Source organism: Python bivittatus, unplaced genomic scaffold, assembly GCF_059951505.1.
Source record: "Python bivittatus isolate LINGU-HERP-01145 unplaced genomic scaffold, Pbiv_v1 ctg000040_np1212, whole genome shotgun sequence".
Classification (NCBI taxonomy): domain Eukaryota; kingdom Metazoa; phylum Chordata; class Lepidosauria; order Squamata; family Pythonidae; genus Python; species Python bivittatus.
In genome coordinates this window covers 3818329-3878705 of record NW_028277032.1, presented here as the reverse complement: position 1 = coordinate 3878705, position 60377 = coordinate 3818329, and the positions used below count along the sequence as shown (strand labels likewise).

Below are 60377 nucleotides of genomic sequence, written 5' to 3'. Positions count from 1 at the left end.
TGCGTGAGGTAGACGGCTGCCCTGCAGATCCCTTTGGCCCGGTGGATGGGGAGGGCCGTTTGAGCCACGGCAGCCACAGTGCGGAAGGCAGCTGGCCTATCTGTCTCCAGCAGCAGGACGCTCAGAGCAAAGGAGGGCCTGGATTGGGGCCCTGTAAATGGGCAGATCTCATCGGAGAGTTGGTGGATCAGATAGATAAAGGCAAGCTGTCCAAAGGCAGAGGAGCTGGTGCTGCTTTCGGCGGGCAGCGCGGTTCCTGGTTGCCAGTGGGCTCCCGAAGGGTTTGGGGCCTGCGTATCTCACGGAATGCCTCTGCCATCCCATGCTGTCACCAGAGACTCTTCGGCACGCAGAGGGAGGCTGCGAGGGAGAGCGCCTTCTCACAGAAGGCCTGCTTGTGCTTGCTGCTCCCGGGGAACCCCGCCTGGCTTCCCCGCTGATGTCCTTTCAGCGTTGGGCTTCCTTGCCCCAGGAAGAAAGTACAGGCACGTCGTTCTGTGCTTTATGGAGCGGGCAGCCATAATAAATTTAATAAAATAAAGATGTAAATGCCTTCAACTATACTGGGATAGTAGCTTTTCTGCTGTTTCTTATGTGGTTTATTTATTGGGTTCTATTGTTTACCTCTTCTGTTTCTTACTGTTTTAGTAACTTCTTATTACTTCAAAGAATTTTAGTAATTGGGTTATTATCAGAAATATAACATACAGTAAATTATTGGCTGGGAAAAAAGAAAGGTAGTTTTGCCTTGTCCAAGCAAAGAGGGGACGCGCTTGGCTGTGGGAGAAAGTGTGTCCTTTGGAAGCAGCTTGTCTTCCCACCTCCCAGTGAAAGCCCGGACGATGAATCCCTGTGCCAGCCTGCCTGCCTTGCTATAGAAGGACCTGTGGGATTATGGATATCTGCAAATGCAAGTGGCCAAAAATAAGCTGCAAAAATCCAGACAACCATTAGCTGGCAGCAATCGGCCCTCCACGGTCATCTGGGTTTCTGTTGCCCAGATGTGATAGCCCCCGTTCTGTAATCATTCCTTTGACCAGACCAGATCTACAAAGCCTGCAATTCATGAATCCTGTAGATGCGTGCTTCCTTAGCCTGAAATCAACAGTCTGAAGTCTTCGCGGGCTCTCTTGTGGATTCCAGTTCATGGTGTGTGGCTGGTGCAACAAGACCAGGCCGGGTGGGTCAACACTCCCACTCCTGAGCCGTTTCTCCACAGCAAGGCGATTGCAGCCAACCTGAACTAAACGTTCTCTGAGGTGCTCAGTGTAGCCAAAACAAAAACGTCTGTTGAACATCTTAAGATAAAATTATTTCACATTCTTTAAAGCAATCCTTCACATTCCTGCTCGTTTCAGAGGTTGTCTAAATAGTTCCTATCTATCTCATTAACCCTTTGTCTTCTCAAAGAAGTAGACTTCTGGCTTAGGTAGAGAAGTGAAAGATGCCCTTGTTCCCGCTCCTTCCTGCAGGTTTTTTTTTTGGCAAGAAGATAAAGCCGGCTTTTTCTGCCTCCTGCTAGCATGTTTTTCAGCTTCCCCATCTCCCGCCCAAATATTCACCAGCTCCAGCTCTCTCTTGCTTCCAAACCAAGCCAAGGATGGCCAGGTGCTTAGGAGCTGCACCGACGCCTCCCAAATCCTGAGAGCTGGAATTTCAAAAGCAGCACTGGGATCAAATAGGCCAAATAGCAGGTGCTGAAACTTCAGGTGCTGCCAAGAGGCTCCGGCATGGCCATCTCCTCCAGACAGGTAACCCAGTCAGCAACGGGCAGTTTCACTGTACCCGTATCTTTCTTTGGCATTTCATTTCAGTGCAAAAGCCACCAGTTTCTCAGAGAGCTGGTGAAATGGTGAGCATCTGGGAGACATCAGCTAGCCTCCTTTGAACTTGGGGACCATTTTTCTGTGTCAGTTTGGCTACTTCAGGCAAAGTGCCTCCCCCCACACTTTTTTTTTCTTAGTAAAGAAAGGAAAGGCTATGTTGCCGCTGAATTGTGCCGTGTGATCTGGGGGCATGCAAAATGGAGCTGGAGGGACTGCGTGTCACCCATGTCCGTGTCCTCAGCACTCAGGGATGGAGGCAGAGCCCTGGCCTGGACAGTTCTTCTCGAAGGACACAAAAGCCGTCAGCAGAAGTCCCGTCCCCGGCACTCGCTTGTGTGTTCTCGGTGTGGGGCTGTTTGGCCTGCGTGGAGGGGAGGGCTGAGTGTGCCAGTTAGTGCCAGCCATCCTTCTCGAGAGCAGGCCCACCACCGCCCAGCCCTTCGGCTCTGTCCCTTGCTGAGGGTGCCAAAGAGCACCCAAGAGCCTGGGAGTAAAAGGAGTGGAAGTGAGCTGCTCATTTGGGGCTGAAGCTTCCTCAGAAGCTGCTTGGGAAGGCGCTGGTCCCAAGAAGAGCTGGGCGGCCCCCAAGGCCCATTTCCCTTGGGGAGGAGGGGCCATTCTGAGCCGTTCAGGCGGGGTTGCCGCCTTGCAGATGGGGCTGCAGGCCTAGAAACAAGCTGCAGCTGCACAATTAAACCTGCCCCTTTTTTACAGGCATTGCAAAAATTAAATTTGGGGGCGGGGATTTCAACTGTGTGGTCATGGTCACCACCCTGACCTTTTTAACTCCCCCCATGGACACCCCTGCTTCTGACTTACGGGAACAACAAATAAAACATTCTGGAGGAAAACACCACAGGATCATGTAAAATAATTTTCAGTAAAAATCGGAAAAGAGTCATCTGTTGGAGGTAAAATCAGTAAATTAGTGTTGTTGCACCTTCAGGAGAAAGGGATTTATTTATGGCCAAAGGATTTGGGGATTAGAAAGCACATCAGCGACGGAATGAACCTGAAACTCCTAAACTGGTAGGAATGCTGAGACAGGATGAAATAAAGACCAAAACGCAATAGCAGCTGAGACTGCTTAGACAGGATCATCTACATCAAGCCCAAAAGTCTGTCTGAATTTCTGAGAAAGGGGAGGGAAGCGCGGGGTCCAGGAGGCATCCTGCCTCTGGGCAGCCCCACGGAGAAAGCTCTGGTGTCCAGAGGCCACAAAGGAGCAGCTCTGTGCCTGGACAGGAAAGGTGGGCAGATCCAGAAGGACGACCCACGAGGTTTTGGCCCCAAGGACCTGCGCCCTTAAGGACCCAAGAGGAAGCTCTTCCATCCTGTGTATGATGCGCTCGCGGTGGGTGGGTGGGTGGACCCTGCCCTGCCCTGCCCTGCCCTGCCCTCAGAATCATCACACACTGGTTTCATTTCAAACATTACGAGCAGGGAGGGAGATCTGTCAAAAGTGAAGAAGAGGGAGATGTTGCAATATATTTGCAGATAGGAAGTTGCTGGGGAGGGGCGTGCCAGAGGGAAAGAGCCAGCCGACTCTCGGTGCGGATGGAAAGCAGAACCCCAAACCCGGAGGGGGCGGAGGAGGGGCGGATGGGGACCTCCAGGGGAGAAGCCTCAAGTTGGCCCAGTCTGGAACTGGAACTTGGCTGGTGCACGGGTTGTTCAGGTACCCCTCAAATCTGGTGGATTCCTGAAGGCAAGACACCAAGCTTTCAGATACATCTGGGAGATCCTGGAGCAGCCCCCTCCAAGGGTCGATTGCAAAACCGTGCAGCTGCCATGATTGCTGACACCAGTGTTGTGCAAAGCTGGAACCAGGAGTGAACCCTCAACTTTCTCTTCCTCATCCCTCCCCGTGGCACAACCCAGAGTAAACAAGAGGCCGGGTGGGAGGAAGGGACGAGCGTTCAGGTGAAGCCGGCAAGGGCAGCACAGTCAAGGAGGTGGGGGGCATTAGCCAGAGGGCAGCCCAGGCCGTGGGCTGAGGGGCCCGTTATTTCAGGGGGAGGAAAACTGACGCGAGGACGAAGAGCTGGGATTTGGGAAGCTCTCAGAAGAGGACCGTGTGGCATCGCGTTGCATTTCCTGGGATTTTATGCCACTAGCCAGAGTGGTTTACCTTCCCCTTGTTAACTAAGAAAATTAGTAAGAAAAAGAAAAGAAATCAATAGAAGAAAATAACCATTCACAGTTGCAGCTAGAACTATAAAAAGCCCCAGCATCCAAGGAACGCTCAGAGATCGAAAGGGGCCGGCTGCTCATGCCGCCTCCGCTCTCAGGGCTGTCTTTCAAAGCCAGGTTTTAACAACTTTCTTGAAGTTGTTCTCAACAGGTGGGAGGTGGTCTGATCTTAGGAGGTCAGCTGCTCCAAAGAATAGGGGCTGCAGCGGAGAAGGCTCAGCTCTGCAGCCTCCGAGGCTGGCCGTTCCCAAGAGGACAGCCTTGGCGGGAGCCTGCCCTTCCCAGTCGTCCTGAGCACCCAAATCTCACCGGGAGCAGGTGGCCCCGTGGGTCGTGTTTCCCAGCCTCAGCAGTGTTGAGATGTGTGGACCTCAACTCCCAGAATTCCCCAGTCCACGCATCTTAAAGTTGCTGAGGCTGAGAAACACTGCTATAGATATTGAGGTCCTGAGCCATGTGGGGCTTTAAAGGCCACAGCAATTACCTTGAATTGAACCTGGAAGCACTTTTAACCTAGGTTCAGCTTCTCCAATTGCTTATATGCCATTTTTGGTATTTTGATTTTGGTTTTCCACCAATATGGACAGGAAATTGCACCATTTTCGTTCAACAGTTTGCCACTGAATTTCAAAAGCATGTTTTGTACGGGGTGGGGTGGGGTAGCAGTAAAAAAGGGGATTGAGTGTCTCCTGGTCTACAGCGATTCCTGATATCTGCCACCACAGAAAATGGCAAAGGCTGCCACTTTTCTTGCCCCCATGCACCACATTATACCCTGGTCCACATGGAGATACTAAGGTGAGGGGGGAAAAGTTTGCACTACAGACGTGAGAAATCTTGGGAAGGAAGAGGCAGAAAGGCGGCTGCTTGGACTTCAGCTGTCCCCAGGGCTGTCCAGGGACACGAGTGCCCTGCAGCAACTCTCTCCCTGAACTTTTGTAGGAGGCCTCAGACCCTCCTGGCTGTCCTGGGTGGGACAACTCGTCGCTTGGGAACGGTACCCTGAAATGTGGCAGATGTGAAGCCCAAGCAGGAAGCTCAGCACCAAGCTGCAGCTGCTTCTCCTCCAGCCAGAGGTTGGTGCGCTGCAGGCCGTATGGCGAGATGACGCCTCTGAGTAGTGGCTTTGCATTCCTGCCTGGGCAGCACATGCTTAGCCACTTGCTCAAAGGAGTGGCAGAGGCACTTGTCACTCACTCTCTTTTTCTGGACCAGACCCAGACAGCTGCGCTAGAGTGGCTGGGAATCCACCGGCTCTCCACCCTGCCCTCCCCTCTCAGGAGGGAGGTGTGAAATCAGAAGGACGAGAAATCAGTTCACCTGCTTTCAGACCAGGGTTAGCCCCTGCCTGGTATAAAAGGTCCTCAGAAAAATGCTGGGGGGTCAGCAGCCTGGGTCCATAGCTGGCAGTGCCAATCCCAGTGGAGCCCACTGCAGAGGGGCCAGGCGGGGGGGGGGTGTTCACAGGGCATGGTCCAAAAAGTTAAGATGGTGGTTGTGACAGGTGACCCACCTGTTTTTATGCATGTCCCAAATCAAGATAACCCGAGGGACGCAAATGCAGTTGCTAGGCCTTTACGCAACTTGGCTACGGCTGTTGTGTGAGCAAAGCCACTGGGTAAGTCAGGAAGGATGCTGAGGCTTTGAAGTGGTCTTCTCTCAGGCCCACACTAGGTGGCCATTTCTCTCTCTCTCTCTGCTTCTGGCCAGATAATATTGATTATTTTAGCGGGCTGTCTTAAAGCCTCTGTCAGAGAGGCCTGGGCAGGGCTTGACTCCTCAAGGGTGCTGGCAGATCCGTTTGGCCAAGGACGAGCACAAAGTCTCCTTCTCCACTTCGGTGAGGCCGGCTGCTTGCAGGATTGCGCTGGAGGTGGGACTTTGCACACAGCAGCTGAAATCTGGTAGCAGAGTAGATTGTGTGTGCGTGTGTCTGTGTCTGCGTCTGTGTCTGTAGGCGTGCACCCCTCCTGTGCTTGGCTTAACCATTGGAGGAACTGCCTGCAGCAACGGATACCTCCCCTGCTCCCCCACCCATGCACTTTGCAGCTTCTTTGATTTCTCTGTACTTCTTTCAGCATCTGATGGCAACTTTGCCACGCAGCCTTCACACGCCTTTTCAGCTGGAAGCAGCACCAAGAAGCTGCAGGGCTGTGTCCAAATTTATGTGAGGACAACTCCCTTTCTGGGGATAGCAAGGGGCAAAAGGGGTGCCTTAGGCTTCTGCGAGGCCCAGGGCATCCATTTTACCCTTTAATCCTGAAACCTCAAAAAATGCAAAATAAAGACCTGAGCCTGGATCCCCAAACAGGAGGCTGGCGGGCCAAATGCTATCCTTGAGTGGCACATTTTGCACCCTTTCTTTACAGTAGGAGTAAGCACCCCCTATTCTCAAATCCTCAAAACCTCTCCAACAACACCATTAACATTTGACAGCAAGCTACCTAAAATCAAAGTTGTGAGTCTCTTGCATTTTTAGGTGGGAAAGTGGACAGAGATGTTAAGCTTGAAATATTAAAATCAAATGTTAGATTGCTTATGTGTCATTAAGTTGGTGTTGACTCTTAGCGACCACATAAATAGATTTTCTCCAGGGGGATCTGTCCCCAACGTGGCCCTTCAGGTCTTCCAAAGATGCATCCATAGTCACTGTACCTGAGTCCCTCCACCTGGCTGCTGGTCCTCCTCTTCTTCTCTTTCCTTCCAATTTCCCAGCATCAGAGCCTCCTCCAGAGAGCTGGGTCTTCTCATCATGCGTCCGAAGTAGGGTCAATGGAGCCTGGTCATTGGTGCCTCGAGTGAAAACTCTGGGCTGATCCATTGGCTTGTTTTCTGGGCTGTCCACTCAGGAGTCTTCCCCAACACAAAAATTCAAGAACGTCAATACTGTTCCTATCCTGCTTCTTCACAAACCAACTTTCACTTTCATAGGGTGTCACAGGAAATACCGTGGCTTGCATGAATCTGATCTTTGTAGACACATCCAAGCTTCTGAATGCCTTTGCCAAGCCTTCGCTGCTAGTTTGTGATGTGTTTCTTGACTGTCCTTTTACAGCTGATGGTTGATCCTAAAAGGGAGAAGCCATTCACCCCTTTGATATCTTCCTTGTCAATTCTAAGGCTCGTTGTTCTACCTGTTGTCATTAGCTTGGTCTTCTTTATATCTAATTTTAGTCGCATTTTTTTCACTGTACTCCTTGATTGTTATTATTAGGGCTTGCAGATCCTTTCCATTTTCTGCTATTACAGTAGTGTTATCAGAATAGCACATCTTATACAGGTAGTCCTTGTTCAGTGACTAGTCGTTCAGCAACTGTTCAAAGTTACGATTGTGCTGAATGAGGGGACTTGCAACCATTCCTCGTAGTTGCAGCTGTTACAGGGTCTTCACAGTCACATGATCGCCATTTGTGACCTTCACTGCTGGCTTCCAATAGGCAAAGTCAATGGGGAAGCTGGCAGGAGGTCACAAATAGTGATCATGTGACCACAGGATTTGCCTAGTGACGGCAACTGGGACTGCCACAACTGCCATTGTAAGTTGGTGTGGTCATGTGATGTGCTTTATGACCGCATCGCTTAGCGACGGAGTTCCCAGTCCCAATTACAGTAGGCGAGGACTACCTGTAGATGTTTCTTCCTCCAATTTTAAGACCATACTCATCTTTTTCTAATCCAACCTCCCTCGATATATGAATAAATAAGGAGAGAATATCAAAGGTGTAACACCCCCAAATACCTCTGCCCTCAGGAAAAGAAACTCCTAGCACTGGCTATTTCATTTCATCCTGTATGGGTACCAAAAGAAGCAAGCAAACAGTAGGGCTGTCCACAAGGTAGGGCAGCCAAAGTCAGAATGATACCCACAGTGTTGTGTGCAACACATATGAAAAGCAGGTGGAGCTTTGATCACAACATCACAGCTGCCATCTTGACTTTTTTACCACACCCTGCAGACATCCCTGAACCTCAGAGGGCTGTGGCTCTGGAAGGAGGACCACCTCCTCTTGTTCCTCTCTCTGACCCTCCTCCCCCAGGCTTAATTCTTGTCTGCTGGGAAGCAGCCTCTTGGCTGTCACTTAATGTGGGTGCAGTTTATAAGTGGTTCTGAGGGAAGGGGGGATGCCAGTGGGGGCTCTTTGGTGGAGTTCAGAGATGGGAAGAATGAACTTCTCGGGCAGCCCTCAGCTAGTCTTGATGGCCAGCACCAGCGCTATGTGCTGATGAGGCATAACTCCGTTTCAGCTTTGGGAAAGTTTTAAAAATTGCCAAGCATGTTTGTTCTCGCTTCACTTATTTTAGGTCCAGACTTACCGCTGAAGAAACTGGCTGATCTCTCATTCAGGTCTGGTGCCGCACGAAGGCGTTCCCTGATCATTTTACATTTTTTCGAACGCATTTTCCGCAAACAATACCGCTCCAAGTTAGGTCAGACGGTGCAGTTCAGAGCAGGTAAATCTTGGGCGGGAAAGTCTTGCCGCTTTGGCGGCAAAGGTATTTGTTTGCGCGCACTGGGAAGGGGAGCTCTCGGAATGCAGACTTTTGCCCTGAAAAGTGACAGTTTGGGTAACAGCTACCAGGGCTAAACTGGGAGGAGGTTGTGCTGAGTAATAGTGGCCCGCAGTGGGAATAAAAGGCCTCATCAGGATCTCCGAAAATGAGGGTCCGGGACAGAATGGCAGCCCTCCCCCCTCCCTCGGAACAACTAAGGAGACACCTCCGTGCTGCTATGAGCTTAGATCTGTGGTTTCCAAGGCCACAATTAGGAATCCCAGGGGCTCTTCCTGCAGAACCGGAGTCTCGCCAGATGCTCTTCTGGTGCCCCCTGTGCTCGGTTTCAGAGGCTCACTGGTCAGGGCCTGCAGAGGAGCATCCTGTTATTTCAGACAAGAAACAGGAAAGGCCACGGTGACCACCTTCTCAGAGGGTTGGGTCCCGGAATCCTTGCTCTGGGCAGAGGCCCCTTTGGACATCCCTCCCTGGAGGGCCTAACCTTAAGCACTAACCTATCCCAAGACTCCTCCCAGGCATATCTTCTCAGAAAGCCATTTGTGCTTAAATTTTGTTTAATGTAAATACACAGCAGCAGCTGTATTTCAACTGCATTAATAACTTGTAGTTCTGTGTGGCATAAACAGAGGTTCAAAGCAGCTTATAGTCTTAAGACTGCGCCTTAGGAGCTTTTCACACATATGCAGTGAAACCCAGGCTTACCAGTTAAACTCAGGCTGATAGCCTACTGGGGGTACAGGCGCTACACTTTTTCAGAAGTGTTATTTTTGGCACCCAAAGGCAACAGTCAGTGTGGCATTACGATGTCATCCAAGGAAGCGGCTTGGGTTGTTTTGTGATCATTTTGATCACTAACCTGAGGTTAAGGGTTGTCTGCAGAATAAGGCCACCAAGAATTGTCCACTAGGCTATAATGAACATCTGCAAAATAAAACCCTTAGAAGAATACGTGAAAACGGAAAGGTGAATGAGTCCAGAGAGACTCCTAGAGTTTTAGAAACCACCAAGCTAAGCGCTAGTGATGCAGTGGAGTCGATGTGGTCTTGCTTGAAATTGTCCTCAGTGCTCCTTTCCTTTGCTAGAGATGCCCGAGTTTCTTCTGTTGTCCCCTGGAAGCTCCACTGCGAGGCTGTTAGGAGAGCGTTTGTGGGCCTTCAGAGCCATCTAGCAGCCAAGAGTGGCAACTCAGGCAGCGTGCAGGGTTCGCAGTCCGGACTCCGAGTTTTGCTCAGCTGTGCCTCCCAGAAGCTGTGAAGAGCGTGCTTAGGCAAACTGTGGTGAGCTCGATCAAGAGGGCTTTCGGCTGAACCCTACGTGGGCTGGCAACCCAAAGTAAGCCCTTCAGAGAAGGACCAGCCCACTGAGGAGTGGCAGAGTCACTACACTGGAGCCTATTAAGCCACTCAGTAACAAAATCAAGAACACTGATTCCCAGAGTTCATGGCTGTTCTCTATAGAGGATTCATATCCAGAGGAATCCAGGGGAATAAGTTGGTGCTGCTGCTGGGTGCCCCTGAGTTCTTAAAAATGGGAAGAAGGAATACAAGCAACATCGTTGCTGATTTTGATACCAACCAAGCAACCAGGTTGTGGATGATGTCTTCCAAATGCAAATTGCAGATCTTTCGAAGAGGAATGAAGTCAAAAGAATGGAGGACTTTAATCACCCCAACATTTGTTGGAAGTCTGACTCTGCCAATCATGGTCCTACCAGGAAACTCTTGACATGTCACCCTAACAATTTTCTCCTTCAGAGGATGGAGAAAGGGACAAGAGGATTGGCTAATTAGGGCTCTTCCAACAGCTCAGTTAAAGTGCCCTCCACTTGTCTCAAACCAGCAACAGTTTGCTGTCCCCCTTGCCAATTCCCATTGCCTCTGTTCTGGTTTGTAGCTGGAGAATGGTGTCCATATCTTCCATGCCGCCCCTCCCTCCCTCCCTCCCTCCCTCCCTCTCAATGTCAACAGCAGGTAGGAGAACCATCCACATTCAGAGTATTGTTTTGATTGATGATAGCTTTGGCAGAAGCCTAGATCTGCAGGTTCAACCATCTGCCAGAACTCTTCTTCCCCTCACCCACCCCTTCACCTGTCAGCTCTCCCAGCCTGAGGTTCAGCTTCTCTGGCTGGGAGAGATGGCCGGTGAAAGCAGAGATCAGGCTTTTCATACAATTCCTCTGATCCAGATCAGTCCAGATACCTGATAGCCTGAACAACAGCTGACAGGTATGGAGGGAATTGCATGAGCTGGCTTTCTCGTTGCCATTTTACATTGCTCCCCGCCACAGCCATCAGCTGTTGTTTGGGCTGCTTCTGAACCCGGTGGTGTTCTGGAAGTTCAAAAGCAGTCCAGACAACAGCTGACAGGCATGGAGGAAGTTGTCCCCCCACTTCACATGCCACCACTGGTCAGCTGCTGTTCAGGCTGATCCGGGTCTCCAAGCTGTGGATCAGTTCGAGAGATCTGGTGAGTACAGGGGAAAAGTCGGTTTGAAGGAACCACATCCTCTGCTGCCCAAAGATAATGCCCAGGAACTAGGGGGAAAGAAATATGCCAACACCTGCCTAAAGGCCAACAGGTGCCAGCTGATTCCACCCCTAAGGGTCACCTGACTGCAACACTGAATAAATGGTCAGTGAAGCACATCAGATTGTACTCATGACAGAAACGGCATGGCTTGTAGCTGGCTTAAGTGGGAAATACATAACTTTAACCCTGGAAGAGCTAAGGATGACTTTAAGGTATCTCAGATATAGGTCGGGAATTAAATGAAGGCAATTTCTGGGGAACATGCGGGGAGAGGAGGAGGAGGAGGAGGAGGAGGAGGAGGTGCTGGTTGTTGTTTCTGGGATTGTTTGTGCCATGGTGAGGGACAAGTTATGAAAGTCAAAACATAGCAGTAACATTTGGGAATGTGAGAGTGTAATGCTGAGATTGTTTATTTTAAAAGGAACTAAGCCTGAGTGTAGTTGTAAGTTTAATTTCAGAAAAGTAGATTTTAATGAACTCAGGGGAAGGATGAGTAAGCTTCTGTGGTAGGAGATGCTAATCGGAATTGGAGCTCAGGGTGGGTGGGAGATCCTAAAGAAGGAGATATTAAAAGCACAGTTGGATACAATTCCAGGTAGGGGGAAAAATGGAAGGCCATGTGGCTGCACGAAGAGCTTGTGAAGGACACACAGAGGAGATGGGAAGAGGGATAAGGGGCCTGAACTGGTAGAGTTGGGACCCTGAAAGTAAAGGCTCAGCACAAGCTGAAGTTGGCAAAGGATGCTAAGAATAACTAAAACCCAAAACCAGGAGGCCCCCAACGGAAACGGTGCACCTTGCTGTGCCAAGGAAAATGCTGCAAAGCTTCATGGCGGTTCTTCTGGAGCAGGAGCTCTGCAGAAGGAATTCAGATTAAGGGGTGAAAACCGCCAGAACCCCTCAGCATCGTCAGGACATGCAAACGTGGTGCCAGTCTTGGATCAATGCTACCCTTCTGTATGGAAGGGGCCAAAGGCCTTTGAAGAAGGATTGAAGGAATGAGCCCAGCTATGTTCAGCCTGAGAAAAGACCTCTCTATGTGTGCTGTATGACAGCACTTTCAAAGTGCTTGAAACTATGTTCCAAAGAAGGCAAAATATGGTTCTCTGTTCTAGAAATGGGAATTCTGACGGGATTATGTTAGAAAAGGGCAGATTCTGGCTGAATGTTATAGAAAAAGGAACAAGGAGGCATTTTGGCCAGGACCTTACGTCCCACCATTCTGAGAATCCTGAGAAGTTTCACTTGTCAGATTGTCCAGCCCGATGGAAGGACTCTGGTCTTCAGATGGTGGGATGTAAGGTCCTAGCTGAAATGCCTCCTTGTGTATCTCTTTGACCTGGAGCACTCTTCCTCAGCCTTACAAGGATAAAGGCTGGTGGCAATGTGATTTAAAAATTGTCCGTAACTGGGGAAGGGTCTGGTATACAAAAGAGAACAGCTTAACTGTGCAGGCTGTATTCAGGGCAAAAGATCCAACCAGTGTTGACAAACAGCCATCCTTGATCAAAGCAAAGCAGAAAGCCATGCTGATCTCCCACACATTAAGTTTTCTTGTTTTATTTTGACACAAAAATGTACAAAATAACAGGTGGGTGGTTGCAGTTGTTCATATTAAAAATCTAAAAGGTATGACAGCCACTAAGAATGGAATCAGAATTGAAGGCTTAATGATGGTGCTCACACCCATTCATTCATCTCCAATCAACCTTTTCCAGATGTGTTATTTCCATCTCAGGCAAGAGAGCACCCCTCCTTCCTTCTCACTTTCCTGGCATCTGGGCTTGATTGTGGATCCATCTTATGACCCCTGAAGGCTTGGAAGAAACCTTCCTCCGGGCTCCAAAGAGATTATACGCCACTCTGAGAGGGACCTGGAACCAAATCTTGTCCTTCAAACTCTGGTAGCTTCTTAGAACTGAGGTCACTCCAGCACGGATGGGACTGGAATCCGCACAGCACAGTCACTTGAGGCAAGAGACTAGACCCTGCGCTTCCGCCAGCACTGAATGGGGAGCATCTTGGAATTGGATCATCTATTGTAGTTCTTGCTCTGTCTCTCTGTCTCTCTCTATGTATGTATCTATATATCTTTATTTATTCTATATATATATATATATATATTCATTTAAAATCTCCCCTCCTCCTCCTCCTCCTCCTCCTCCTCCTCCTCTTCTTCTTCTTCTTCTTCTTCTTCTTCTTCTTCTTCTTCTTCTTCTTCTTCTTCTTCTTCTTCTTCTTCTTCTTCTTCAACTTCTTTTTCTTTTTTTACAAAATGAGGGATATGATGGCCAATGGTTATTTATAGCAACATGTCAACGTTAAAATTTCTGCTGGAGGTGCCATGAAGAATTTCTCATGTGGGTCTCTGGTGAACGGCTGTTCCAGGAAGTTTCATTGCAGCAAAGCCCGGATCTGCTTAGACGTGGTATCATCATTGAGGTGCCGGGTGGTGTACCTAGGGAGAAGCAAGGCCACAGGAGGACAAGTGCACCCTTCATCTTGGAGGCAGGGTGGCGGGGAGGAGGGAGAGGCATGCATAAAGCCCCAAAACCGCTCGGCCCCAGTGGGCGGGGAATGGATAGAAGGCCCTTCACACATGAAGAGAGACGGGCTGGCGCTGGAGGAAAGGTAACATCAGGAAATAAGCTAGCAAAGTGTGTGTGTCTGTTTGTGTGTGTGTGTGTGATATAGGGAGACAGCCAGGAAAGAAAAGGTGAGCTCCAGAACAGGACCAGGGCAGAAGAGAGTTTCCCTTCTGGCCACTTTCCCTGAGTGCAAAACTGGAGAGCCAGTGGCAATAATGTGCCCCCCCCATGCGATGAATGCAGGAAAACACTGCATCTCACAGTCAGCTGTATTTGCAAGGGGTGGGGGGCGGGGAGGCATTCTCTACAGAAGAATTTCTGTGAATGAAATGCGCCCCCACCTCCTGATAACTGAACACTGATTTCTTCCTGGATAAATCCTCTGTAACATTTGCTCAATGCAAAGGTACACAACCACATCTCCACCCACTGCAGCGGAGCATGTAAAGAGCTCCTGGGTCGGTTCTGCCCTTCCCGCCTGTCCTCACTCAGCAGTGCCCACCACCGCCACCTCATCTTGCAGGCAGATCACAGCATGGGCTGCAGTCATACTTACACTGACCTCTTTGGCCTGCCTCTGGTTCAATGTATTGTGCAGACTGAGACAATGAAATATTTCAGTTACCCAGTTAAGGGTGCTGTGCAAACACAGCCCTTCCAATGCCACAAACAAGCAAGGGGCCAGAAGTGAGGAGAAACAAAGGGCCTTAAATCTCCAACAGAGGTTTGTGCTGAACTGCAGACCACAGACATTTCGTAGAGCCAAAGCATCAGCTGGCCAGAGTGGGGGAGAACCCAGGACCCCGGCCAGCCCTTACCCTAAGAAAACCTCATTTCCCAGTCTAAAAAATGGGGATATTTGTTCAGCTTGCTGTGAGGGCAAAACAGGGAACAGTTCTCTGTGAAATCAGATGGACAGCACTTCCAGCACAGTTAACGCTCCTGGCCAGCCGTCTCTGTTCCGTATCTTTTCCCCCCAACTTCAGCCTGTGAGAGGCCCCCCTGCTGTTCGGGGATCTCCGGAAGCTCTCCAGAGGGGCAACGGCTGACCCTCTGTGCCTCGGCCGCAAGCGCCTGGCCGAGAGCCACACGGGCCTCTGGTGGTGTGGGAGCCCCTTCTGGGCTGCCTTACCTCAGAGCGTTGAGAAGGCCTTCCGTGCTGTTGGAGGGCTGCTCCTTCAAGACTTTGATGCACCCTTTCATCTGGAGGGAGGGAGGGAGGGAGGGCTTTTGTTTGCAAAACTACGAAGAGGAAAAAGGGCTGGAAAAGGGCAACGGGTCTGCTGACTCCAGTCCCTCAGCCTGTGAACTTCCACCAGGGACCAGGAAAGGCTACTTCTGTCTCCAAGGGGTCTTGTTAGACATGTGACTGTGAGTAAAAGGCGAGTAACAGCAAATTTAAGCTGGAATGGGAATCCTTCTGCAAATCTTTCTGTCACTTCCCTCTGAAACACTCTTAAGAAAGCCCACTCCTCTTTGTCCCTTGCCTCCAAAGGAAGAAGAGCCCTCCTCATGGGAGGACAAAGGGGTTCTAGGAGTCTCATGCACGTCCTTCTGCATGAGCAACTGGGGTGCTTCCACGTGGGGTTTCCTAGAGATAGCCCTTCAAATGTGGGCTGCAGCCATGTGATTTGCCCTTCATAACGGATGCTCCCTGGTAAGAAAAAGGATGCGGCAAGTGGTGGGAAAACTGGGTGAGCCTCAAACAGAAGATTCGTCCTGCAGTTGAGGGGGGGAGGCGGGGGCTCACAGAACCCGAGTCTAACCTGGGAGCTGCAGCACAGGGGGTCTGAAATGCTACTCACGTCTATTTTGGAGGTCTTGGCAAATGCCCCCACCGGGTGGACGTGATCATAGAGGATGATTACCCCCACCATCACCCGCATGCAGAAAAGGAGGGTCTCAGTGTTCGTGAACCGGCTGCGATATTCCCTGTTGGAAGGCAGAGGAGAGACTTGGGGGAGAACCGCTCTGGACCGGCTGCGGGCTCCGGCCCTGCCTGGGGGAGATCCCGCCAAACGCCATCAACGCTGATCTGAGCCGGCTTGCCAGGGAGGCTGCACTCTGGGAGCCGCCGTTTCCCGCCTGCCTCACCCCTGGTCTTTCTGCTCGTAACCGAAACCAGGTCTTGACCCCCTTGACCAAGGTGATCTGGTGCGGTGGCTCTATTATTTTTAACATCCCTTCATCTATTATTTTCTGTTTCACTCGGTTTTTAAACTTTTTTATACTTTTTAATGTATTTATTGATCGTTTTTTAACCTTGCTGTATGCCCCCTAGAGTTGCTTGGATAAAGGGAGATGGGCAGCTAATAAATTGAGCAAATAAATAAATAAATAAATAAATAAATGAATGAATAAATCTTGGCCACTGGTGTGCTGTCCTTCCCAGGAGGATTACCTAAAGGGGCCCAAGCGCATGTTGTGCAAGCAGGCCAGCAGCCTTCTGCAGCCCAAACATGGGCTACTGTGCATTTAATCCATGAAGGGAGCGAGCCAAAACTCACGGGGTCTCCAGCATCACCCGGCAGACGCAGGCCATGGTGCTCAGGCAGTCGGTCGTGTCCTCTATCGGGAGGGTTTTGTTCTGAAAGAAAGCAGCAAGAGACTCCATGGGTTCAGGGGTCTCCTGCTCTTCCTCCCAGGGAGAAAGCATGCTGCATGTTCAAGGCAAGGGAGGGGGCTCGGATCCTGCACAGTTCCAGTCCCCTCCTCCTCAGAGACCCTCTGCAGTCTTGGTGCATTTAGCTCATAATCCGTCTTGATCTCCTCCTCTTGGGACTTGCAAAACTGTCCCCCGGAGATCTCGTCGCTCACCTCCGAAACAAACTTGGTTGTGGCGCTGCTCAGAGTTTTCAGCATCGGGGTCGCCTCGGCATAGAACAGAGACATCCGGTTGGCCATCTCATTGTTGACCTCACTCTCTGCATCCAGCTGCAGGGCAAAGAGTAATGGAGGGACAGCGACCTAAGGAGAACAACTGCAGGGCCAAGGTGGGGGTGGAATTTGCCAAGGGAGGGGGCTTGCTTGCTTCTGTCCTGCCAGGGATGAGAAAACTCAGCCCTTCAAAGAGGAAAGCGAAATAGGGGCTGCCCTCCCTAATTTTAAAAGCCCACTTGGCTGAGAGGGGACATCGACCCTCCTGATTGGCTCCTTGGCATTTTTCACAAACTGAATAAAGAGTTGATTAGAGTTAGGGTAAAAATGGTCACTATCTCTAAAGCAAATAATAGATTTTCATTAATCACCTCATTGCTTTGCACTGATCTTTTTCTTTTTTTCATTTCATTCATGCCAGAGTTTTATGTTTTCAAAGCAGCAAAGCAGAGAAGCATTTCCTTACTTGCAAATTGTTGATTCGATTTCGGCTGATGGTTCTTCTGTAGTAGCTAAAATCATTCTGAATGGCAGGGTTGGTCATCTGAGGGAGACAAAAGTGATACACGGAGAGTGCTTCCTCCTGACTCTGCTTCGGCTTCACTGGAAGCCCCAACCTTCCCTGTGGATCAGGCCCTGGGGTCGCAGCCAATCCACAGACTGTTAAAATCAGCATCCCCGACACACTCAGGTCCCCCAGCAGACACTGCTGGGGCAGAACAGGGCAGGGAGAAATCCCACTTTAGCCTGGTCCCTGCGGCATCTTTCAGGTGCTTTCTGGCTACTTTGAAACATGGGTTTGATGAGGAGGAGCAGGAGCAGGAGCAGGAGCAGGAGCAGGAGCAGGAGCAGGAGCAGGAGCAGGAGCAGGAGCAGGAGCAGGAGCAGGAGCAGGAGCAGGAGGCAACAAGTTAGTGCTGACTCTTGGCAAGCACATAGATAGATTTTCTCCAGGATAAATGGGTTTAGTACTCTTTCAGAATAAAACACCTGAGATTAGAAAGGGTGGTTGCAAGGAGCTCCTTTATCTTAAACCCCCACCTGTTAAACGTTTTGAGGGACATTTTTAAACGCATGTTTAGTGCTCTTCTGAAAGTCTGTTAATCCCATGTTTCAAAGTAGCCTGAAAAACTCCTGGCGAGCACTTGGGGGCCATGGGGTGGAGCAAGATCCCTTGGGCGGGCTGACAGTTGCTGAGTGTGGAAACCTGTTTCCCCTTGTCAGGACTCTGATCCCAGGGTTCAGCTTCGGATGACTGGAGACCTGGGAGCAAAAGACTCAGCAACTCCCCTCCCCTTCTTTTGCCACCCTGCCCAGATCTGGAAGCCTTGGGATCAGGTGCCAGTGTGGGATGAAGTGGCAAGGAAAAGAGGAGGGAAGGGTCTCCCTCCAATCCTGTGGAGCAAAGCAACTCTATGACCTGGTGGGGAAAGAATCAACTCCCTGCCCTTGCCACCCCTCTGAGCCTGGGGATCTGCTGCCAGGACTTTCAAGGGGGTAGAAGTGGAGACAGGTGGCTCTTTGATACTGGAGAAGAGCCCACAGGATCCTCCTCTGGGGGAGGGGGCAGGATGACAGGTCATGCCTGCAGAAACCTGAAATGGCCAATGGGAGCTGGGTGGATCTCAGCCTCAGCCACGTCAAGGAGGCATCACAGGTACTTCAGATGGCAAGACAGGAGGAGGAAAAGGAAAAACACCACTTGAACATCTAAAGAGAAAGGGAAGCTGCCTTTGTGGTGGGCTGGGGTGAGACAAAGGTCCTTTGGGAAGAGTTGGGGGCATTGCGACCCTTTGTGGGGAATGTTTCTTTACAAGCAGGTGCATTTCCATAGAGGAAGCGGCAGTGAGAATATTTAGACTGTAAATCCCATATTTTATGGAGAATCCATTTTTATGAATTTTTCTGCGCTATTGTTCTTACTGGATTTTATTGCAATTTTATTAGGGGGTCTTACTGGAGCTATTCACCCACTAGGTGATTTTCCCAGAGAACATGGATGGGAGGCTAAAAGCCCAAATGAATGGGGCAGAGGAGAGAGATTCAGCTGAGACGAAGCCCCCGGACAGAGGCAGGGAGCGGGTTGGAGACCCAGGCTGCCTCTGCGTCTGGGCAGGCTTGGTGCATTTCGGTGGCCCAGAGAAAGAGACACTGTTCCAAAGAGCCAAGATGAAACACAGTTAGGAATGAACTACCTCGTCCCCAGGAGCCCCCTTGCACAATTCTCCTGCCACCCCCCGCACCCCTCCGCAAGGTACCTTGAGCTCATCGAAACTGAGGGTGAAGTGCAAGATTTCTGCAAACTGCTTGGCCAGGGCCTGCTCTCTCTCCAAGTGCTGGGTGGGGGCATAGGGGGGGCTGGTGAGCGCCTCCAGCAAGCTCCGCAAGGCGTTCTCTAGGGGAGACAGATGGGGGAGGGAGCAAAGGGCAAGTCAGTCCCCTTGGGCCACTGGGGGGGCTGGCCGATGCTACAGAGGGAGAGAAGGGGCAGAAGAGGCACGTGGGAAAGCCCACCACCTTCCCCCAGGCAGGGGCTGAACGTCCTCCCTTTTCAGCCCAGCCAAGCTCTGGTGCCCAGCTGTACTTGAGCGTCAGAGCATCAGGAAAGGGGCAGAAGAACCGAGGCAGTCCCTCTCTCATGGAGAGAGCCCACAGACCACCATGCCCAGAAGCGCCCCTCTCCAAAACTGATCCTTCGCCCCCTTGGCACTGCAGGAGGACACTCAGGCACCACAGGGCCTGCTCTGATAAAGCTCCCAAACTGCCTGCCTTCTCTTAGGTTACCAAGGTCCCCGAGCAGTTTACAATCAATAAAAAAGAAAGACATGACAGTCTCTGCCTACCAGCACACAATCTGTAAGACCTAATGCAAAAGGAAAAAGCGGGGGGGGGGGGCTGATAGAATCGCCCTTGTCGCCCCTCCCTTTGCACACGAAGCAGGCATTCATTTACCAAGTCTCAGGGAAAACTCATAAAAACGCTTCAGCTTCGCCACAAGAGGACACACAGCGTTCCAGGCCTTTTCTTGGAGCTGCAGGTCACTGGGGTTCTGGATCGCCTGAGGGAAGGAGACGGCAGTGCTAGAAGTGCTCTTCCTAAAACCCCACCATCCCCATGGCTTATTTGCCCCAGAGAGGCAGCCTGCAGCCCCAGCCAGGCCTACTCCCTGGTAGACCGACCCCAGAGACGGGGCATAGCTGGGGAGCTGCTCTGAGGCTGGAGAAGGCTCCTTAGCTCCCGCAGCCGGCACCCCGCTCAGTCCTCAAGGCTTCCAGGTCAAGCTTGGGAACAGTCTTTCCGGAGGATGTGCTCTGAGAACACCAATGGCCAACCAGGGCTAACAAGACAAAGACACTGAGCCACCAAACCCGGGCAACAGAGAACCCCTGGCGCAAGCACGGTTGGGAGGACGGAGCCCCCCGCCTCGGCCACGGTTCCGGCACAGACCGGGGGCTGCTGCAAGCACAACTCTGCTCGTACCTCTCTGATCTCTTGGCCGGCTCCAGCGTAGGACTGCAGTTCTGCCAGGATGGTCTGGGCCTCCTCCAGGACGGCGTTCACCTGGTTCCAGACAGCAGTTTCGGCTTCCGTGGGCTGAGCATCTGAAGCAAACCCCGCCCAGAAAGGAAGGGAGGCAGAGTTCAGAACCTGGGGGGCCGAGGTGTGGCCGTCGAGGGGCGTGTGGGAAAGGGGGAAATGTGGCTGGGATGGGAAGGAGCCAGGGCACTTCTAAAGGCACTCTTGTAAGTCCATGAAGCACCGCCCAAGCTGGTCAGTCAATCCAAACCGGTGCCTAGAGAAGCAGGATCTTCAGGGAAGCCAGTGAAGCAGCCACATGGGATCCACGAGCTTCGGTCCCCAGATCCTCTGCCCCATCACCAAGGATGATGTGGCATAGCCCCCTAGGAGGGAGGGGAAATAACTTGGGGCTTCACCAGGAAGCCATGACTCATGAGTTGCTTTGCTCTGGCAAGCCAAGATCTTTGGCCCTGAGCAGGGCAGGAGAAATTGTAGAAAATAAATATACAGAAAAGCATACAGGAAAACCAAACAGAAAGAAAGCGTGAAGAGAGAACAGAGCTCACACCTGTGGCAACCTAAGTCGGGGTCACCTGCCCTCTACTAAGCAGGGGTCCCTTTCACCCCCAGGGACCCATCTGACTGGCCAGCATTCCCCCTTTTCCATTCTTTTCTCCCCCAACGTGGGTTCCTTCTTCAACAGCCTTCCCCAGCAAAGGGGACCCTCCCAAAGAATGGACTTCAGTTCCCCAAGCTCCCCAGCCAGCATGGTTGCTGCTAAGGATTCTGGGAGATGAAGTCCACACATCAGACAAGGGCCCAAGTTACTCTCCAAAGAGGTCCAGGTTCCTTAAGGGCCAGGACCAGGGGAGGGGTCATGGGGTACTCCCCACTTATAGCAGTTGTGCGGCATCTTTGACTGGCATCACTGTGAGCCCCTGCAAACAACGCTGCTAAAGAAGTATGGAGTCCCTTGGTGCCAGGTGAGGAGCTCTGCTTGCAGCACAGTCTAGCGCTAACCTGGAGATGGCGGTCCTGAACCCCTTCCCTCTTGGAAGCCTCTGCCCATCCTGGCCTCGTTCTCCCTCTCGCCTTCCGTGGGCCTGGCCACCCCCTTCCTCGGCAACTGCTGTCTATCTGCCCGGACTGTGGCCACCTTCCCTCTTGCCCGCCTGGTTCCTCAGCCCCACGAGTCTGGTTAGCTACAGCCCAGCAAAGTAACACCAAATGAAAGAAATCAACGTGAATAAGGCATAAATTAATGAAGGAAGTTGTGAATTAAAATAAAGACAAAAATAATTTTAAAAACCCTTCTCACGTTCAAAGTCAAGGAAAAAATTAGGGCCTTGGTCAAGCTCATTATAAGTCAACACTTTAAGAAGGTTCCCCATGTGACACACCTGCAAGAGAAGAGACAAGAGGGAGAAAAGCATGATGCGCCATGGGGGGGAGGGAAGGGGGCTTCCCAGAGGAGCATGACGGGCTGGGAAATGGGTCCCCATCTGGGCACAGGAAGAGTCTCCAGCAAGACCGCCAGCAAATCCTGAGGAGTTGGCCAGACTAAGTCCAACGAGAGCCAAAGGCAGAAAAGTCAAGGCGTGCAATGGGGTGTCCCAAGCTGCACTAAGGGCTGGTCTGGCCCACTTCTTCCTGCCCCGAATGGAGGTGAGCGTTGGCTGATGGCAAGAACGACCAATGATAAGGAAGGGGAGAGCCACTGTTCTCTGATGCGGTGGGGGGTGGGGGCGCCCCTGTGGCTGGCCGGCCTGGGGGGTCCACTGGGGCTGGCAGACACGCGCTGGCAGCCGCACAGCAGCCCCGCACCCCTGTCGCAATACCGAAGACGTCTGCCTGCCTGCCTGAAGCAACCATTCCCAGGAAAAGGAAAAGTGAACCGTGAAGCACCTGAAACGGGTCCATCTGTGCATTTATGTAGTGCGTTCGAGGACTTAAGGCTTCTCTCAGTAACCCCTAGAATGGGTTTTCAAAGACGGTCAGCATCATTGCTCCCATTTTGCAGGTGGAAGTACTGAGAGAAAGAGATGCTGACTTGAGGGAAGAGCGCATGTTGGGACCAGCGCATGGCTTATGCTCTTGGCCAAACCAAGCACAGTGAACAAATGTCCCGTTAATTTTATCCAGAAGGTACGGCTTAAGTTTTTTAATTATAAGGAGGAAATACGGCAAGCATTTCACCTGTCGTTTGTGCCTGCATTTCACAATGCCAGCATGATTCTCTCTCTCCTTGAGAGGGAGAGCGGACTGTGAGCATCCCAGAGGGGTTTACTGGCCGCCATGAGAAATAAGATCTTGGGCTAAGAGGGAGTGTTGCTATGTCAGGGCCCCCCTCCCCAAAAGGCCTGTGATTCAGCGGAGCCCGCTGAAGGTAAAGAAGTCCTGCTTTGGGGGTGGGAGGGGGCTTGCTTAGGCCTCTGCTTCGGACTTGGGGGAGGGCTCCCAGTCTCCTGCCAGGCTTTTCATCTGGACTGAAGGTGACGTAGCTGCAACTGAAAGGTCTTTAGCCAGGTTTTAAACGCCTTATACGATTTTGTTTTTCACTTTTGGTTTTCAATCTGTCATCTGTCCTGAGCAGCGCAGAACGGCAAGATGGGATGCAAACTGAAACGCATATATCAATAAAAATGTACACGGATTTAATGGTCCCCAATCTGTTTGACCAGGAACTCCGGAACTGCACCTTGAGGGATGTCTAGGAATCTGTGGGGCGCCCTCCCTGACGGAGGCCGCCCAGGATCGGCTGGGGCAACGCTGCCGCTTCGCAGCATAGGCGTGACTCCTCTGCTGCAGGACAGGGGTGCCGATGAGAGCGGCCCTCACACGGGGCACGTGGACGCCCAAGGAGTTCACGGCCCAGGCCATCCCAAAGTTTGGAGAACAGTGACTCCCACTGCCAGGATTTATGGGCCCCCCACCCGTTTATTTTCTGCCTGGGACTTACTTTCAAAATCCAGGAAAAAGTGAGGACAGTTTTCTAAATCTTTGCCCAGTACTTTGATCAGGTTGCCCATGGCCGGCGGACCTAAAGCAGAAGAAACAGAACGGAGTGGGACGGCGGGTGCAAGCGGAGAGCCCTCAGGAGCCTTCCCTGCTCCAGCAGGCCCCCTCCGCCTCCCAGCAGACCAGCTTGCAAGTCCTGCTGCTCAGCCTGCTGGCAGATGCCTGGGGGCAAGGCCCCCACACTTGCCTGCCTCAGGGAGAGCCCCCCGCAGCTGCCCTTGGACGCTTGGGGGAGCCGAGAGGCCGGCCCCGTTGCAGGCGGCTCGGCCTCAGCCGTGGGGGGAATCCAGCAGCGCTTCCAGGAGGGCAACTGAGGCCCTGAGGCGGAGCTGCCCTCGGGCTCCCTGGGAGGCCTGTCTCGGACCACGGGGACCCAGGGGCCTTCCCCGTCCTCCCAGCCTGGCAGCAGCCCCTTCGCAAGCAGCCTCGCTCCCGCCGGCTCTGGCTCCGGCTTTGAGCCTGGGAGAAGCCGCCCAACGGCCAGCCGAGGGGTCCTCCCGGCGGAGGCAGGAGAAGGACGCGGGAAGGCCCTTTCCAGCCTCTGGCCTTCAGGCCCTTGACCCTCGCCTTGAATGGAGCCTGACCACAGACCGAGGAGTGCCCCGCGGCTGTGGCCCCCGTCTGACCCAGCCAGGCCGGTACCCGAGGGGCCAAGGGGGCTGCGGCGGCGGCGGCGGCGGCGGCTTGAGACATTCTGGCCCCCCTACAGTTGGGCTCCTCTTCCGATTCGGTTAGGAATTTCAAAGCAGGTGCCTGCTTGTTGCTTTTTCTCTTCGAGTTTTTGAGCTTTACACTTACGATTTTCAGCCTCAGACAATTTTTTTTTCTTTTCTCAGACATTTTCACCCAATTTACACTGCGAAATTATGGTTGACCCCTGAGCAGGTGCGCTGGCTCACAGAGTGCGCCACTGCTGCTTTTCGCTTTTTGTGTTTTTCAGAAGCCTTTTCAATTTTGGCGCCCCTAAAATTTGGCACTCCTAGGCCAGGGCCTGCTCAGGGGTGCAAGCTGGGGCCCCTCTCAGTTCTCATGCTCCTTTGCATTCAGAAGAGCGCTCTGGAAAGCATCTCCTCGATGTGCCACTTGTGCTTCTTGCGAGGAACCACAAAGGGAACGGCGAGCGCAGGAATGTCCTCCCACATTAACCCCCCAAGCAGCCCCGTTCTGCCTCCTCCGGATTCTTCCTCCTGGCTCCGTAGCACGGAAAGCGCCAGGGCTTTTCGTGGGGTGGAAGAGGGCCAACGCACGGCTTCCGGAAGCGCAGGTGACGGCCTTTTACCTCTGTTTATGATGCTTCGGCAATGTCTACAGCAAGACCTGGAGCGCTGTGGGGTTCATGAAACACTTCATCAGCTGGGAAAATCCTGCAGCGAGGAAGGGGGAGAGAAAGGAGGGTCAGGCTTCCAGCTCCAGACCCTCCTGGTGAGCTCAGCAGTTCCCTTCAGATGCCTGGTTTCAGGTGTCCGAGTGGGAGCAATGTCCTTGGTGTAAACAGGATGTGAGGATGGAAACCTCACGTCAGCAAGAGAAACTTCATCAATTGCTTCACACGAGAGGGAGGAAGACGATGCTGCTGCTGCGGGCAATCACAGTTACCAACTGTTTCTGATGTTTAATTCTCCCAACAGCAAGAATTCTCTGATGGATTACAAAGGTATTAAAAGACAGAACAGCACCAGAGAAAAATAAATGCCTCAAAAGCCACTGTCTTAATACATGGCAGCAATTAAAATGTCAAAATGGAAAAATCAAAACCTCAAACACCTGGGAAAGGAGAGATGGCTTTGCCTGGTCCTGGAAGGAATTGGGGGGTGGAGGTGGGGGGGGGTAAGGTGCCAGGCATGCCAGCCTCAGAGGGCATCTCACCAGCAGGGCTTCACCACTGAGAAGGCCCTTTGCCTTGTAATGCTTACTCTGCTGCATTCAGAAAGGGACTGGGGTGCCCAGGAAGGGGGCGTCACACCCCTTCCTCTGACCTCAAACCATTCAGGCCACCGGTGCTGGTGGGGAAGAACCCATCCTCCCTGCTGGGTTCCCATCCAGTTCAGCAGAAGGGAAGCGCCACAGAAATGAATGGGAGCTGTGTGTGTGTGTGTGTGTGTGTGTGTGTGTGTGTGTGGAGTTTCTTTTATTTCAAGGGCAGGGGCAGCACTTCCTGCATCAAGCATCCTCGGACAGGCACTGCTGCCAGGCACGCAGGGTTTCCCACCTCCTGGAAGGTCCAAAGTTTCCCTTTCCTTTTGCAGAGGCTGCCGAGGAGGCGAAACAGTTTCTTTGTACGGAGCTCATGCATGCCTCCTATTCCTACCAATAAGGAAACTCTTCTCTGTGACTCTCAGTTGGACAGGACCTTGCAGGTCACTTAGTCCAGTCCTCTGCCCACCAGAGAGCATATGTTTGACAGACGATCATCCGGCCTCTGTCTGAGGATCTCTAGCGAAGGAGAACTCACCATGTCATGTGGCAGCCTGTTCCATGGCTGACAGCTTGTACAGTCAGGAGCCTGAATCTCCTTCCTTGTAGCTCTAATGTATAGACTGGAACAATTACTTCCCATGACCTGGACTCTCTGCTCATGTTAAAGCACCTCAAGATAACATCTGCTTTTTAATGTGTGGTCAACAAGGACATCCAGATCTTCTTCACATACTCGTGCCTTCATCTGCCTTGACCTTTTCAAATCTTCTCTCCCTCCTCTAAAGCATTAACCACCCCTTCCAGCTTTGCATTATCTGCAAAGCTGATAAGCACCCCTCAAATCCTTCCTCCAAGTCATCCATAACAGCCTTTAGATGTCCAAGTCTGATGTGTGACTCAAGACATGCCAATTTGCCCTGATCTGTCATCTCTAGAAATAAATAACTGGGATTTCCAATGACCGGTTCCCAAACCTAGTCCTCCTGCCCTTTCCCTGGGGCTGTAAGGGGCCTCTGCTGCTGTCTCCTTGCTTGGGATGATCTACGTGTGCAGATTTCATCCATATAGTATCTGAAAGGCAGCCCAGAAGCAACAGCCTTTTATCTAGAAGCGTCCCTGGAGCTGGGCGGTAGAGCTGGAAGGGATCACAGAAGCCATGCTGTGCAGGCATAAAATCATTTTTCATGTTTCAACACAGAGAGAGGAAAGCAGGGAAAGAAACATTAAGAGGAAAATTACACCATCCCACCCTATCGCATTATTTGATTAAAGAGAAATGAAGAAAGGGGGCAAGTACACCCTTTCCAAATGTGTTCTCTTCATGAAGGCGAGGTGCAAGGACAGTTAAGTCTGCAACAACAGTGGAGGTGGAAAACCTCCCAGGGGCTCAGCTCTTCATTGCTGTGGTTCTGAGCCTGTTTTCTGCTTGTTTTCCTTCTTGTACGTTGGTAGACACTAGCATAAGCATATTAGGGCCCCAATCCATCTGAGTGGCCTCTAATAGTCTGCTCTGCAGAGAAGCAGGAAGAGAACAGAGCCTAAATATCTTCTAGGAGATTAACTAGCAGGAAGAGTATCCTGACCTTTAAAAATCATACATACAGAACAGACAACCTGTACCTTTGTTATTTGCAAGCTCCCCACCTCTCCCTGTCCCTAATTATACTATATTCATAACATTCTTACATCATCAGGAAGAATTTGTCATCAGCTGAATGTTAATATGCAGGGCAACTTTGGGGGGGGGGAAATCACGTGGACAGGTAAGACAATGTTGGGTACTACTTAAGAAAAAGGAAAGCCACGCTGCGTGTATTAGGAGATGAAGTAAACCAAGATGGGCAACCTCACACTATTATACATTACAGCTGATGAAGTGATAGGCACTGAACTCCAGAACTTTTGGCGGGGAATAAATGGTCCTTTCTTAGTGCAGATAATCAAGAAAGTTGTAAAGGTGAAGTTCTGGAGGTCTTTTGAGAATGGGGAAGTTCAGAAGACAGCTGGATTAGTGTACCCATCTGTCTGAATTGGCCAAATATTTAGAACCAACCTCTGTCCATAATCTCTTACTTCTTTCTCTTTTATGCAGTTACAAAGGATTTGCTTAGCTTGACTCATCTCCCCAAATCAATGCCTATCAGAGTCACATGGTGGAGAGGGAAAATTAACTATTTCTGAAGAGTATATAGCAAGCTGGCAAAGTCTGTTCTCCAGCTTGAGCAGACATAATTGTGCTCTTTGGGGAGGAAAGTTGGAAAATCTGTGCATTATCATACAGTGATGACTCCAGACTGAATTACTATAATGCAGTTATTAGAATACAAGCTGTAAACCTGCTGTCCGATAGAAAACCACCAGGTGCAGATGAAATACCCATTGAACTTTTTAAATCAGCAGAAGAGGCAATTAAACAGCTAATAGCTGTGTGTCAACAAATATGGAACAGGATTGTGTGGACTGGAGACTGGAAAAGACTATGTATACGTAGTGAGAAATGCAAGAGAAGGTACAAATTATCAAATTATGCAATGATTCCTTATGTAATTAAAGGTTTGCTTAAGGTCTTGCAAAGACAAACAGAATCATATATGGAAGAGAAACTCAGGTAAACAGGCGGATTTCAAAAAAGACAGACGGAAATGAAATAAGAGAGCTACTCTAAAATGGCCAGCTAAAAGAGAGGGCAAGAGAAGGAGTTTTTACTTTTGTTTTACTGACTACATCAAGGTCTCTGAATTGGGTAGATCATGCTGGAATGTGAAACTTGCCAAGGATATGTGTTGAGTCACTAATGAAAGGAGGGAACTGGAGCTCAGATAGACAAAACAGTAAAAGAACCCTTTGCTCATTTGACTGACTTCAGATCTCCAAGGCTGGATAAATTATACCTTAGGAGACCGAGGACCTAGCAGAATCTCCAACTGAGAGCGCCTGTACCTTGACCTCAGCGAAGCACTTGGCAAAGCTTTTCACGATGTTCTCCTTAATACAACGGTAAAATATGAATTAGATTATACAAGAGTTGGGCATAGTAGAATCAGCACCCAGAGAGTGCTCACAAATGGCTCTGTATCAGGTTGAAGAGTAGTACCAAATAGAGTGCCACAGTGCTCTGTCTTGGTCTGTGCTATTACACATGTTTATCAATGACCTCAAGTGGAGGGGATGATCATTAAATGACACAAAATTAGGAAGAGTAGCTAACATGTAGAAGAGGAAGACAAGATTCAAAATGACTTTGATGGGCTTGAACAGTGGGCCAAATTTAACAAGGATGAAATTTAACAATAAGAAATGTAAAGTCCTGCAGCTGGGGACAAAAAATGAAACATACAAATATAAGACGGAGGAGATCTGGCTTGGCACAGTAATATGTGTGAAAAAGATCTGGGTCTTCTAGTAGATCACAAACTGAATATGAGTTATAATGCAGTTGCTAAAAGGTCAGATGCTATTTGGGGATGTATTCAGGAGCATAGAGTCCAGATTAGAAGAGGTAATGGTCTGTCTCTGCTCTGCCCTGGCCTGTTTCCACCGGGAGTCTCGTGTCCAGTTCTGGGCACTATGATAGTGACAAATTGGAACATGTTCAGAGGAGGGCTACCAAGATAGTGAAGGGTCTGGAAACCAAGTTCTGTGAAGAAAAGAATCTGGCATTATCTGCTTAGCCTACAGAAGAAATGACTGAGGATAGATATGAATGGATATGTTCTCTGTCACCCCAAGGGCAGGAGTAGAAACAATGGGTTGAAACTACAGGGAAGGAGATTCAGGTAGGTATTAGGAAGAATTTCTGTTATGAGAGTTGTCAACCAGTGGTACAGGCTGTCTCATGAAGTAGCAGGTTCCCTGTCATTGAAGGTCTTCAGTCCTTCAATGGTAAGCCATTTGTCTGAGATAATTTAGCAGATCTTTCATTGAGCAGAGTCTGGAATAGTTAAACTCTCAAGTCCTTTAGCTCTAGGATTCTATCATAATGGTATACTAGAATGTTTGATTATTCATCTGAAGAACCTTTACAATGAACAAGAACCTAGTATAAGAATTGAACTGAAGAAGCATCATTGTTCCAAAAAAGAAATGGAATGTTATTTCCTCCATCTCTCTTTCACCTAATATAGTGGATATATTAGAGGAACAGACAGACTGGAAGAGGTGATGGCTGGAATTAAAACTGGAGGTCAAAACACTACCATTTAAGATATGCAGCTGACACTGCTTTGTTAGCAGAAAGTAAAGAAGGCTTGCAAGGGGGAAGTAAAGAATCTGTGTTAATGTTAAATATTAACAAGACAGAGGAAATGTCTACCAGCACACTCATGAGCTGACAGTTGATAGCAAGAAGTGAAGGTTGCAGATAATTTTGTTTTCTTTGCTCAACAATGAAGATGAAGTGTGCTGGAAAAGTAAGGAGGTGACCTGTGGTTGGGTCCATGTGATGGTGTCAGCCTCTTTGAGAGTGGGGGTGGTACTTCCTGCCTTGAAGGAAGTAGCGTTGTACCCCCCCCTCAAAAGGTCATACTTGGACGCAACAATTTTAGACAATTATCATCCTGGCTCCAATCTTCCCTTTTTATGGAAGATTGTTGAGAAGGTAGTTGGTCTGCAGTTGATGAGAACCCTGGAGGAAGCAGATTATCTCAATCCATTTCAGCTGGGGTTTAGGCCAGGATTTAGTATTGAAGCAGACTTAGTCACACTTGTAGATGACCTGTGCCGGAGCCAAGACGGGGATGTGCATCCATTCTTGTGCTCTTTGATCTCTCAGTGGCTTTCGATACCATCAACCATGGCATCTTTCTGAGCCAGTTGTGGGGCTTGGAGATAGGGGGCACTGTTCCTTGGTGGTTGTCTTCCTTCCTCTGGGGCCAGTTTCAGTTGGTGTTGGTTGGGGGGAAAGGTGCGACAGGGCTCAACTCTCTTTCCCTTTTATTCAGCATCTACGTGAAACTGCTGGGTGAGGTCATTTGGAGGTTTGGGGTTTGCTATCATCAGTATGCTGACGATACACAGCTATATCTTTTGACTCCAAGCCAGCCAAGTGAGGCTGTCAAGGTTTTGTCCTAGTGCCTGGAGGATGTGTGGGTTTGGATGGGCAAACCTGTCTCCAACTCAGTTCTACCAAGTGGCTGTGGATGCTAGGGCCTCCTAGATCTGGGGATATTCCATCTGTAACCTTGGATGGGGCAGCACTTCCTCAAGTGGTATGCAATCTGGGGGTCCTCCTGGACTCACAACTGCTGCTTGATCAGCAGGTGGCAGCTGTGGCCAGGAAGGCTTTGAACAGCTTCATCTGGTGTGCCAGCTGCACCCTCTCCTAGATCAGGAGGCCTTTCAGACTGTCACTCATGCCCTAGTCACCTCATGGCTCAGTTATTGGAAAATGCTCTACAAGGGGCTGCCTTTGAAGACCACTTGGAAGCATCAACTGGTCCAGAATGCAGCAGCACAGGCAGTGATAGGCATGCCTTGATAGACCCATGTGACACCCCTGCTTCACAAGCCGCACTGGTTGCCAGTTTGCTTCCAGATACAATTCACGGTCCTGGTTATGGCCTATAAGCCCTACAGAGCATAGGGCCTGGTTGCCTGTGGGATTGTCTGTCTCCTGTGGTTTCTGCCCACTGGTTGGGTTGACACGTTCCGGGTTCCTTTGATCAAGCAGTGCCATCTATTGGGACCCCAGACGTGTGCCTTCCCTGTCGTGACACCTGCCCTCTGGAATCCGGGTGGCTTCCACCCTGATGGCATTCCAGACAGCCTTGAAGACCCGGCTCTTCTCCCAGGCATTGGACGAGGTTGGCTGGAGCCCCTTGTGGGTGCACAGTACAACACTGGTCTTGTTGACTGGTTCTACCATCTGGCTATTGCCACGGTTATATGCCTTTGTATATTTGTTTTTATGCTGTGAGCCAGCCAACCGAGTTTGTAAAAGATTGTAAAATATACTGTTTCCAAAGCAACAAAAATCAACCAAGGTTGCCACTAGTGGCAATGTGTGAAAGTTTGATCCTGCATATTGAGAAAGAATGAAAGACGATTGATGCCTCTGGATTATGGATTTGGTTACTAACAGGGGTGTCCACTGGGGGAAGGTCAAGAAAGTCAAGATGATGGCTTTAACTGTATCATTGAAACTTTACCCCTTTTCATATGTGACTGTGACATAAGTAAAAAGAAGCAGGGCTTTAACCGTGTGTTCATGGACACCATCTTGACTTCTCCCCTTGCAGATATGTTTGTTATTAAGAACTGATCCCAATGCAAACTTTTGGTTTTAACCTTTGAGGTCCTACGCAACTTGGCATCCAATGGCTTGCAGGATCCTGGCCAGGAAGCTTCTGCCTGTGCGTTCCTCCTGAGAGAGGCTGATCTGGGCCCCCTTCACATGTGAGGTTAAGCTGGGGCAGCCCCACCTCGGATTCCCGGGCTTGCATGTATTTTACAAAGCAGTTGCAAAAGCATCCTGTTCCAAGAGGCCTTTGGGCAAAAGGTGTACCTGCCATTTTAACCGCTATTGTATTATATTTGGATGTTATTATGGTTTAGGTGAGTCCTATGCAGTACGGCAGTATAGAAATGTAAAGAAAGAAAACTTCACATCCCTCTTCTGTCTAAGATAAAGGAGTCTGGAATTTCCTGCTGCTTAGTTTCAGATGCTCCTATTTTTCACAGTGATTTGATCTAGTTCATGTCCATCTGCTGGGGGGGGGATGACAAAAAGGGTTAAAAGGTTGCCACAACTGTGCAGTTGAAGCCCTACTGGCTTTTATGGGTGTTGCCTCTGCTTCAATCTGTTTCGCTCTATGGTTTTGATTTTGTTTGTTTCACTCAAGTTTATCTAGAAACTACTGATGGACAGAAAGGGCAGCATAGAAATATTCTAAATTAATAAACTTATTAACAAAATTTTTAAAAATGACTGCTAAGACCATGCTATTGGCAATATTAGTGTGTTTCGTGTGATTTGCCTCTCCCAGCACAAGTGCTTCATACAATACCTGCCCTGCTCAAGCCCAAGTAAGGGCCTTAATTATTCATTTAAACAATTTATACGGCCGCCCATCTCTTATGCTTGCAGAGAATATGTTTTGGACACTGTTATCTCTGGACATAAGCTGAAAAGCTCCACCCAACTTTTCAGCCACCAGTAGAACTATGGCAACGTCACTGCTGGGGCTGCCTTATCCCAGGGAAGAACCAAGCAGCCCAGTTTTTGTATGTTTCACAGTTGTTTCTCTCTGCCAGATAAGGTGGTACCCGTAGAACAAGCATGATATTACTTCCAGTATTGCAAAGCCATTTGGACCTGCTTAAACTTGGATACATCAAAGTCCAAGTTACTCTCATAAATTAAGAGAATTTTAAGTTGCTAATGGGTTAATGAAGTATTGATGCTGCAAACTTGCATAAAGAGGCAGTTATTGTCTCATTACTTTTTTTCCTTTGCTTAGAACAACAGAAAAATCTGAAAAACTCGTTGCCTGTTGAAAAATACTCTAAAGCCAAAGATTGCTGGAGAAGATTTCAAACCCACTTTGAAAGCTCATTATTATACATCCCAAATCTAAGTAATGGTTTGGGGTTTGTTACCTATTTGGGGACAAACCTATCAGAACAATGGCAATTGGGAAGAATTGGGCAGCTGCAGGATCCCCTCAAATTTCAGGAGCCCTCAAATGGAGCCTCCCAGCAGGTTCTGTCTCAATGCTCAGCAACCCATAAAGATCTACCAATATTTAGCATTTTCAGTCCAGTTGGGGGAGTTTTTAAAAGAATACTGTCCTGCTCTCTTTCAGACAGTCTGGTGTCGACCACATTTTAAAGTGGAAGTGCTCCGAGCCAGCCACAGCAAGGACCAAAAGTGAAGGCTCTTAAATTAGTATCTCCCAGATGGTCTCCTGAAGAGGATAACTCAAATGGTTGCTTAGCTGAGAGAAAAATGAGGCACCTGTTAATGGTGCCCAGGAACGTGTTGCCCAAAGTCTTGCTAGGTGTACAGACTTCTGCTGCATGAAGGCACTGGTTGCCAGGCTTCCTTGTCCTTCTGTGCTCAAGGTCTCCAGAAGTGACTAAGGGGTCAAGTCAACCGACTGACAACAAACACACAAGCAAAGCCAAGTACAGCAGCCCAAGGTCTCCTAAATAAACGGGACTCCACATTTCTAAGGATTGCATTTTCTATTGATTATGTAATCTTCTATTACACATTGACTTATGCTTTTAAATTTAGATTCCTTTCTCTGCTAGGTGTATGCAGGAACAGACATATGCTTTAATCAGCTATCTGAAACAAAAGGCTTTTTTCTAAGCAGGTACTCTCCTGCCACCATTCTCACTCATTCTTGGGTCCCTGAATTGCCTGGCCACTTTTTCTGACTCTCTTGTCTCATTCCCTCCCATCCATTCCTGTCACCGCACATCCCCAGCAGAATAGCTTTTCTCCCTGGATTGCATTCATTCACAGTGTTACATAATTTTCTTCCAAACTCACATCCAGTTCTACCATTATCAGCCTTCACTGGAGCATAGCATGCTACTAATAAAGTATGGTTTCCTACTTTCATATGCACACACAGCAACCACAATGACACCAGTCTACACTTTCTGACCTATATTTTAGCCCTTCCATTCACAATGAAACCTATGTCTTCACTTTCCTGATGTATTCATTAACTTCCTTCCACAAGATTAGATCACCTTCCTTCAGACCTATGAATCCTCTTCCTTTCAGGTTCACAGCACACAGCTCTATCTTTCCTTCCTTCCTTCCTTCCTTCCTTCCTTCCTTCCTTCCTTCCTTCCTTCCTTCCTTCCTTCCTTCCTTCCTTCCTTCCTTCCTTCCTTCCTTCCTTCTTCATTTGTTAATTCAGCTACTTTACCATTTATTCCTTTTAGATCCCAAACTACGGAGGGATTCATTTGCTAAGTGCCCACAGCATGCATAAAAGGGGTGGGTTTCTGATCACATGGTGGGGGATTTTTTTGACCTTGCGATGGACATTCCTGCCTGCCTGTGTTTAGCAGCATTCTGACTGAAAGGCGTGAGAGATGACAATGAACAAAATATTTAGGGAAAGAATATGATTAAGGAAAAAGGTCTGACTTATAGAAAATTCTGTGGAGTTGAATGTACGGCGCTAAATGCTGCGGGAGTGGCTTGTGATGGAAGTAAAGCATGCAAGAGAGTGCACAGAGTGCTCAACAAACGATTCAGCACTGACCACATGCAAGACAAGGATGTGTGAGGTCTCCTTGGTTTTTATTTATGGTATTTATGAATAGAAGGAATGCCTGTGAAGGCATTTTTCTATGCAGATAATGCCACATTGCTGGCTGAGAAACTGAATGCTGTAGAGCACATGCTGGACTGAATGAGACAATGAGGCATATGGATCTGAAAATTACTGTATTAATAAGCATTGTAAAAGTTTCACTCCGTGACACGTCCTCCTTAGGGTATTTTAATGGCTGCTCTGAACCAGTGGCTTCTATCAGCCCCACCAGTGCCCAGCCAATGCCTGCTGAGCCTCATCCCAGAGCCCACCCTCCCGTCTCAGCACTGAGCAGTCTTCTGCCCTGCAGCCCTGGGTCCCCTGGCAGTGCCTGGGCAGGGGGCTGCCACTAGGGAATCCAGCAGCGGCGGGCGCAACATTCCTTCCTCCCACCCCCTGTGCAGCCCTTCCTGGCTGGAGAGGGGAGGGAAAGCTGGGGCTCATTTAAGCCAATGCACAGGATGTAGGTGGAGGTGAAACAAGAGGCTGAGAATCAATAGGCACCAAGGAATGAGTTCTGGAAGAACGGCTGGGAGGACCTTCAAGGCAATGGACTGTTGTCGTTTTGCATGGATGAAAGAGACCATCGCTGCAGCAGTTTTGTAGACCTGCAGGCACTCAGAAAAGGAAGCGAATGGTGGAACAGCAGAAAAGTCAACCAAAAGAGAAAGGGGCTCTGGGTGAATGTTTTAAAGCTTACATTTCAGAGCCAGTGAGAAAAAAGGGAAAGAATTTGATGACACATCTCCTCCAGTGACTTCTGAGAAACATACTATACCTCCAGAAGGGGATAATAGTGAATCTGGTGAAAAACATATAACAAAAACATCTTCTACCACATGCTGTTTAACATGGAATTCCCCTGATGACCCAGTAAATTTGCCACATGTTATATATAACAATTCTAAAAAAACCTGAAACCAGTTAAACCTACCTGAGATCTACAATGAGTCAAGGACTGATTGTACTTGCAACGGTTGAAAGTGATAGTGCTCATACTTAGGACATTGACAACTGATAGTAATACACTGAGGACAGAAAGGAAAAAAGAAAAAAAAAAGCATTTCAGGAATAAAAGCAGTTTTATTCCAGAGAATATATCCAAGGGAAGTATCACTATCTTTAAATAAGGATCTGATTGTTTTAAAATACAAGTAGTTAAATGTTTAGATATTGTATCCAATATAAAATCTAGATAAGTCATTCATTTTAATTCAGATTCTGTGAGAATTCCACCTTGATCATTTAGTTTTAGCATTGAACCTGCTATTGCATTCGGCCTCCTGATTTTTAAAACAGGCCTGAGGGACATCACAGAACCATAGGACAATGCTCATTTGTATCTGCTGCTTATGGAGAAAGTGCATGGGAAGATAGATTTCCCCTTCTCTCATAAGACTATGACCCAACCCACTGGGATCATCCAAGGAATTCACGTGTTAGAAAATTCTCCGATAACAGAAGAAGTGTGACTTTCAATACCATTTGATGAGGTACAAGAAAAGAGTAAAGAGAATGTCTGTCTGATCTTCATAGCTTTTAAATTAGTAAGTGAGCAGGGGAAACTAACTAACAGGAATTCCACCAGCAGTGTTCAGTAGAAGGAAGAGAGGAGTGACCAGAGATTTGTGTGTACTGCAGTGCTAAAGGAAGAGAAAAGATCCTTTCCTGAATAGCTGATGGTGGGAATGTTGCCACCAGCTGCCCATTGGAGATGACTGAATGAGTGCTGCCTATTGAGCAAACAGAGACTGCAGCAGAGGGAATGACAAAAATATAGGTCAGCCAGTTTTGAGCAACTGAGTGAGCTAATAGAAATTCAGCAGGGAAGTTATTAAAATTTCCTCTATTAAGAGTGTGTACCTAGTAAGAATAAACCAAAAAGGGAGCCAGAGAAGGGAACATTAATAAAAACAAACTAAACCAAAAAGGCTTTATACTGCTGTTACCTTAAGAAACAGAAATGAAGATGAAGTAATACAATTTTGCAGTCATGAACTATAATGTTTGTCAGGCATGTCTGGATTCCTGCCTGAAATGAAACTTCTAATTGTGCTTGAAGAAAAAGCATGGAATAGCAGTTTCCCACTAATTGATAAGGGAGGATGAAGATTTATTATACCAAACAAAGGACAATAACAGAGGAAGAAACTTTTCAAAAAGAAGAGAATTAAGCAAAGGAGCACCTCTGAGTGGATAAGAATGACCCCTAGTAATGAAAGTGCAGATGATATTCTCCACTGCTGCAACCCAAACAGCTTTGGACTTCTTGCAAAAATAATAATTTCTGAGCTTTCAATGGAGGAAAAAGAGGACATGTTGAACAAGGGACAAAAAGGGCAGATCCTTGAAGAGCAGAGGAGATGCAGCTGCATCCTGCAAGGAGACAAGGAGAAGAGCTGTGACAGTTGGTGACTCAATGCTATGAGGAACAGAAAGAAACACATGGCCCAGTGAGAGACCACCCTTCAATGATAAGAGACAGTGAAGATTTCTTGGAGAAAACAAATACTCCAATAGGACTGACACAAGAAGCAACTTTCCAGAAAGAAGAGAATGGAAAGAAAGAGGATGCTGTGCCGAGGAATCCCAGGGAACAACGAAACAGCCAGTCTGACTTCAGTGCTTGAGAAGGTGCTATAGCCGACTCTAAAGGAATCACTCTGCAAGCGATTACAAAAAATCAGCATACATTGATTAAAAATAAATCTTGCCAGAGTAATTTTATTTAATTTTTTCATCAAATAACATTAGTAGATCGTGAAACTGCTGTCAGCTTAATAAATCTTGATATCAGCAATGCTTTTGACAAAGCACGTGTGGAACAGTATGACGATTAAATGGATTAAATAGCTGACTTGAAATTGTCCTCAGAGTATACTCACCAATGGTTTCTCATCAACCTGGAGTGAATCTTTAACTGTAAGTGGAAGTGGAACATTTGCACTAGTTACTTGAATGAGGAGGTAGAAGGAATATTTTCAGATGTGCAGTTGACAAAAAATAAGTATGATAATAAATGCTAAGACAGAAACAAAATTCAAAATGATTATGATCGGTTACAGAGTTTGTAGTTTAAGTTAGACAAATGTAAACCTAGGAAACAACAGAATCAACTGTCTGTAAGTACAGGATGGGGGATAAATGGGTGGGCCACAGCCCTTGTGAAGAAGATATTGGACGTGTACTTGATTGCAAACTGAGTGTGAATCAGAAATGCGATGGGGTGGGAAAAAAACCAGATGCAATTTTAGGCCACTTCAACAGAAGCCTAGCTTCCAATTCTTGGCAGGTAGTAGTTTCATTTTATTCTGTTTTGGCCAGACCTCGCTTCAAGTATTACGTCTACTTTCTAGGCACCACATTTTAAGATGAAGACAGAAAGGTTGGGACACATTCTGGAAATGGCAGCAAGGATGGTTGAGAAACTTAGAGGGGGCCTATGAAGAGAAAATGAAGGCACTGGATAGTTTTAGCCTTGAGAAGCTAAGGGAGGGCCACGGGGGAAGCATGAAAGCACCTAGAAGGTCAAACCCTATTCTTGCTCATCCAGAGCCCAGGACACAAGGTGATGGATTCCAGTTACAGGGAGGCCCAGGTAGCTGGGAGCCAGTCATCTAAGGGAACGCCTTCTCCCGCGTTCCTCCACCCGTCTGACCAGACTGAGCAGGGACAACTCCTTCCAGGTCCTGTCCTTCTGCGATTGTCCTCTGATGGGGCTTAGAAGCAGCCTTTCTCTGTGGCTGCCCCCATATTCCCTTCATGTGAGGTTCAGCCAGCTCCATCCCTCTGGGGCCTTTGGAGAACCGTCAGGTCCCCTCTGTTCCTCCCAGTCCAGGAGGAGGTGATGCTCTGACCGAAGATGGAGTTCACGAGGACGTGACTTTTGTGTTTCTGCTTTTTATTTTGATTCCCATTTGGATCTGAAGGGTGTGGTAAAACGCCATTCTGGCTGCCATCTTGACTTTTTCAACTACTCCCCATGGACACCCCTGTTCGTGTACGCTTTGGTCTATTTGGGAGGGGTTTTCCTTCTTTCGGTTCTTTTTGGTGGAAGTTTTTATTTTATGATGACATTGTTAGCTGCCCTAAGCCTTCATGACTGAACAGCATCCAAACGAAGCAAACAAATAGGTGAACAAATTCCGAACTGAACGTTTTTCTAGCAGGAAGAGCGTTTGAGAGCGCAGCCAGTTTTCCGGAGAGGCCGCGGTGTCCCCTTCCCTGGATGGGTTCAAGCAGAGGGTGTGCGGCTGTCTTTCCTTGGATTCTTGCTCTGAGCAGGGGGTTGAGGCAAAGGTTTCTGTGATCCCTACTCCACAGGTGACGAGTCCTTTTACCTTTCCTGCATAGCCTTCCCTCCTTCTGTTCTTGCTAATTTGGTGCACCAAGATGTTGCACACACAGCAAGGGCCATCTTGCTTCCTGGAAGGGCAGACCCCAGATTCCATGCCACCAACACCAAAGCCTGAGTCCCTTGCCTCTTCTACACTTTTGCAGGTGAAGCCCAGGGTGCCAAACAAGGGTGCAGAGAAGAGAAGAGAGATCCTCCTTCCTCCCACCCCACCCCCACCCCAGGAAGACTGTGGGAAAAGATGCAAAGCTTCTGCTCTCCCTCATTCAAATTCCATCAATGAGTAACTCAAATCAGCCAGAGGCTGTGGGCTTTGAGCGAGATTTTCTGTTTTTTTCTTAATGAGTTCTCTGCAGGGAGCTCCCTTGGTGCTGCTTCGTTGCAGTATCTCCAAGGATCTTCCCAGACAGAATCCTCTCCAGTCACCCAAGGGTTAAGGATCTCTTCTGCCGTTGCCCAGGACACCTCCATCCCCTTCACTGAAGGTCCCCCTCACCTACCTGCACACGGAACAACACCTGGCTGGTTCAGACCAAGGACCAGCTACTCCAGTATCCCGCCTCCAGCAGTGGCCAGCCAGACGCCTCCAACCACCCTGAGCAGGAGACCCCACACTCTTCCTTTTCACCAGCTCTAGCTCCAGAGTGAGCACTGATTCCAGGGAAGAAACCTCCCTTCGTTATTGCAGCACAGACTTTAGGGATGATCTCTCCAAGCACCCCAGAAGTGGAGGGGGGACGGGAGGGAGGGATGGCACTGAAGGTTACATTCTCAAGTGAACCACCTCCAAGGTGAGGGCAGAGAGGAGTCCTGCTGGAGGTCCGGCACTTACCTGCCCCCTTAGGAACCAGAGACCTTAGAGGGGCCCAGGAGGAACCAGCAGAGCCCCCGCCTGCCCCCATCACCCTCGGCTCTGTCTGCCTGGGGACTGCTGGAAGGAGAGCATCAGCCACGCTTGCCCCCTGCCCCTGGCCCTGAACGTCCCAGCAGGCAATTTCTGGGGGCTTGCTTGAGGGGGTGGCATCTTATTTCCTGTCTCTGCAGGCAAAGCGGGACGGGGGGGGGGATAATCCGCAGCCAAAGTGGGCCACCTCTCAGGAGAGGCGCGCCGACCGCGCTCGCCCGGCACTCCACCCATTTCACAGAAGCGACGGCGAGCGACAACCCTGGCCAGGCTTGGCCCCAAGGGGGAGCCGACCCTGCTCTGCTCTTCGGGAGCGCCTCCCCAGCCCGGAGGGAGGGAAGCCGGGGCGCCCGGGGCTCGGCCGCGGCGGAGCGAGGGGCGCCCCGGCAGTCCTCCCGGCCCCGCCGCTCTGCGGAAAGGGCTTCGCAGCTCCGGAACGCCCCGCGGAGTGCAGGGCTGCCGCCGCCGCCGCCCTGCCCGAGCCCGCCTCCCGCTCGCCGGCCGAGGGCGAGGCGCCCACCTTTGCGCGGAGGTCGTGGACGAGGCGAAGCCGCAGGTCGGACGGCGGGCGGGGGTCCTGCTGCCGCCGCTGCTCCTCGCTCGCAGATCGCCCGGCGGAGAGCGCGGGCGCGGGCGCGCGGCCAGGCGGCGGCGGCGGCGGGCTGGGCTCTCAGTCCGCGGAGGGCGCGGCGCTGGTGCAGCTGCTGCGCGCGGGCTCAGCGCAGCACAAAGCCCCCCACAGACCCCCACGCGCCCCCTCCCCTTCTGCTCCAGCCTCGGTGACGTCTGCGGTGCGAGGGAGCCGGGGCAGATTAACCCTTGCCTGGCGGGGCCAGCCGCCCCCAGCCCGCGGCCCGGCAAGGGAGGAGTTCAGAGGGATTCAAAGCTCCCAGAGGCCGTCCAGCCTCACCCCGTCCCGGCCGAGCTGCAGCGCTGCCCTGCCCTGCCCAGCCTCGGAAGCCAGCAGAGTTGGTGTATTGTTGGGAGGCTGCCTTCCGCCTGTGGGGATGTGGGCACGTCTCTGAGCATGTGCAGAGGGCGCCCCTCCTAGCAGCCTGCAACAAGTGTTCAGGTGCCCCCGCCAAGCAGGGGAAGGGCTGGGACGTGGGAGTGGGAGGGGCCCTCCTGCTCAGGCCCGCCACCTCATCCCTTCACACCGCCGTTCCTTTCCTGCCGTACTCCTCTGGAGCAGGAAGCATTTGTGGGCTGCTTCTCATCTGAGTCGCACCACAGCAACCTGGTGAGGTAGGCTGTGCTCTGAGTTGGTAGCTGCTCTGACAGAGGCCCTCTCGGGAGAGCTCGGTTGCCACAGGACTCGTCCCAAAGCCGGCCAGCCTTGATGGCCCCAAATGGGCGGAAGGCACAGGCCAGGTTACCATCCGCTGCCCGGTGGCCTTTCTTTCTCAGGAGGCCTCAGCAAGGACAAGAGGAGGAGCTGCGGCAGCAGAAGACGAGAACGAGAACAATGTGGTGGAGACAGCGAAAAAGAAGAAGAAACGGGAGAGAAAAATGTTCCCGAAGCAAGGCAAACTCTGTCGTGAAGGAGGGAGGGGAAAAGGAAGAAATGGGAAGCACAGAATATTGTAGAAGAAGAAGGAGAAGATTATGAAGGAAGAGGAGAAGGACGCAGCAGGAGCGGCGTCTTCTTTCTTTCTGAACAGACCCTTCCCTGCGCTCAAGTGCAACAGAAATGCCCATCATGGCTGGACAGCCTTCTTGGTCAGGGGTGGTGGGTGGTGGGAACTGAAGGCCACCATTCCAGAAGGCAGGAAGGAGCAGCAATAGGACCTGAAGTTGCTTCTGAACATGGAGGCTCCACAATTTCATAAATGTGTCTCTTCATAAATTTGTCTTATCCCCATTTAAAGTCCCCTGAGTGAACATCTGTCCCCCCCCCCTTTTTAATCTAACTTTAACTTGCTGCAATCCTGGTTGTTGAGGGACCCCAAGGGCTGAGACAGGGTAGGACACCTTGTACAATATTTACTTCCTTTTCAACCTCCAAGGGGGCAGGGGACATGAGCTGGGGCAAAGGCACCATTTTTCCATTCTTTTTTGTTTTCACCTTTTTCACCCTTGGAGACAAAAACGGGAAAAATCCCCCCAATGAAATCTGGCAGCTTTGCTGCCAAAGTGTAGAGGTGTTTGGGGGTTGTAAACAGGGTTGCCCATTTCTGTTAGATTGTCCCTACAGCACAAGGGGCAAAAGACCACGGATTTTATACGGGGCAAGTCCACTCTTGCACTAGGCAGTCTTGTGCGTTCCTTGGATATGCCTACCAGCTGTCTTCAGAAGGAAGAGGTGTTTCGGTGGCCGTCTTGCTCTCCAATAGGTGTAGAATTAATGCAGGCCCAGGGAGACCTAGCTATGCCCTGGCAGGGAGCAGTCAGTAACACAGAAAAGCGTCTGCTGGATGGCAGACATCTGGGCCACCGCTAGCAGGCAGCTGTGAATTAGGGCCTTCTGTGTCTCTTTGCGCCATCTAGTGGCCTTCTGGATTTGTATTTACAGTATTTTATTTTATTCATAGAAAATAATGAATACAGCCCACTTCAAAGATCTTCAATTAGATGGTCTAATTAAAATGAAACAAACTCTTTCTGGCAACTATACAGGCTGGCATGGAGGAAAATGCCTGGTTAATGCTCTCAGCTGCCTGGGTTGAAGGTGGAGAAGCAGAACTGGTAAAAAGTTGTCTTTGAGAATGGATTTCACCTGGCTTTCTCCCAGGTACGAAAGATCACACTACGCATAGTATGTGTTCACATAGCTTGCTGAATGAGGTTAGGTAAAGGGTTAGCAGATGCACTGGTACAATTGCAAAGATTGGCACACATTAATCCTTAAGCTTTTTTATGTTGTGCAAACGCCGAGCATTTAGTTATCTTCTGGTTCAATACACTGAGCAAACTTTAAAAAATGATTTAATTCAGTAATCTGGTTAAATGAATTGTGTGAACAGAGCCTAATTTTTATGATACTACAAAATCTAGTGCAGGCCAAGAAGTAAGTTAGCTTTTAAAAATTATGTTTCATGGAGAATTAGTTTGGATATTAATCATGATATCCAATGGAATCTCCATGAACAGAAGCAGAATGAATGAATGAATGAATGAATGAATGAATGAATGAATGAATACACACACACACACACACACATATATATTCTGGCATTCAGAGAAGTCACTGTAATGAATCAGGTACTTTGCACATGAAAAGGTCAGTGTGGGGAAAAACAGAAATCCTTCAATCCCATTTTCTGTCCCTTTCATCCGTTGTTTTCTTTCAGTGCCCTTGTAGGCAGAAAAACATGGAAGAGAAGGACAGAGAGAAGGTGGGAAGAGTATTTCAGTATTTTTGCTCCAGCTTTAGCATTAGCAGCGGAACGGCCTTTCCTCCTCCTTTCGGGACCCCCACTCTTCCCTCCCCTGAACACCAGAGCTGTCAGGAACCATCTGCAGGCATGGCTCTCTGAGGGCAACTCATGGATCCACCTTAGCAAACATTATGCCTAGGTTATTACAGAATTCATTGCAAAGAACAGCTTGTTTTATTGTTTCAAAACAAATGGATCCCACAGTTATGATAGGAAGTCTCACCAAGGGGCCCATCAGGCTGGGAACATTTTGTAGTTCTAGAATGTGTGTGTGTGTGCGTGCACGCGCACTGAAGTGGATGGCACCACTTGCCTATCTTTCCACAAAACCCACTGTGGTCAGAAAAGCAAGTGGCGGAGCGAGGACAGGAAGAGCAGCTGAGACGGATAGAACAAGAGTGGAGTTTCTTTGCAAAAAAGCAGCCGGTCGAAGTGAACGAGGGACGCTAATTGCTGCCCCCCAAAGCGGGAAAGGGCTGCAGGCTGTAGGTGCTTGCAGTGCTGCCCTGCTGCCCCTTCCTCCTCCTTGCAACTCTGCATGCAGGACTTGCAACTCTTGTGACTGGCAGCCTCCTTGCTTTTCACTAGCACTAAAGAGCTGTTCCAGGGGTTGACTGTTTGCACTGGAAGAGATGGATAGGGCTGTAGCACCATAATATCTGAGTTAACTGAATTACTGTCTTTAAGCCCTTTCGAGTCACCCTCCTACGCCATACTGTGGGCACATGAACTTTTCTCAAAATTATGCTTAAACTTAATTTATGATTACTTTACTTTGCTTTACACAATTACTTTATAATGTTATATGTGGAACATGATACGTGAGAAGAGGACACACGTTCACCCCATTTATCCTCCTCTAGAGCAGAGATTTGAAGTTCTTTGGACGCGCTCCCCTTTCATCTGGACAGGAACCAGCCGTTTCTGCCTGGTGGCAAAAGGAAACTCGAAGTGAGTCAGGGGCAGGCAGCCTGGAGTCCCCAGACGATTTGGCCGGGTAATCTGTGGGCACTTGCAGGCTGGGTGGGCTGATGGGAGCTGAGGTCTGGAGGGTGCCAGGCTCCTGAGACTTCCCTTCTCCTGTCCTCCGGCATGCGCCAGTCTTCCAGAAGCCGGCGGAGGGGCGGGAGCAGCGCCAGAGTGGAGCCCCCCTGCAGAAGTGATGCTGTTGGTTCTGCCCCTTTTGCCAGGCAGGGGGGGAAATAAGGGGCAGGACAGGCAGAGCCTGTCCATGCACTCCAGCTTTTCTCCGGGGGGAGGGTCGCTGTTGGTGCCCTGGTTTTAGTCAGACCTTGGAAACCCTGTCTGGACAGCAGCCAAACCACTGAGGGCTGTGGGCTTGCATGCTGTCTGCGCATGCTCCCCCCACAGTGAAAGCAACCTGAGTTGAGTTGAGCTGAGCCAAAGGCCTTTCCTTTGGGGGGAGCAGCAGGGACCCACTGGGATACTCAACAAGGCCCCGAGGGATGGGGGGGCTGCCTCAAGCCAGGTGCCCCAGCATCAAGGCCACGGCTCCTTGCCTGCGCTCTCAAGAGTGACAGACTCCAACCCCCTCAGCCCCAGCAAATGTAGCCAGGGGGATGGGATTTGTAGTGCTGCACCAGGCGGGCTGGGCATTGCCTCCCTGCTCAGCCAGCAGCAGGGGCCGAGGCTGCGTCTCCTGCCTGGAGGGGGCCCCTGCAGCCTCTTCCCCTTGTTTGGGCCAGAGAGCTTTGCCCGTTGTGGTCTGGTCTACGCATCGTGCTAAGCAGGGATGTCGCAGAGTGTGGGCAAAAAAGTCAAGGTGGCGGCAACAGAAGCTCTGCCTGTTTTTCGTGTTATTGGTGGAGCTTTGACCACACTGCTGTGGCTGCGCTCCAGACTTTTTTGATCAGACCCCCTGGACCCCCTGGGCCAGGGAGGGCAAATGATGGCATGAGAGTTGTGATGTCATGACACAAACCCTCCATACATATGTGTTAACATTGCAGACAGGCACAAATGGGGCAGAGTTTGAAGCATGACAGCACAATGCTAATTTTGTCTTTTTGGCAAAACCACTGGATCCTGTGGATGAGCCATTAAAATGCTGACAAAGGATGGGATCCAAGACTGAACCTTGGGGAACCTGCTTGATAGGTCAACATGGGATCATGGATGAACAATCTTTGCCTATGATTCTGGAGCCAGCCATCCAACCCACATTTGACTAGCTTGGTAATCAGACTGTCTTGTCATTGTCTGCAGGGTGTGGGCAAAAAAGTCAAGATGGCAGCTGCTGACAGTGTGATTGAAGCTCTGCCTATTTTTTAATGCAACTGATATAAAAAATGGGTCGCACTTTGCTCAGACCATCTTGACCTTTTTGACCACACCTTGTAGGCACCCTAACTTATCAAATGTTTTGCTGAAATCAAGACATGTTGAGTCACTGCCACAGTCTGTTAATGGAAGTTACTGGATCAACAAATTAAATACAATTAGACTGGCAAAGAGCAAAAGGCCAATTTTGGGAATTACTGCATAGTTTTCAAGGTGTTTTCAGTCTCTTTATGAGCTGCTCAAGAATTTTCCTTCAAACGTCTCAATTTAAAGAGCCTAATGACAAAACTTTATATATAAATATTTGGAGTAAATAATGAGTAACAGTGAATTATGATAACCTGAAAAAAAAAACAGCTAGAACTGTCAAGGTGAATAACTTGCACCTTAACGGACTAAAGATTAAGCCACTCAGGCAGGGCCTCAGTCATGGTCTAACACCCGCCCCCCTCCCGCCCTTGGAGGTGGGATCACCTTTTACTAGCTCTGTTTCTAAGCCAGATAAAAAAGCACCCACGCAGGGGCTTCTCCTGCCGTGGCACTTCCTCCGCTTGGACTTCCTCCCATCTGCTGCTGCCTCAGGCGTTCTCTCGGCAGCTCATCTTTGGGTGCCGTCTCACTGATGTACTCCTGGATGCTCTGGGTTTCATCCAGGACAATGGCTTTGACACTCATCAGACCCACCCACCCTCCTTGCGGCTGGTGTACAGTCTGTACAAAGAGGATATGGAGGCTGCTGATATGAAGACCCGGAAGCTCCTCACAACGTATGGAGGTTTCCAACACCCAGAGGTTGTACACCAGCCACAAAGACAGTGTGTGGGGACAGATAGCTGAGGTGGCTGACGCTGGGAAATCCCATCAGTGGCTGGAAAGGGCTGGACTAAAAGACAGCACGGAGGCACTGATCATAGCCGCACAAGAACAGGCACTGAGCACCAGATCCATGAAGCAGACGTCTACCACACTAGACAGGACCCAAGGTGCAGATTGTGCAAAGAGGCCTCAGGGACAGTCCAACGCATAGTGGCAGGGTGTAAGATGCAGGCAGGGACAGCATAGACTGAATGGCACAACCAAGTAGCTGGCATTGTGAACAGGAACATCTGTGCAGGCTAGACCCTCCCAGGTCCAGATGGGAGATTCCACAGAAGATCGTGGAGAATAACAGGGCTAAGATCCTGTGGGACTTCAGGTACTAGCCAATCAACCAGACATCGTGGTAGTAGACAAAGACCAGAAGACAGCGGTGGTGATTGATGTAGTGGTGCCAAGTGACAGCAGCATCAGGAAGAAGGAGCATGAGAAGCTGGAGAAGTACCAGGGCCTGAAGAAGAAACTAGAGAGGATGTGGAAAGTCAAGGCCAAAGGGGTCCCAGTGGTGGTAGGTGCACTCAGGGCTGTGACTCCGAAGCTGGGAGAGTGGCTCCAACAGATCCCAGGAACATTCGAGCTCCCTGTCCAGAAGAGTGCAGTGCTAGGAACAGAGAAGATCCTGCGCAGAATCCTCCAACTCCTAGGCCTCTGGTGGAAGACCCAAGATTGAGGAAGACACAGGCCACCCATAGGGGTGAAAGGGGAATTTATTTATTCATTCATTCATTCATTCATTCATTCATTCATTTATTTATTTATTTAACAGACAGACAGACAGACACAGACAGACAGACAGACAGACAGACAGACAGACAGATAGATAGATAGAATTAAATGAAGACCTTATATGGAATATATGGGACCCAGACCGGAAAAGCTGCTCTGGTTTAACCTGTCTGGCAGCGCTGGAACAAAGAAAGCAGCACCCTGGGATTTCGGAGCTGGAACAGCAGATTGCCAGACTGAAACACACACACATACACACATCCCCACCAGGTTGTGTTTAGTGACAGAAAGGAATTTGTTCCTTGTTCTTGCAGGATACACTCAGGCCTTTCCCTGCTGCTGAGTTGCAGTGATTTCCACATTTCCTTGAGTTGGCAGAAGACAACGCTGACCTGAAATTAACTTTCCCCTTTGTTCTCCTACCTCTACTTAGGGGCAGCCCCCCACCACTCCCCAGTTGTTGGGCAAGTTTGTGCTGTGGGTAGGTGCAAATGAGAAAAGGCCCTGACAGAAGGGAGTTTGGCGCCAATGCTGCAGGGACCAGCCGTTTTGCAGCAACTGCAACCGGTCACGCTGCCAGGCTGACAAGGACCCTGACCACTGAACGACACTGCCAGGCTTGCTCAGGACCTGAGCCACAAACCAGGGAAGCACAGGGAAAGATGGCCCACAAAAGGAAGGGGCCACTTTCTGAGGGCCAGGAATAAAAGGGCATCTCCAGGGTCTGATCAACGCTGCCCGCCCTAGGCACCCAAAGGGGCCAGGAGAAGCACACAAAGTGGGGGGATTCCAGTTACCTAGAAAAGCCAACAGCAGAAGAATGCTTTGGAGGGGCTTTATTTCAGTGATCATGGGGTGTTCTCCCAAAATGTACATGTCAACAGTTTTGAGTTGGCTACATCTGCCTCCCTTGCTGTATCCCTTATTTGGAGGAAGCACAGCTGTCCAGCAGAACTGGCTGATGGGCAGAAAACCCACCCACTTCACCCTTGAATCAGGCACAATTCCTGGGAATTGAATCTAATCTAATCTAATCTAATCTAAAGACACTGTTGCTTTCTCAATGACTTTTGGCAAACTTCCGGGTTGTTTTAAGTGTTCTTGAATAAATTTTTATTTTTATTTTATTTATTTATATATCAAATTTGTCACCACCCATCTCGCCAAAAAGTGAATCTGGGCAGTTTACAGAAGAGATAAAATCCATTAAAGTACACTATAAAACAATCTTAAATAATAAATAAATAAATTCCAAGGGATGATAAAATTGGCGAACAGCTCAGGGAGTGTCATCAGGGCACCAGCCACCCCCAGGACCGATTACAACTCTTGTCGCCCCACGCAAACTGACAGAGCCAGGTCTTAAGTCCTTTCTGGAAAGCTGGGAGGGTGGGGGCCCACCACACCTCTGGGGGGAGAATGTTCCAAAGGGCGGGGGCAACGGCAGAGAAGGCCCTCCTCCTGGGCCCTGCCAGCCGACAGTCTCTCGCTGATGGAGTCCACAACATGCCCTCTCTGCCTGACTGAGTGGGACAGGTTGATGTAATGGGGGTGAGACAGTTCCTCAGTAACCTGGACCTATGCCATGTAGGGCTTTACAGGGGATAACCAACAGTTATCAGATAACCAACACCTTGAATTGGACCCAGAAGCAAACTGGTACCCAATGCAGGTCCTCCAGCAGAGGTGTTATACAGTATGTGCCATCTTTGGGGCACCCAAGATGGTTTGTGCAGCTGCATTTTGAGCCACATGTAACCACCTTCCGGATACTCTTCAAGGGTAGCCGCATATAGAGCGCATTGCAGTAGTCCAACAAGAGATGACCAGGGCGTGAGTGACTGACTGGAGAGCCTCCTGATCCAGGAAGGGGCGTAGCTGGCGCACCACACAAAGGTGGGCAAAGGCCCTCCTGGCCACAACTGCTACCTGCTCCTTGAGTGGGAGTCACAAGTCCAGGAGGACCCCAGATTATACACCTGGCCTGTCTGGGGCAGTGCAACCCGGTCCAGAACCAAAAATAGTAAATTCCTGGATACAGAGGGGCCTCTGATCCACAGCCACTCTGTCTTACCAGGGTTCAGCTGAAGCCTGTTGCACCCCATCCAGACCCCCACAGCTTCCAGGCACCATGAAAGGGTGGTCACAGTATCACTCAGGTCACCTGGGATGGAGATATGTAACTCGGTATCATCTGCATATTGATGATACCTCTTCCCATAGTGACAGATGATCTCACCCAGTGGTTTCATGTAGATGTTAAAGAGGAGCGGAGAGAGTACTGAACCCTGGGGCACCCCACAAAGGAGGGGCCGTGAGCTGGACCTCTCACCCCCAGTCAACACCGATTGGGATTGACTTTGGAGGAAGGAAGGGAACCTGTGCAAAATTGCACCACCCACTCACAACTCCCTAAGACAACCCAAAAGGATACCATGGTCAATGGTATCAAAAGCCACTGAGAGGTCAAGAGCAAGAATGGATGCAGTACCCCCATCCTGCTCCCGCCAGAGATCATTCATGAGTGCGACCAATGCCATTTCTGTCCCATATCCAGGCCTGAAACCCAACTGGAAGGGGTCCAGATAATCTGTTTCCTCCAGGATCCTCTGAAGCTGCAATGACACCACCTTCACAACCACCTTCCCTTAAAAGGGGAGGTGGGAGACTGGATGAAAATTGTCCAATATGGTGGGATCCGGTGATGGTTTCTTGAGGAGGGGGTGTACCAGCACCTCTTTAAAGGTGGCTGGGAACACTCCCTCCCTCAGGGATGAATTCATCATTGCCTGGACCCACCCATGTCATCTCCTGAGTAGCCTTAACCAGCCAGGAGGGACATGGATCTAGTTGACAGGTGCTGGCATTAACCGCCCCGTCCACTTCCTTGGGTCCAACAGGATCAAACCGTTCCCAGATAACAGAGTAAGTCCATAACCTGGGCACCTCTACAGACCATGTCCCACACTTGGCATCCAACTGGGACTGAGTGATTTTATCCTCCAGATGCCAAGAAAACTCCTTGGCGTGGCCCTGTAAATGGGCCACTGGGCTCCCCTTTCCCAAAAGGGATTGGGTGATCTTAAATAGGGCCACCGGGCAGCATTCTGTGGATGCAATAAGAGCAGAGAAATATCAACGTTTTGCTGCTTTTACCGCCACAGGGTAGGCCTTAGTAGCAGTTCTAGCTTGTGTTCGGTCCTTGTTTTCCTCCAGCAGCGCTCTAGGCATCTCTTAATCCTTCCAAGTGTCAGGTTCGGTCAGCACGAGGCTTCAGGGAAGCACGGGGCTGCAGGGAAGCTCGCAACCAGACCACGCGGAATCCACCGGCGGTAGCTAGCGGGGAAAAGAGGAACCGAAAGCGCCGCTAATTAACGAGCCACCTGCGGCCAGCTAAACAGGAAAACCACAGCGGAAGCTTTTAACTATAAACTGATAACGGCGCGAGCAAGCAAGGAACGGGGCCGCAGGGCAGCGAAACAAGATCGCAACGCAGCACAGAACCCGCGGGTCTGCACGTAGCAGGGAGGGACCAACCCAGCCGGAGGGGGACTGGCGATCAAGGACAATGGACTCTGACTGACCCTGCCATCATGAACGATCAGGGGGGACATTGGGGGGCCTAATAGCCCACAGCCGCAACGCGATCACGAGGCGGGAAAAAGCGCGGGAAGGGGGGAATATAACAAGTGATGCAATTGTACCAAGCCAGTCCTGGCTTTGCTTGTGACTACTACGTTACGCATGAGTAAACCTTCTTTGTGAACCACACGTGTCACGAGAGTTTCTCTGTCGAACGGGGCAAATCTCACATAAAGCCAGGACTCACCGTCAGCGCTACCCGGTACCACCGAGGAGCGTTTTCTTTCTCAATACAGGCATGACCAGCGACGAGGAATCCGTGGGTCAGCGGGAGCGCGAGGGATCCAGGCTCGCGGAAGGGCGGTCGGAGCCGCCCGGGAGCGACGGGGCAGCGGCCAGGGCCGGGCGCACTCCATCCGAGTGGTGGTCGATCGGCGTGAACCAAGGACCAGACGATTCAGGCGTTACGATGACCCGGGGTTCGGGGTTCCGGAACCGTGAGTGGAGCGAGAAATTCGCCCGACTAGAGGAGAGAGTCGAGCGACGCCTAGACGCCGTGGAGGCGATGCTCCAGACCCTACTACAGAGAGTGGGGCCACCGGCGGTGAACGAGGAGGCGAGCGACAGGGGGGCGGTCCGACACCCCCGCCGGCACCACCCACGGCGCCCCGGTCGGAGGACCAACGGGCGGCAGACGCCCTGAGACTTCGAGGTATCACTGGGAAGTTCTCAGGGGACCCCGAACAGCTGCCGCACTTTCTGACGCACGTCAGGGGGTTCATGCAGAGGGGTGGTCACCTATTCGCTAGAGACGAGGACAGGGTATCCTACGTGGCCGAGCTGCTAGATGGCCAAGCAGCCAGCTGGGTGATCGGGCTGTACGATGCCAACGCGGCGGAACTACGGAGTTTCCCGGACTTCATGCAGGCGCTCCGGGACAGATTCGAGGACACATTGAGCGCCAAGCGGGCGGAGGACGACATCCTACAGTTCAGACAGCGGGGCAAATCGGTATCGGAATATGCCCTGGAGTTCCGGAGGTTGGCCGAGAAGCTCGCGGACTGGCCGGAGTCCCTGAAGGTGAAGTATTTTAAGAGGGGACTCAACCCAGAGATCCTGGAACGGGCACTGGGGCGGGACGACCCGTCCACAGTGAAGGATTGGATCTGGCTGGCCGGAACGGCGGAATCGGCGTGGCGGCAGATCCAACAGAGCACAAGACGACGGGACCAGACGAGGGACCGGCCGAGGGAGAGGACCCCCGAGGAGAGACGGAGCGGTCAACGGCAGTCCACCGGGAGGCGAGAGGCGACCAGAGCCCCGAATCTGTGCTTCCGATGCGGAGGCAGAGGCCACCGAGCGGCGCAGTGTCCGACGGAGCGGGAAGGCGCCCCACCACGGCCCGAAGTCAAAACCCCGCGTGCGAACGGGAAAAGGACCGGTGACCGACCGCGGAAGGGGGCAGTGGCGGCGGTGACCAAGAAAGGACGCGGGGGGTGGTCGACCCCGGAGACAGCATCCTCCGGAGAGGACTCGGAGCCGGCGGGAAACGAGGCGCGCTCGCACTGAACGGCGTCCCAGTGCGAGCAGGGGAGTCAAGGCGCGCGGACCCAATAGGAGACGAGGACTGCCCACCGTTCCGGGTGAGGATACACGTCCAGGGGGTGAGATCCGGAGGGGAGGCGCAGCTACGGGCGCTACTGGACTCGGGCTGCACCCACTGCTTGATGCACCCAGCGGTGGTCTCGGGGCTCGGGCTACAGCTGAGGCGCCTCCGGGAGCCCATTTCATTCAGCCAGTTAGATGGCACGCTGGCAGGGGGGGGGCCAGCTCAGTATTACACCGAGCCGGTCCAGATGACGATCGGGAGTCACCGGGAAGAACTGAGGTTCGTGGTGGTCCCGGTGGCCGACTACGCGGTGGTACTCGGCTTGGCGTGGCTGCGGCAGCGGAATCCACGAGTCGACTGGACGGCGGAGGCAGTGCGGTTCGGGGTCAACAGACCGGCGAGGGGCGAGAGCAGAGGGGACCGAGCCGTGGAGACGGAGGCAGCCGCAACCACCGGCGGGCAAGCGGAGGATCCGGGACACCGGGAGACGGGGCGAGAGCAGATGGGGCCCGAGACCCGGGCGGCAACAGCAGCAGCAGCAGCGCCGGGACCCCGGAGACCCGCCACGATCCCGAGGCGAGGGGAGGCAGCGGCGACTGGCGAGGCGACCGCAAAGCGAGGGGCCGGACCCGGGGAACCCCCGACGGGCGGCGGAATCCCGAGGCAGTATCGAGACCTGGCGGCAGCGTTCGGGGAGAAGGAGTCCGACCAGCTCCCACCACACCGGCCCAGTGATTGCGCCATCGAGCTAGAGCCAGGAGCGACCCTGCCTAAGCCGAAAATGTACTCCCTGTCGAGGAGGGAGATGGGGGCCCTGCGCGAGTTCATAGACAAGAACCTAGCGCGGGGATTCATCCAACCCGCGAAGTCACCATTAGCGGCCCCGGTGTTATTCCGGGAGAAGAAGGACGGCTCGCTCCGTATGTGCGTAGACTACCGGGGGCTGAACGCAATCAGCACGGAGTACAAATACCCCCTCCCCCTGATGAAGGACTTGATGTCGCATCTGTCGAAGGGGAGGGTGTTCACAAAACTGGACTTGTGCGAAGCCTACTTCAGAGTTAGGATCCGCGCAAAAGATGAGTGGAAGACGGCGTTCAACACCCCGCTCGGAAGCTACCAGTTTTCCGTGATGCCGTTCGGATTAAAAGGGGCCCCGGGGGTATTTATGCAGCTAATAAATGAGGTGCTGCACGACCTACTCTACCGGGGCGTCCTGGTCTACCTGGACGACACCCTCATCTACACCGAGACCCTGGCGGAGCACGTGAGCCTGGTGCGCACGGTGCTCCAGAGACTGCTGAAGGCACAGCTGTACGCAAAGCTCTCGAAATGCGAGTTCCATCGAGAGCAACTAGACTACCTCGGCTACCGAATATCCAGCCGGGGAATTGAGATGGACCCGGCGAAAGTAAGGGATGTCCTGGGCTGGGAAGCGCCGCGAACCCGGAGGCAACTCCAAAGCTTCCTAGGGTTTGCGAACTTCTATCGTCAGTTCATCCCGAACTTCGCCCAAATAGCCCTTCCCCTAACCGACCTGCTAAAAACCAAGGGCACTGGGAAACCCCCCAAGCCCAGCATGGCACTCGCGTGGACTGCAGAATGCCAGGGGGCGTTTGAGGAACTAAAACGGCGGTTCACCGCGGAGCCGATCCTGCGCCATCCCGACCCAGACCGGCGGTTTATAATCCAAGTGGATGCATCAGACGTGGCAACGGGAGCAGTCCTGCTCCAACCCAGCCCGGAGGGGGCCATCCACCCGTGCGCCTACGCCTCCCGCAAATTCACCGAGACGGAGAGGAGGTGGATGGTGTGGGAGAAAGAGGCGTACGCGGTCAAGTGGGCGCTGGCCACGTGGAGGCATCTACTGGAGGGGGCAACTGAACCGTTCGAGGTGTGGACGGACCATAAGAACCTCGAGGCCCTGAAGACCCCGCGTAAGCTATCCCCCAAACAGGCACGGTGGTCCCAATACTTCGGGAGGTTCAGGTTCACACTGAAACACATCCCCGGGAAGCGCAACTTCCTAGCGGATGGACTGTCTCGCATGCCCCAACACGCCAGCCTACGGGAGGAGATCGTGGACTCCGTCATCCCCGCCAGCAGGCTGGCTGCAAAGGCGGTGACCCGAAGCCAGACCAAGGGGGAGCGACGGGACGCGGCGTCTGAAGTAAGGCAAGGGTTCGCGGAGGCGGCGGAGCAGGACGCTTGGCTCAAGCAGAACCGAGAGGCGCTAACCGGCCAAGAGGGGTTGTGGTGGCACGAAGGAAAGCTGTACGTGCCCGAGGGTTGCCGACGGGAGGTCATGGAGAGAGCCCACGACAGCCGGAGCGCGGGGCATTACGGCTTCGTAAAGACACTCCACTTAATCCGGCGGCAGTTTTGGTGGCCCACGCTCCGGAAGGACGTGGAGGTGTACTCGGGGGGTTGCCCGGTGTGCGCAACAGCGAAAGGAGCCAAAGGCAAACCTAGAGGCCTACTCCAGTCGGTAGCGGAACCCGACGGCCCTTGGCAAGAGGTCGCCATGGACTTCATAGTGGAGCTCCCGGAGAGTAAGGGGAAGACCGCCATTTGGGTGGTCACGGACTTATTCTCCAAACAAGCGCACTTTGTAGCGTGCCGGCGAGTCCCCACGGCCGAGGGGCTGGCGAGACTGTTCGTGCAACATGTCTACCGACTCCACGGCGCACCTCGACGTATCGTCAGCGATCGGGGCGGCAACTTCATCGCGCGGTTCTGGCGGGAGTTCCTGAAGCGGGTGGGGACGAAACAAGCCCTATCCTCCGCGGCGCACCCGCAGACGGACGGAGCCACGGAACGCCTGAACGGGGGGCTCGAACAGTACCTGCGCTGCTACGTGGGGCACCAACAGGACGATTGGGCGGAGCTACTACCATTCGCGGAGGTGGCATACAACAACGCCGTCCACAAGAGCACCGGGTTCTCTCCGTTCAAAGTAGCCACCGGGAGAGACTTCGTCCCCATGCCGGAGTTGCCTCAGCCGGAATCCCAGATCAACTCCCTGGACGCCTGGTTCGCCCAAATCGACGAGACCCGGCGAGCGGCACACGCGGCATTGCAAAGAGCCAAAGCCGACTACAAGAAACACGCGGACCGCAAGAGGCTCCCCGAGGAGAAATGGAAAGTGGGGGACCAGGTGTATCTGTCAACCAAAAACCTAAAGACGCACCAGGCATCGAAAAAACTCAGCCCGAGGTTTGTGGGGCCGTTCCCCATTTCGGAGGTCATCAATCTGGTGACCGTCAGGCTGACGCTCCCGAAAAGCCTCGGGAAGATCCACCCGGTGTTCCATTGCAGCCTGCTAAAGTTGCACCAGCCGGGGAACGCCTGGCACAAGGCGGAGGGAGTGCCGCCACCCATCATGGTCGGGGGGGAGCAGCATTTCGAAATCAACCGGATACTGGACGCCCGGAGGCACAAGGGGCAGACCCAGCTCCTAGTGCAATGGAAACATTTCCCCAAGTCCCACAGCGAATGGGTGAGTAAAACCCACATAAGGGCGCCGGACCTAGTGCGGGACTTTTACAGTAAATACCCCGGGAAGCCGAAATAGGACCGAGGGGGGGGAGTTGTCTTCAGGGGGGCGGCATGTCAGGTTCGGTCAGCACGAGGCTTCAGGGAAGCACGGGGTTGCAGGGAAGCTCGCAACCAGACCACGCGGAATCCACCGGCGGTAGCTAGCGGGGAAAAGAGGAACCGAAAGCGCCGCTAATTAACGAGCCACCTGCGGCCAGCTAAACAGGAAAACCACAGCGGAAGCTTTTAACTATGAACTGATAACGGCGCGAGCATGCAAGGAACGGGGCCGCAGGGCAGCGAAACAAGATCGCAACGCAGCACAGAACCCGCGGGTCTGCACGTAGCAGGGAGGGACCAACCCAGCCGGAGGGGGACTGGCGATCAAGGACAATGGACTCTGACCGACCCTGCCATCATGAACGATCAGGGGGGACATTGGGGGGCCTAATAGCCCACAGCCGCAACGCGATCACGAGGCGGGAAAAAGCGCGGGAAGGGGGGAATATAACAAGTGATGCAATTGTACCAAGCCAGTCCTGGCTTTGCTTGTGACTACTACGTTACGCATGAGTAAACCTTCTTTGTGAACCACACGTGTCACGAGAGTTTCTCTGTCGAACGGGGCAAATCTCACACCAAGACCCTCAACTCCTCCGTGAACCACGGGGAGTTTCGGCCTCAATGGGTTAAGAGAAGTCGCATTGTCCAAGGCCTTGGCCACTTTCCTATTCCAGGTAGTGGTCGAGGCCTCCACTGGACCATGCAAACCATATACTTTGGTTATGTCTGCTGATTTTGGGGTCCTGCAACATCTTTTCATGCACTTCATTTCCTAAAGCTCCCCTGAGAACCAGGAGACCAGCTGTGTTTGATGAGGGGCAGCCACATCAAGTGCTGTGGCCTCTTCCTTGTTCCAGGGATCAACTTGAGCTGCCTGTCAAACGGTTGGGGAATTCCCCAGGTGCCATCCAGAAATTCTTGGGATCTATCAGGCCCCTGGGACAGTCCACCTTCATAGGTCCATCACCTCATAGAGGTCCAGGATGCCCACAATCTGTAGCTTAACCAGAAAATCAGATCACGGTTGCACCCACTCTCAGGAGTAGGGACTGAGATCCTCTGGAGCAGGTCCAGTTGTCATGGAGGCCACAAGTGGCAGGTAAACATTTCTTTAATCAAGATTTTCCCCCTCTCCAGATGCATGACAACAGTCATGTAGTCATATTGGGAAGGACCTGACAACTCTGGAATACCTGTGGAGCGGCATGAACCTTAAAAAGGCCAAAAGGTTTTAGTAGGCAAAGTTCTTTCTTCCCAGGTACAATAGAGGTGCTGTCTGTTTGAAATGAAGCTGAGTGACCCAAGGCACTGAAAAAAGATGGCCAGACTAGGAGCGCTGGCAGAAAAGGAACAACCGTGCCAGCAGGACCGATGGTCCAAGAAGTGTGCACCAGCAGGTGGAACCTCCTCAACATGGTGGCAGCAAAAAAAGGTATCTGGAGGTATCCAAGAGCAATGGCAGTTCAGAAACCCTTTTCTTCCTCCACTCTAACACGCTAGCAGCTGATTTAGGGGGCCTCCAGAGGCACCAATTCCAACGGTCTGTCCTCTCCTTTACTCCCCACTCTAAGTTGCCCGTTCTTCACTCAGCATCCCAGTGACCACCACTCTCACCAGTCCTTAAAGGTACAATGTCCATCTGCCACCGCCTCTCCATTCCAGCCAATTCTTCTATCACTGATATTTCTGCAGCTGCCTGATGGAAGACGGTGACCCTCCTCCTTCCCCAGGGGTTGTGTCTCCCAGGGAAGGGCTACATCTGCTCACCATCTGCCCTGTCTGCCTTGGCCATTGTCTAGAAATTGTCCAGTTGTTTTCTTTACCTGGGACCAAATACAGCTTCAAGACTGGCCAGTTTCACCTCCCACTGTTCAAACTTCTTTCATTTTTTCCTCCCCATCCCTTTCATTCATCTGTTCAACTGTCCATCCTCGTCTGACCTTGCATGCAGCTTCCTTCCTAGACTTGCCACCCCAATCCCATCCTCATTCATAATTCCTTCCAATAAATTCTTACATGCTGTCTGCACCACATCCTAAAAATAACCAACTTAACTCCCAGCCAGACCAACAATTGCCTAATCAAACACCATCTTAAGTTTAAAAAAATCTTTAGGAAGCAGGTCCACTTCTCTCATGCACTTGTGAAGTAACTTCATGCCTTTGGAGGATCCAAAGAGTGTATATCAGGCAGAGTGGGGTCTTGTTCCTTTCACATTTAGTTAACACACCGACCAGGAGCATCCATTTGCAAACTTACCTAGAGTGAGTCTCAATAAATGTACACACGAGTATACCATAATTTTCTCGAATGAAAGTCTTCAACAGCAACAACAGTAATTTTGTGGATTTGCATGTAAACCTGGATTTACACAACACACCAGGATAAATCATATCTGGCTTTGATCTCTTTCAGGTTTCTTAAACAACACTGGCATTATTCAGGTATAAAGTTCCTTCTGATTCTTCAGAACTGAGTAGGCATCATTTCACCAAGACCGTCTGCCAGGAACGGCTTCTTTAAGTGCTTGCAAGCTTCTCCTTGTGTAATCAGATGGTACCTAGCCATGTCTTCTACTGCTTTCTTTTTCAATTGCCTTCAATTTTTTGAAGCATCAGGGTCTTTGCCAATGATGCCTGTGTGTGTCCAAAATACTTAAGGATTAGTTTGAAAAATACTACTCCTAGTGCGTAGACTGGGTGTACGCCCTCTGCTATCAAATGGTTTATTCTTCTTGTGGTCCAAGACATGTAACAATTGTTTCCAGGTCCGATTTCCACAGCCATGTAACAATTCAGAAAACCACGGCTCTTCTGTGGTCAGTGTGAAAAGCAAGATGGAAAAGATCCAAAATTCAAAAGGTGAGCAGCTAAATTAAAGGAGTGATCCCTCCAAGGTCTACATGGCTGGATTACAGGGCAACATAAATGTGTCTTGTGATCAGGAAAACCCCAAATCCAGTCCCTCTAGAGCAGTGATTCTCAACCTTTTTGAAGCTGCCGCCCCCCTAAGGAGCGGAAAATTTTTCAACGCCCCCCTTTGTGAAAATCCTGTAATTTAGGGTATGGGGAAGGGGGGGGAGTTACTGAATTATAAAAGGCAAAAATTTTAAGTAATTTTTTTCAGTAGACTTACACACCAAATTTGTTCGATTTAACTTGATACTTTTGCCATGGAAGGTAATTGCATTCCTTTTATTAAAATTAAAATGACTAATGCAAAAAAAATGAAGCGAACGAAAAGCAACTCAAGAAACACGGGTCAAATCAAACATTCATATTGAAAGGACGCTCAACGCACGCGCTGCGATTAATCGCGCGGGAAAACAGCTGACGCATGCGCTGTGCTGGTTGGGATCGGAGAAGAATCGTAGTGTCGAGTTCTTCAAGGTCAGCCTACCTAGAATACAAATTCGTCTCACCATTCTTAGAAGTGCATGAGGGCAGCCGTCGCGTAAGTTCGTTTTATTGCTGGTACAAATGGTGTAACCAGATAATCGATTTAATAAATTTTTTTGGGAGTTTTAAAATTAAGTTCGAATGCCAAAACATGCTCATCGCCCCTCTACCGCCCAAAACATGCCCACCACCCCCCTACCGCCCAAAACAAGTTCACCACCCCTCAGCATCCTCCTACCACCCCCCGGGGGGCGGTACCGCCCCCGTTGAGAACCAATGGTCTAGAGTATCATTAGCTCAAAATAACACTAGGGTAATTCTAGATTAAACTACTTTCTCCTGGTCAGTTCAGTGAGGTAATGTGAACACCAAAACCTTGTCAATTATTAGGCAGTGCCTAAATCCCACCCTGTCAGGCTTCCAAGAAAAAGAGTTGGATATATAGAGCAGTTGAAAATGCAAGATCTTTCATCAGACATTCATTGCCAAGGATGGGAATCACAGAATATATCTTCCATGAATCCAACAACCAGCACACATTTGTTTCTGAACCTCGCGGCAATTAATCACAGCTCCCATGAAGTTTCAGTCTTCTTGCCAGACATCGTGACATCCTTCCACTCTTCAGGAGTCCGCTCTTCTCTCTTCTGTCAGTGGTATCTGTTTTTTTTTCTTCCCTCAAGGCTCAGAACTTGCTTTGTTTACAAGGACCTCAAAGCTGCTCCTGTGGAAACTAGTGAAAATCTTCTACATCTCTTGCTTCTGGTTGTCATTCTCATCCACTGGGCTCACTCCTTTGTTTGATACACCTCCTTCTGGAGATTTCTTTGTCAGCTCTTGTTATAGTACCACCTTTGTCTGATCTAAGAAATCTTCATTTTCCCCATGACTTGAAGAGTGGCAACTTGATGCTCTACTTCTCATGTTTTCTTCATGCAATGATAGCTTGCACTTGCTCCAAGTATGTGCCATGTTGTTTTCAGGCAGGAACACAAACACGCTACAAACACTGTAGGTTACAACTGCAAAGTTGTACAGTATCTATTCATCTCCATATCTGCTTCTTGAAGCACTGCTAGTAGATTTATTTCTCTGTTACCTCTTTCCTGGTTCTCAGGTTAACCCTGAAAGCTATAGCCCTGCTACACTTTCTGTAGCACCAGCCTCTGTTTGCTCAACAGAAAGTAGTCACTCAGTCATCCGCAATGGGCAACCAATAATTGTCAGAGCCCCATGCATTCAACAACTGTTCAGGACATTATCTTTTCACCTCACATAGAATCCCTCAGAACCAACAGCCCTCTGAATGCTCCTCTCCCATTTTCTTATCTTATTTAACACCACTGTTAAACTCCTGTTCATTCATGGGTCTTAGAAAGTTTAGTGAGTTGAC

The 60377-nt window shown here is 50.7% G+C and overlaps 1 protein-coding gene across 2 annotated transcripts; it reads right to left on the bottom strand.

The window, feature by feature from the left end:
- Window positions 1-12658: 12658 nt before the first annotated feature.
- On the bottom strand, window positions 12659-40220 carry LOC103055546 (CYFIP-related Rac1 interactor A-like). Of its 2 annotated transcripts, XM_088154363.1 has the most exons (13): window positions 40036-40220; window positions 24342-24426; window positions 23004-23084; window positions 21363-21444; window positions 20006-20127; window positions 19478-19583; window positions 18784-18920; window positions 16992-17069; window positions 16466-16582; window positions 16156-16235; window positions 15454-15580; window positions 14781-14851; window positions 12659-13518 (listed from the first exon to the last, which is right to left on the bottom strand). In XM_088154363.1, exons 4-13 carry the CDS (start codon window positions 21433-21435, stop codon window positions 13455-13457), a joined length of 975 nt encoding a protein of 324 aa, XP_088010489.1. In that variant the 5' UTR covers window positions 21436-21444; window positions 23004-23084; window positions 24342-24426; window positions 40036-40220; the 3' UTR covers window positions 12659-13454. The 2 variants fall into 2 exon arrangements, with proteins under 2 accessions (XP_088010489.1, XP_088010494.1); XM_088154368.1 differs by lacking the exon at window positions 21363-21444.
- Window positions 40221-60377: the final 20157 nt, after the last annotated feature.

Excerpts from the sequence above, each read along its gene's own strand:
- LOC103055546 (XM_088154363.1), bottom strand. The coding sequence starts at position 21,435 with ATGGGGAACCTTCTTAAAGTGTTGACTTATAATGAGCTTGACCAAGGC. Across the intron at positions 20,128-21,362 it reads TTTTTTCCTTGACTTTGAAC|ATGCTCAGCCCACGGAAGCC; the intron begins GTGAGAAGGGTT and ends GGTTTGCTTCAG. Across the intron at positions 15,581-16,155 it reads CGGGTGATGCTGGAGACCCC|GGAATATCGCAGCCGGTTCA; the intron begins GTGAGTTTTGGC and ends GCCTTCCAACAG.